The following is a 72,089-nucleotide window of genomic DNA, read 5'->3' on the forward strand; positions in this document are numbered from 1 at the left end:
GGTTAAGACCTCGCCTTCTAATGCAGGGGTTGGGGTTCAATCCATGGTCAGGGAGCTAAGATCCCACCTGCCTCACGGCCAAACATAAAACAGAAGCAATACTGTAACAAATTCAATAAAGACTTTTAAAATGGTCCACATCCAAAAAATCTTAAAAAAAAATTTCCATAACAGAAAAGTTTTCCGGAATCATAAATGCATTGTTAAAGGAAGCATAGACATCCTTGAGAAGTTCTGTGAGATAGAGGACGAAAGGAAAATGGCATATGGAAATGAGCTCCCTGCTTTGAATTGAAAAAAATGGGATCCCAAAAGGGAAACACTTGCCAGTGACATGGTTGACAACATTTATCTAACAGACCATGAGGACAGACAGCCCATCAAAGTGTTTTGACCAACAGGATCCCAGGGGGTAGCTGATCGATCATGGGGTCCCTGGAAATAAATACAAGGGCAACCCAATAAGGTGTTACTTTCATCAGAAAACAGTCCAGGTCTGGTAGGCAGAGATTTGACTCCAATTGCCGTGGTGAAGCGTCAGAGCCCCTGATACAGAATCCAGACCCAAGCCTGATCACAGGCAGACCAGAGCCTCTTGACCAAGGAGCAGGCTGGGCCCCTTTGAGGAATCCCTGCAATGTGGCCACACGTGTACACTATAAAGTTTCCTTCAGGCCTCTTCAGAGGGACCTGTGGCCCTTTAACAGGGTGCAAGGAAAAACCTCGGACTCTACGGGAAGTGCCAGCTCTGGCTGCTGCAAAGCGCTCGGGTCCAGCTGCGATCTCAGCTGCAGATGGCTGGACGAAGCCTGCGCGCACTGACCGCTGACAGCGTGGCCGTGTGAGCTGCTCCCCACTCTCCTGCCCTGGGGCTTTCGTACAACCGGGGGTACTTACCTGGTCTGCACACAGAAGCCTGCCCAGAAGCAGGGGTGGTGGGGAAGTTGACACCCCTGGGGCAAACTTCAACCAATGGGGTCTGAGAGTCAGGGGACGAATATCTGACACCTGTCATTCGGTGAGCCCACCCTTAAGGGCACTCCTCGTCTCCAGGGTCTCCAGGCGGGTGGAGCCCTGGATGTCTGCAGGGAGCCAGCTCGAGGACCACGTGCTGGCTCCTCCTCTCTCCCTGCCCCTCTCCCTGCTCCCTCCCTCCTGCTTTCTGAGATCAACTCCCCCAAAATTACCTGTACCCAAGGCCCCACCTCAGTTTTGTTGTGGGAGCAACTCAGATAAGAAACTGTATCCTCATTGACGTGGATCTCTGGGGCCTCCACAGGCCATCACGGTCCCCCAGCCAGAGTGGGGATTACAGAGGCCAGGCGGTAAAACCTGAGCCCCAGTCCCTCACAGCACAGGTCCAGCGAGTACGCAGACAGTTTCCGAATGCTCAGTCAAAATGGGGAAGCCAGCAAGTCGCAGAATATCCAGGTCAACTCCCTGATCCACAAAGTACAGACCAGGATGGGAAGGAAGGGCGGAGTGAAGGCGTGTGGAACTGTCCCCACCCTATGCCCGCCTCCTTCCCACGGCCGGCCGGGGCGGGGGTGGTCATTACAGAGACTGGCTTGAGAAAGGCGACATCTGTGAGCTCTGGGGTTCAGGGATTCTCAAGGACCCACGTCCTTTTCTGTGCAAAGGAGGCTGTGCCGAAGAACGTGTGTCTCTGCATGGATTTTCCCCAATAGTGCACTCAGTCATTTGAGTTTCGGGGCCATCCTCCAAAATGCCAGATGGGGGGAGGGGGGAACTTCCCTGGCGGCCCAGTGGTTAAGACTCCACTTTCTGATGCAGGGGGTGCGGGTTCGATCCCTGGTCTCCCTGGTCGGGGAGCTAAGATCCCACGTGCCTCGGGGGCCAAAAAACCAAAAACATAAAACAGAAGCAATATTGTAACAAATTCAATAAAGACTTTAAAAAATGGTCCAAAAAGCCAGAGGGCTCTAGTAACTGCGAACAGACATGACCTCACCAAATGCCACGGTTGTTGTTGCTTTCCCCACTGCCAAACAGGGAAAATGCCTGTTTTTATAGCAGCTTCCTGAAATATGCCTGGTCAACCAACGAAGCAATTAATCACCTGTTACAGGCAGGAGGAAAAGGATGCAGCTTATTCTACCTCTCCCCACGTGGTACTGTTTTCTCACTTTTATTCAGATACTTGAGGAACACACAGGGGGCTGGGGAAGGTAAACTAAGAATATCTGTGTTTTCTGCACCTGCTCCAGGAGTAAAACATACTTGCTCGTTTACAGGAAATGTTACTCATCCCACTCCTAGAGGCCTCCCAAGATGGTAATTTAACTTTACAAATGTAATGACAATTTGAGCATTCATGCTCAGCCCCTTATATCATAAAAAACTTCAAGGCTGAAACAAGAATTGTTCTATTCTTCTAGCATAAGCTAGTTCAAACGTCTCATCACAATCATTAGCTTTAGTTCATTAGCTTTAGGCTAGTGAGCAACTTCAGCCAGCAGAAAAAAAAAGTCTCAAGATTTTTCTTCTCCAGAAAAGCGCCTCTCCTGTGCTTATGTTCATCTAAGCATTTGCACTTGCCAAGGACTGTGATACATGTTAACAGTGTTAGCGACCGTCTTTTAACAAAATAATATTCTTCCATGAAGGAACTCTGTGTGAAGTGCTGCTCTGAGATCGTGTTCCCTGGAAACAGATTTTGAGACAGAGGATCTCGTGTAGGTTTACTGGGAATACTCTTAGGAGGTACACCCACGAGGAAGTGAGGAAAGCAGGGCTGGGGGAGGAAAGAGCTGACCACCATGTGTTTGTAATTGAGGCCTCAGGCAAGCCTGTGGGAGCTGCCTGCTGGAGTTGGTCCAAATTGAGGCAAGGCCTGGGGCCTGGGACTCTGTCTCCCTGCATCGGATGGAAAATGGCTGAGGGCCACCCACTGGGATGGGATGCAAGCTTGAGCAGGGCAGTTTCCTGCAGCAGAGAGCAAGTCCCAGGGAGGGATGCGGCTATGAGCCATCAGGAGCTGACACCCCGCCATCAGGGGAAGGCAGCCCTGGCGCAGAGGGAGGGAGCTGGAGAAGCGCCGTGGTGTCCACCACAGCCCACTCCTTACGCTCCACGGTTCTTCTCAGTAAGCTCTTCCCAGCCAAGGTTCAGACCCCTGCCCCCACTGCAGCTGGTCTCCAGGCTTCCCGGATGCTGCTCTTCATACGTCTCCTCCACTACTATTCTTCGTCCCCTGAACCTCTGCTTGCACCTCTGTTGATCTGGATGTCAGAGGTAGCCCGCCAGATAAACCCTCATCCCTGAAGGACTGATCCACTGGTCACCAAGCTCTTTCCAAGCCATGCCAGCTACATCTATCTCTTTACACTTAAAAGCAGACACACAGCCCGACCCTGTGACTCTCTTATTAGTTCTCACCATCAAATCTGCGTGCAGTCTTTTCCCATTACAGATACATATAGTACCACAGGGTGTGCCGAGTCTCCAGGCCCAAGCAGAAGGACCTCTGGTGGAGCCCTTTCCTGCTCTTGGTCCCAAGAAAAGCTTTCCTTTTAGTGGCGAGAAGTGCATCCATTTTCCTTCACATTAGAAGGAATGTCCTGGCATGTCCCAGACCACTGAATCCCAGCATCTTTACTTCACCCTGCAGATGCCTGAATCTTCAAATGGCTTATTCCCACCCTTTGTAGGATACGTATTCACCACGGGCTTTAACACTCTGCATCAAAACAGCAGACCAACGTGAGGTTCTGATGAATGCCTAGAACTGCAGTCCTCAAACACTTTGGCCTCAGGCCCCCCATACATTCTTCAAAATTGTGGATTACCCCAAAGAGCTTTTGTTTACGTGGGTAATATCTATTTATATTTGGTGGAATATAAATTTAAATGGAGATTTTAAAATATTTTTGTGTATTAATTCATTAAAATAAAAGAATAAACCCATTAAATGTTTACATAAATGATGTCTTTATGAAAAGAATTATATTTTCCAAAACAAAAAAATTATGAGTGGCACTGTTTAACATTTTTGCAGATCTTTTCAAGACAGCTGGAATCACATATCTGTTTCTGCATTCCATCTGTTGTGGTATGTTATTTTGGTTTAAGTTTATAAGGAAAATTCAGGCTCATACAAATATATAGCTGAAAAATAGAGTATACTAATAGTCTTTTCAGACAATTATAGATATTTTTCTGTGATGGTACATCAAAACTCATTAAGTGGTAGTTTATTAAAGGTTTATTGCAATGTGGAATCTGAAACCATATTATGCACCTGTACTCTTAGATTAAAATCCATTGATCTATTTTGCTCTATGAAATGGATATTTTATCCTCTCGTGATTTTGTAAGCATCATGAACCGGTCATTTGGATAATAAAGGCTCACTGAGTTATCCAGATCTTCCAGATACTGACACCTTTCATTATATAATATCAAAAAGTCACGTTTGTTAATATCACCACCAAACTCATCAAAAAACTCTTAAAGTACTGGGAAGTGGTCAAGTTCACCATGGTGGATATGAGTTTTCCAAAATTCTCATTTTCACTTGAAAGTTCAAATTTTATTATGGGCAATAAGTACTGTCTGTCATTTTCCTTGAAGTAAAGGCTCACTTTATTCATTTTTTAAGAAAATATCTGCCAAGTACCCAAGACTGAATAATGACAGTTACTATCTGTTGGTAGTTCTGTCAAGTAAAAAAGGTGTTTCATAAAGAAAAAAAAAAAAAGCTGCAAGTGCTGCTCAAACCTAGACAATCACACAAGTGCTTTTCCTCAAGAAAACCATCTTCTTTCAGAGCATATTGGAAATGCTGTGTGCACACCCTCCCGCTTGTTACCAGAGCATTAAAAAGATGTGTGTTCACAGGTCAAGATTTAATATAATTAATAACTTTGCTGCTTCCTTAGGACATCCTCAAGTGAAACTGGCAGCTTCTTCTTTTCTTCCTGTGAGAGCATGGCAGCGGGGAGCACCAGGGATTACTGCTGTAGCCTCATGCCACCGCTCCGGCCTGTGCTCAGGCATCCACAGGTGTCCTCCTCATCGCGTCTGCATCCTTGATGAAAATGTCAACACCGTGAAAAGAGCAAACAATATCTATCTATTATTGTGAAAACAGTTTGGACCTTGCAGACCCACTGAAAGGGCCTTCAGGGGCTCCCTGGGGCTTATGAACCACACTTTGAAAACCACTGATCTAGATGATCCAGGGTCCTTCAGATGATTTTATGACAGAGGGGGGTCAAGTTAACCTAGCCCCGGAGCAGGAACATAGATGGTCGCCGCTGGCTGTTCCAAGTGAGCTGGAGCTGCTTTGCTTCTCCTGTCTGATGGGAACGGAGAGAGCTCAGTAGCCAGATCGGTGGCTGCGTACCAGGTACTGAAGGCTACGCTCATCGACTCGAGCAAACATGCAGTTGTACCAGCCCTGCACTGCCTGCGCAACTGTGCTAATACTCCACTGAGTTTGTGGTAGATCACTGTCATCTGCCAGGACCCAGCTGGTGTTGTAGGGACCAACTAGTGAATTGCACGTGGCTAAGACAGGGAGGCGATAACCTCTGCCATTTCCCCTCCCTGTGTTGCTGCTGTTTTTGTTGTTTGCTGTTTTGGCTGCCGGGTTGGGGAAGATGTTTTGGAGACTTCCTCTTGGCCTTCCTTAAAAAAACATCTTTTACCCCACCGGTCAAGGAACCAATGTGGAGGTCTCCCAACTACCATTAAGTGCATTCCAATTATATGCTTGGGATGGAGAAATAACCCCGGGTCGGGGGGAGGTTAACTGACCCAATGCATCCACTCTGGGCTGGACCCTGACCGGCCTCCATTTATAAGCTGGCCTCCAACTGCCACTGCTCCAACAGGGAGACCATAGCGGCACTCTGGATTTCTGAGGATTAGTGTCAACTCAGATTTTGTGCCTATCAGTCCTCTAAGGATGGATGTTTCCTCTCCTCCATGCACAGTAAACTGAACACAGCCATAGGTTCTCTGGGGGAAGGACTGAGGGTATTTCTAGTGACTACACCTAGTACTGTGTTGCAGGATCATTCATCACAGGCACCTGGCCTCTCCTTTGGTCAATGGGTTCTGGGCCTGAGAAGTGGTTTAGGTCTGACAATGGGGCAGGGGGTTGTGGCTTCTTTATTAGGCTAAATACTTCAGGCCTCCTAACCATCCACATGTGATTTGTTTTGAGTGCTTACGTTAAACGATGCTCTTGGCCAATGGCCAAGATGCTCCAATGGCCCATCTATCCAGCCTCTCAGGTCACTGTGCTCTTTTTACCACCTCCATAGCTCTCTGTGAATTGGCTTCTGGCTGCCACTCTGTTCTTGTCACTTGTTGCCATAATTATGGGAGGAACATCATATAATCCAAGAGATGCAATTTCCATAACAATGTCCTAACCTTATTTTATAGGATTTCAATAAAAGTTAGCATCTATTCATTCCTAACATTTCACCTTCCTTATAATAACTATACTTTAAAAATGTAAAGCATCACTGTTCTGAGGTTCCCACAAAAAAGGTTAACTTAACTTCTATGTTACAATGCTTCTGCTCAGATATCCTGCCCATGTTTAAGCCAAAATCAGTAGTTTACTCAAGAGATAATTAAAAAAACTTTTTTTTGCTCTTTCAGCAAATATTTATGGAATCTAATGTATTTAAGGCTCCTTGCTGAGTGTGACAGGAAAATAACAAGGAAAAGTTTTCTGACCGATAAATTGTTCAGCCTAATGAATTGCCTATGGCTGGCTGGGATCATGTGACCAGTTCACACAGTCAAAAAAACGTTCTGCAGATTCAGGAAGACATGGACTTAGGGGCCAACACTGTGTGCTCAAGCTGAGAGAGTGCAGCAGGGGATTTACTACCCTGGAGCTGTGCTGAATGATGACCCCTGGCCATGCTGCGCTCACTCTAACCAAGTCCCTGCGTACTGCCCCAGCTGCTGGAGCCACAGAGTCCCGAACTAGGACATGTGCGCAGGTGTGGGCAAGGCACTCAATGGAGGTTTCCGCTGAAAATAACTTCTATTTGCATATTTTCATCCTTTGAAAAAGGAAAAAAACGCCACTTTATCACATTTAATCTAGACTGTGACTAGCACACTATTCTGTGTTAATCACAAAGTGTGTACAGAGCTTAAGACATCCTCAATGAAAGTAGGATTTCCGCCGGTTGACAGTACGCTCCCCTCCTTGACCTTTCAGTATACTGTGACATATGGTTGTTTTCTACTCTGAAATGAGTTAAGTGGACAAGAAAACAGACTTTTTATATATAAATAGGGGTAAGCAATTTTTTAAAACAGTGTGGGGACCACCATGTCTTAAGTTGTAGCTTGAATGCACACTAGTCATTCCATCCATAATACAATTCTGTTTCCTTCTTGACAAAACAGCAAGCCTGGATTTTTCTGGCCATTCTTGGGCATATAGAGAAGATCAATATTAGGAAAGGCTTTTCCAGCTATTCTTATCTTCTATCACCTTTGGGAAAATTGGGAAAATAACCTTGAGTTCTGTAAATTGTTTGGCTCATTCCCTTATCAGTAACTGGTCTTTTAGGGCTGCAAATGGACTGAACTGTACCCCCTTACTCATCAAAATTCTTATGTTGAAGCCTTAACTCCCAATGTGGCTGTTATGTGGAGATAGAATACTTTGAAGATTAAATGAGGTCATAAGTGTGGGGCCCTTATCCAGTAGGACTGTGGCCTTATCAGAGGAAGACCTCTCTGTCTCTCTGTCTCTGTCTCTGTCTCTCTCTCATCAGAACCTCTCTCATCAGAATCTCACCAGGCTGGTCTCAAATGTCCATACTCTGGAACTATGAGCAAATAAATTCCTGTTGTTTAAGCCCCAAAGTCTACGGTATTTTGTTACAGCAGCCCGAACCAACTAAGACAAGGGCTTAGCTTGCAACTATTTTGAAATCCTGATTATTAGATTAGTTTAGTAAAACATACTGATTAAGAGCACAGGCTTGTAGTCACACTCAGGTTCAAATACTATGTGATTTGGAGGCAAGTTACTTTATCTCCAAGGTTCAGTTTCCTCAATTATAAAATAGGGATAACAATTCCTCACAAAATTTTTGTGGTATGATCATACAGGGACACTTACTTAATGCCTGGCATATAATATAGATTTTATATAATAAGAATAACTTTTTAATGAATTATTGATTTCATAAAATTGTGGTAGGAAAAATCTTACCCATCAGATCCTTGCAAGTGGGGAAGAATAAGGTTCTGTTCTGTGTTTCCAATTTTTTCTTACTTTCAAACTTTTAGTTAAGAATCAGCTCCTACTTGAATGAAACAGATGCATACTTTCCCACTAAGAAAATGAGAAAAAGTAAAAGAAGCAGTTTTCTATATGCTTATTTGGCTTAATCACAAACCGTAAGTAACTTCAAATAGACAATTGAGCCTGCAATCTAATTATTGCTAGAATGGCCACCAACTACGTTTTATAAAGACATGTTTTAGTAGGTGTCCTATAATTTGTTAATATGTCTGTAAAACCACCACACAGCATGTCACCTTATTTAGTTATCTGGTTGCATCTTTTGCTGGATGGTGTATTCATCTGCCAGAGCAGCCATATCAAAATACCATGCAGTGGCTTAAGCCACAGAAATTTACTTTCAGTTTCACAGTTCAGGAGGCTGGAAGTCCAAAAGCAAGGTGTCAGCAAGGGCGGTTTCCCCTGAGGCCTCCCCCTTGGCTCTAGATGGTCACCTTTTTGCTGTGCCCTCATGTTGTCTCTCCTCTGTGCACGCACATCCTTGGTGTCTCTTTGTGTCCAATTTCCTCTTCCTGTAAGCACACCAGTCAGATTCAATTAGGGCCACTCAGCCTCATTTTAACTTAATCATCTCTTTAAAGGCCTTATTTCCAAATACAGTCACGTTCTGAGGTACTGGAGATTAGGACTTCAACACATGAGTTTTAAGAGAGAGGGGATACAGTTCAGCCTATAGGTGGTAAACAAGAAAATGTTTTCCTCAAAACTGGCATTTCAGAGGTGCTTTATGGCAGATGGGAGTTTTACACCTGTTTGCATTTTTTCAAGCTGAAAGTGTGACCATGCTTTAGGATTAAAAAGCTGAAATGCTCTGATTTTTCCTTTGTGTCTGTATAAGAAGATAAACCAGAATTTCTCAACAGAATTTGGTTCTTCTGGAAATACTCCATTGGATCTCTTCTTTGTTAGAACATTCCATTCAGTTCTTAAGTTTATGATCCTCTGATCTGCACACAGTATCCTCACTTATCCCCAGCCCGGTCCCTCATTGGACAGCTACTCATTCACTATCAGTACAGACAGCTGTGCCAGGCAGTGCTGGGGCGGGGGGGGGGGCATGGGATATAATTTCAAGCCCATGATGCCTTCCAAGATCTGCACTGAGAGACATCACCATCAAGGCCTGACTACCAGAAATGCAACTCATCCACTCCCCCTGGTCATGGGCCCCGGAAACGGAACGCAAAATTGTTCAGACCTTTTTTTTTTTTTTTTCGAAAGAAGGGGATCAATCGTTCACATCTCATTCTAATTAGTTCTGTGACTCCAGAAAGGGGATGTGCTCTAAATGAGCACGTCTGCCCCCTGACTAGAGCCACACAGAGTAGCGGTGCACGAAGCAGCCACTGTCAGCGTTTGTGAGAGGCATGTGGTGAAGCAGCTCTGCGAACCATCTTTATTTAGTGAATAACATTCTCACCAGCACTTCCTAACAGTGTCCTCTCCTCTGGGGTCCAGCGGAGGAGCTTCTCTCTTCTCACCGCGGTCTCCTGATGCTTGTTTCACTCTGTTAGAAATGGAATCTTGTAACAAAACATTTTCCTCATGTTCAAAGAGCTAAAAAGCTTCCAACCATATTTGTGGCCAACCATTTGTAAATGCACAGGATTCCGTGACACCCACTGATGCACTTTTAAAAAAAGAAAGCTTAATGCCATCTTACTTTCCTTTCTGTCATCTCACTTTCCTGATTTTAATTTACTTTTTCTTGCTATATCATGTGTCTATTTGAAAATCACAACTTCTGGGTAGGAACTTATGATATTTTCTCAATTACTGTGGATATGTGTATGGTTATGTGAGTGTGTGGGGGGAAAGAGTTAAATGTGCCCCCTCTTTTTGCGAATGAGATGGAGCTTTCGTAACAACTTGTATCCAACCTTTCCCTTCGTAAGAAGCAAACGTGATAGAACTCACTGGAGACTGTGCACCTTCTCTATGACTCGGAGGAAATGGTTTAAACGTTCTAGCTCCAATACCTCAGCCACCTCTAGGACAGCAGCAACTGCTATCTTGCTTTTTCTCCTGGAAAGAAAACAACCCTTTAAGGGAAGAACCAGGTGTTGTGTAAGAACGCAATCATGCACTGAACTCATCCAGAGCAAAAAAGCCAGCGAAATCATCTTAGACCCTTAACTCGGAACACACGTAGCAAAGGTTAAGACCTGTGGAAAGCTAAGAACCCGCTCAAGGTACCCAGACCACCCCCAGAAGGACGTGGGCAGGCGGTGGCTAGAGGAACATTTCAAGGCAAGTTCTCTGGGAAACTTGTTCCCCGAGGGGAACGCATTTCGGGAGAAGCGGCAGCACCATGGACAGCAGCAAGCCTAGCGCGCCGGGGCGGGGACAGCCGGCAGCACCGGGGACAGCGCCAGCGCGGGCGCCGCCGGCTCCGGGCGTGAGGCGGCCTTACCAGCTGACGCCTTACGTAGGCTGGATCCCCAGCTCGATAAGACAGGTCTGGGCGGGCGCGCCAGCATCCGCTCTCCGGGGCCGGAGCCGCAGCCCCAGACGGGGCGGGTAAGGGGCGGGCGAAGAGCAGAAGGCCGGACCTAGAAAGCAGGTCCCTGCTCGGCTCCCCCAGCACGGGGCTGAGGTTGCAGCCCGCTGCCGCCGCGGGCGAGGGGCGGGCAGGGAGGCCGCGCGGCGAGATCCGCTGCTCTGACGCACCAGCCCGTCTCTCGGCGCCCACACGCTCCGGGGGCGCCCAGCTCCTCCTCCACTTGGGAGATGCCCGACTCCGGGCGACCAGACTGCTGTCTCCGCCGAGGCGAAGAGCCCCGCTCACGTGGCAGCTTAGACGGGCCCCGGCTGCGAGACCCAGCCCCTCGCCTCTGCTCTCCCGGCCCCTGAGGGCTCCAGACCTGCCGCCCTCCTCTCCTCTCCGCCACACCGTCTCCCACGGGGGCTCACTGGCAGGAGGTCGGCGCAAGTTCCACAGACACTCTCCAGAAACCCTGCCACTGGCCAGAGGTGACGAACATCCGGAGGGGCTTCCGACACAGTGCTCACCACACATCCTCCTGAGCGCGCCTTCTCCACGCGCCGGTGAGCCCGTCTCCTGACCCAGACATGGATCTGCCGGTGAACCTCACCTACTTCATCCTCTCCACCCCCGCCCCCCTGGAGACCAACCGCAGCTTCGACGCAGAAGACCCGCGCCCCAGCCCGCCCCTCCTCTCCGTCTTCGGCGTGCTTGTTCTCACCCTGCTGGGCTTCCTGGTGGCAGCGACGTTCGCCTGGAACCTGCTGGTGCTGGCGACCATCCTCCGCGTGCGCACGTTCCATCGTGTTCCGCACAACCTGGTGGCATCCATGGCCATCTCGGACGTGCTGGTGGCTGCTCTGGTCATGCCGCTGAGCCTGGTGCACGAGCTGTCCGGGCGCCGCTGGCAGCTGGGCCGGCGGCTGTGCCAGCTTTGGATCGCATGCGACGTGCTCTGCTGCACGGCCAGCATCTGGAATGTGACGGCCATCGCGCTGGACCGCTACTGGTCCATCACCCGTCACCTGGAATACACGCTGCGCGCCCGCAAGCGCATCTCCAACGTAATGATCACGCTCACCTGGGCGCTCTCCGCTGTCATCTCCCTGGCCCCGCTGCTCTTCGGCTGGGGGGAGACCTACTCTGAGGGCAGCGAGGAGTGCCAGGTGAGCCGCGAGCCCTCCTACACCGTGTTCTCCACCGTGGGCGCCTTCTACCTGCCGCTCTGCGTGGTGCTCTTCGTGTACTGGAAGATCTACAAGGCGGCCAAGGTCCGCGTGGGCCCCCGGAAGGCCAAGAGCGTCTCCCCCGTATCCGAAGCTGTGGAGGTGGGTGTTAACGTGATCCTTAAAAATACTTGGCATGCATCTGCCCAGGCCTCATCCCCAGCACATCTCCCCACACATCCGTAGAAAGTGGGACTTCTTAGTATTTTGGCGGGGGCTGGAGGGGAAGGGAAGGAGGTAGACTGGGAGAGAGAATGAAAGCGTCACAGACTCTGCTCTGACTTGCTCAGATTCACGGAGCAGGTCATCTCTCATGGGTTCTTTCCCTATATACAAAACGAGGGATCTGGACTACATAATTCTACAGGGTCCCACTAGGCTTGAAAATTCTATGGATCTATAACATCCTTTAGGACGCCTGAGGAAGTTGGTGTCTGGGGCTGCACTAGAGAAAAGTGCAGCTTCCTGCATTGACAGTGGGGGGTGTTTGAGGAGGTGGGAAGGGAGGGACGGTCATCTGACTTGGCAGGAAGACTGCCATACATCAGGCAAAGCAGGGTAGTGTTTCAACCCAGTCTGTTTCTTTCTTTGCCAATTAATTTTGCGAAGTGTGGTGCCTCCTGGGTTACTGTCGTGCTCAGCACCCTCCTCTCCTCACGCAAGATTAAAGATGCTGTTTACACCTGTCTCAGAGCCTGCCCTTGTTATGTGCTCCCACTGCCTGTGGTGCTACTTTCTGGGCCTGTCCCCACCCCTGATCAAACTGTGCGTGCAGCTGAGGACCACTTGCTTGCCTCCCGGGACATGAGTAAAGCTGCAGGAGGAAATTAAAACGCTAAGGCAGACAATTCCCCAGCTCTTTACAAGTGGCATTTAAGGTACGGCAACTGCTACAGCACCCATGAGGGCTCTTTTCTCATCTTCTCTCCACCCGCGCTTTCCTGCTTTTTGTTCACTCTTGGTAATCTGACCCTACGATTCAAGATTCAGGGACCACACGAGTTCACGTGAATCCGCCGGCTGTGCAGGCTGCCCACCCCCTACCGCACTCATTGCCAAGGGTGATCCCTTGGACCTGATTCACACGCGTAAGTTAGATCAGAATACGACGCAGCACCCATTGCTGTTACTGGTTCTGGGACAACAAAGCAAATTCAATCAAGCACCCTGAGCATATACTACAGGCTTGCTGCAAGGGGTCAAGGAATGACAAAGACATCATCTTTGCCTATGAAGAGTCTGGTCTAGTGAGACAGACATGCATTGTGAACACTGCAATATGATTGTGTTTTTCGAGAGTCAGTAGCTAATTCCAAGTATAACCAGTCAGTCAAGCTTAGAGGAACCAGAGGTGTAGGTAGGGGAGAAAGGGGAGGGCATCATTCTAGAAACAAGAAAGAAAAGGGGGTCAGAGGGCACCCGTCCTTTTATCTAGAACAAAAGTCTCACCCAAATTACCCTCCCCTACCCCAGGGAACATCTGGAATGTCTGGAGATGTTTTTGATTACCCCGACTTGGGGACAGGGTACTAACGGCATCTAGCGTGTAGAGAGCAGGGATGCTGCTAGATGTGGCACGACACACAGGACAGCCTGAACGACAAAGAACTCTTCAGACCAAAACGGTAATAGTGCCAAATGCGGGAAACCCCGACCTATCAGATTTCTAAACTGGACAAAGAGTGCTGATGGGTAAGAGTGCCACCAAACTGCCCGGAGTGTCCATGTGTGTGTGCACCCACCCCAATTCCAGGTCAGGAGCAAGGGGGCTGGCTGCCCACCAAGGCCCTCCTTACACGGATCCTCTTCTGCCAGGGCGCTTAGCCAGGTAAACACAATTTATGATGAATACCAAACAGCTTTACAAGGGAAAAGCAATTATACTTCTGTCTCAGAGGGCTTAGTGTGGAAGGAAGAGGGCTTTTCACTGCTCAGCTTTGGAGAGAGCAGAAGCAAAGCATTGTTTCATGTTCTTTCTCTGCCAGATAACTTGCAAAAATGGGTCCCTTGGCTTTGCAAAGCCTCTAGGTGATCCAGAGCTCTGCATAAAATGTGGTGCTGCCTCTGTCTTCATGTTACTGTGAAGGGTTAATTAAAAACCAGGCTTCCTGATTTCTCAGTGGTAGCAGGTGCCAACGTTTCTAAATACAGTTTTACCACCAACTAGCTATGTTACCTAGGGAAACACAACGCTTCTTCCCTGTTCTGTATCTTCAGAGTTTTATTCAAATACATACTGAAAGCCTAACCCTTGTCAGACACCAAGATGAAAACAGGAAACACAAGAGAGACAGGTCTTGCACCCTTGACAAAGTCTGATGGAACCACTACTAAAGAGCTGACATGAAGACAAAGCTGGATTTATGCCTTGCTAGTGTAAGGGACTGGGGGACTTTCGAGGTCTGCGTCGGTTGACATCATCTGTGTGAGCAGCTTTGTTTGTTGGGCGTTACTCCAGTGGGAGTTTATTGGAGTGAGTCCGTCCCTGGATGCCTGACTTTCAGAAGTGAGGGACTGGCACGGCTTGCAAGACCAAGTCCCCTGAGAGGAACTGCCCTTGACCGACAGAGTACGTTCAAGACTGGATCCAGGCTGCAGAACACTCAGACTCGCCCTAAGTTCAGTTCTCATCCCCCTGATCTTGGTCTTCATTTAGCCAAGGCTTCAAGAGAGACCATCAAGGACTGTCCAAATCTTCACCACTGTTGTTGGTTCTCCTTGAAGATGAAGTTTCATCTGTGGAGAGCTGATTGATGTTCAGACTGCACATCAATCAACATATCCGTCTGTCAGAACAGCGCTGTGCAGAAGCGTTTAAAGCTCTGGACAACAGATACTGAATCACAGTTAACCAATCAGTAGAAAATGTTGGCTGGTTTCAGTTAGCAATGGAGATTTACTACATATGGTAACATAAGATTCAAAGGCTTAATATAAGTTCTGAAGATGTGCTGACACTAGTTTAATTGATGCCTGTAATTTCTCTGAGGCAAGGAGGCAAAGCCTTGATTACTGAATTAAGGGGTGGGCTTCAATAGGCAATAGTTCTTAGATAGGTGTCATGTGGTTGAATTAATCCACCTGGAGTATGGCCCAGCATTTTCACATTGGTACAAAAAGGCACATTCATGATAACGTAGGAAGGATCAATCTGGACTCTCATGCATTCTGGTCTAATTAATCTTTCTGTCTGTGGTGCCTTTTGTCCATAAGGACTCTAGGATCATTGTTATTTCTTCAGTAATGTCTTGAATTATATACAGTGTACATATTTTCATGTACAGACCAGCTATAATCTGATAATGTGTAAGGACAGCAGTACATTTTATCTGGAAGCAGGTTCTACTTATTAAATTTGCAGTTGTGTTACAGAAACTAAAGTATTCTGATAATGATCCTGAAATATCAGTTACAAGTTGGCACACAGGATTGTTAAAGATTTTCATTGCTTGAATTTTTGTATTAACTAAGGTTTACTTTCCCTTAAGCCCTTTAAATCGCCACACCATAAATCTGTCTCTCATGATCTTATTTCAGCATCTGTACAACCAATCATTTTTTTAAAGAATTTTTTTCTCTGTTTTCAATTTTTTAAAACTTATTACAAGTTGAGTGGCATGTTTCCTTTTCAGATAACTTTAAAATTTTAGGCTGAAGGATCTATTGTTTTATAATTGTGGGGATAATGGTAGTTATGGTGACACCCATATAAACAAGAAAGCTGTACTGTTGCACATCTGTAATTATAGGCAATTCCCCTTAGAAGTTTAGAAGGACAGGAAGTTGTTGGGTGATAATATCTCCCTTAGAGTGACTTCACTGGACAGATTTTAAATAGTTGTCATTTTGATTTTTAGCCAATAGGGGACATTGATTCTTTCAAGGATTCTTCTGCTGACAATATTTACAGGTGTTCTTCTCTAGGCTCCCAAATCTTTGAAAACAGAGGTGCTTTTGAATGTTTTATCTAGAGAGCCTTATCTTGTATTATTTACTTTCTAAGGATATCTGGAAATGTCTAGCCCCATATTGGATATTTTCTAAATTGGCAATTTCACATTTAAATTTATTTTTTCTTATTAAATTCCCTAATTCAGGTTTGAGCCCATTTACAGAAAGACAGGACAAGATTATACTTCAGCTGTGGGGTTTACATCAGAATACTGCTTAAAAGTTTTCTGAAGTCTATTTTCTATACTTAGTTTACAATTTTGAATCCTTATTTAATCTTCTCTTAAAAGAAAGTCTTCTGAAACTGCTTTAAGTATTTTATATTTTTATAATTTAAATTTCCACAGCTGGGTTATATAGCTCTTCTCTTTTCTATCCTTCTAGTTTTAAATATTTTTCCTCATCTGAGGGAGATTTTAATTAACTAGTTGCTGCTGATCTGTAGTCCAGGACAATAAGAATTTTGTTCAGTACTCTTAAAAAAGTCTAAATTCTACAGCAATTTTTTGCCCTTCTCCCTGAAGTTTAGAAAAATTCTTAATTATAGCCTGTATCTTAACTCTAGACCAAGGTTTTAATTGAAATTCTACAGATTTGCCTTCTTGTCTGGCAATTTTACAATGTGATTTTGTTTTTCCTGAGAAAATCCCTGAAGAAAGGATAGTTCATTTAGGAGGTCAGGTAAAGCTGAGTAGAAATATGGGAGATGTAGATGTGCAAGGTGGGGAGGTTTTGGAAAGCTACAAAATCTTTGAGACTAACTTAGAGTTAGAATTTTGTTTTAAGGTCTTAGCAGAACAACTAAAGAAGCTGACTCTCAACTGTTTAGTGTTTGTCTTCTAATTTTTCTAGAGTTGATCTTAAATATGTTAACTTATTGATTTTGACTTTCAGAAATTCCTCATTAAGTAAAAATATTTTCTTTCACATTTATCAAGAGAAGTGCAAGAATTAGCATTATAGCGCAATTTAAAATAGGAAATAGAAGTTCACAAAGGAGAAGGTTGCGACTTTGACTTAGACAAACCATGACACACAAGAAAAAGGCCACTACAGTTGGCCAGCAGTTTGTGCTTGTGAATGGTGTCTCAGATCCTTGACCAGAGGCCAAGAAGGGGCCATATGACCACCAATCCAATGAGCTGGAATACCAACTAGACAAGGTGACATTTTTTTTCATAAATTGACAAGATAGCGAGTGCCCTCACTTAAGTTTTGTGAAGAACCCAAAGCAAAGTTTGATCAATTGCTTTTTCACAAATTGGTCATAAGTCTAACAGTCCCCAAATCATTAGCCTTCAGATCTGCCTTGGAATGGATTAAAGTTTACCAAGCCAATGCCTTATAGAACAATCCTTTTTATATTCAACAGAAAAAAAAAGGTATTCAAGCACAAAAAACAAACGAACCTACGAAAACAAGGCTTTGCATATTTAGACAAACAACAGCGAAAACAAAGAAAACAACAATATAGTAAGTAGGTTATGGCATAAAAATTTTCACTAAATGGTATACCTCCAAGACAAGAGATCTAATAGCCTTACACAAAAATGTAAGTCAATTACCAAATGGTGCACCTCTCAAACAAAGGTCTAGTTACTTGATACAAAGACCTAAGCTGAATGATCTCATTCAAAGACACACTTGGTTACAAATCCTTGTATAACAAAATACACAGAGTGAGAAGAGCCCAGTGGAGCTGGCTGGACCTCAGCTCACTGAGACTGATGCACATCTGCAGATCCAAAGGCAACTGGAGTCTGGGGCACAGTGAATGCACCTGCAGTCCAAGAATCCTGTGGAGGATCCACAAAATGATCTCAGTGGACTCTCTAGAACGTCCAGGGATGATGCAACCACCACATAGTATCTGAAATAAAAATACTCCTTACTATAGTAAGAGAAAGCTACACTTGTCAGGCACCATCTGACACAGCAGAATGCCCATCATCTATGGGGACTGGGGACAGCATTGAGTTCAGGGACTGGAGGACATTCAGAGGAGCAGTTAGCTGACACCCCCAGAGTGGGGTTACTATGTGAGACTGCTGTTGGTTGACTGCAGCTCAGAGATGCACTTATTGGGGTGAGTCCTGCCCTAACTGGCTGACTTTCAGAAGTGAGGGCTGACACCAAATGGTTGGTTTGCAGGTGTATATTCACAGAGATGCATTGTCCTTGATCCACTGAAGGGGTGTAAACAAGTAGCAAGGCTCTTTGTTACCACAGCTACAGAATAGCTGGTCTTTTGCTCAGTTTGTGGGAATGTTCTTATTCTGCCCCTCGTGGAGCCCTCCTTAAATGGGTAAGATCATTTCTAGCTTGAACATCCTGACCCATCAGTACATCTTACATTGTGACAATGACCTGGTCTCACCTGCAAATCACCTTAAGCTGCACTTCCAAGGTAAGAGTCTTCACCCCTTAATTTCAATACCCACTACTGATGATAATCTATTGATTATCTGCGATATTAATAGGGAGGTGAAGCAGAATAGTTTGAGGAAATAAAAGAACATGCTAGATTTATGATTAACCAGTAAATAGTTATTTAACACATAACCATTTTGGAAGAATGAGAAGTCTAACTCATAGGTACATGTCCCCCCCAAAATTCACTTATTTGGAGATGTGAGGCTAATTGTTCACTTAGAAAATTTTTTCATGTGAATCTTAAATTGTGAGGTTTGTGCTTTAAATGATATAGCACTTCAAAGATAGATGGGAAAGGTGCAATTTGGCTTGAATGTTCACCTTTTTTTGCCCCATTACCTCTCTTTCTGTGAATCTACTAATGACCATGATGAGTAATTGACAGAGTAATCACTAGAGTCTATTCTCCAGACTTATTAAGTGCTTTATTGCAATCGTCGATGAGCAGAGAGCTAAGGAGTCTGGAAGTCAGAAAGCCATAGGGTGAGCAACCAAATCAACCCCCTACCGACATCGGGAGCCTGAAGCTCCCCAACAGCAAAGCCCCTCCTCCCAGCGGAGCCTCTGCCGTCCCAGAAGAGCCACTTCAGACCAACGACACTCTCACCAAGTGAGCCGGTACTGAATGCCACACAAGAGAGGGACCCATAAAATGCTCAACATTTCCCGTCAAGGTCATAGAGTGTGCTTTTCTGAGAAACACGGAGTTCTCTAACCTATGAAAATGCCTTACTCGAAGCAAACCATAAAAACAATTTAGGAAAAAAAGTTTAACTTGAATTCAAAATAGAATTCTAAGAAGTGGGAGAAGACCCCATGGAACATTAAAAGAACTGTTAAAAAGGAATTTAGATTCTTTGCTGGAAAGGGACCCCACGAATGTGCTCCCAAACTGCTGTGCTAAGAACTCAGTGAAAAGGACCGTGGACAGAATGCCTGCGGGTCCTACTGACAGAGAGAAATCATCCTGAAGACAAGCTTAGGAATAAAGTAACTGGGAAGTCTTTAAGAGTACACTTATGCAACATTAGAACTATCACACAGTGGAAAACTCTTGTAGATACAATGAACGCATGCTAGGTTTGGGAACAGCTCATAAGAACCTGGGTACATTATACTGGAAGAATCCAGGATTTCATAGCACAACTGCCAAATACCCGCACAAGCAGGCCCACACTTAACGGCACTTAACATTCCCTTACGAGGACCATAATTTGAAGTGATGGGTTTCCATAAAACTGTCTTATAATACTTGGGCTACAGAAATATTCATATCCTACACTACACCTGGATAACAAACAACCCTGTGATCCTGTGTCTCTCGGACGAATGAGGAGGTACTGTGCTACATTCTGATACGGTAGCCCCTTTGGATACAGGTCAGGACTGTGTGTGAATGTACCAGCAGAGTCTCAAAAGAGGCAGACATTCTCAGTGTCAATCATTAGGAGAGAAGACGGCTCCTCAGAATGGAAACCTTGCAACTTTTTCCATTATGCAATAGCAAACTCCTACAAATAGAACATGTAGCACTGGGGGTGTATCTCACCCTTCGTAGAAGACTGGTCTTACACTGGTAGTCCAATCGTGGGGCTCATTGTGTCTTGCAACTAGAATTTGAGTATCTAAAGGACTAAGCATGGGCTTCTGGAGTCAATCTGAAAAGGCACTGATCACAGGTAAGGCAGACAGGGAGCGGGGATGGGAGGGGTGGAGAGATTCCCTAGAGTGTGTCATAGCTCAAAAGCCAGAATATCTAGTTATGTGTTGCTGTATTTATTTCTACTGTTACCCCAGGGCCTTTGAGTCTGGTTTAAATGTTCCGCTTTTACACCAGGTGTGCTGTAGAGAATTAACGGGTGGTCACAATGGCGTCACAACCCTGAGTGGCCAGTCTTACCAGTGAGAAGGTCTGAAAGGAAGGAGCATTTCTTAGGGATTTAGGAGTCAGGACCAGAATTATTCTTCCATTGCCATCTTTGGGAAATGGCTGCCTTGATGCCATTTTGCGATTGAGTTTTATTAAGGAAATTGGTAGTTTTCCCTGTTTTCTTTATGCTGAAAAATGAAACTAAAACTGTGTTTGCATTTCTATAAATTAACTCCCTGAAATGCATTCCCAGATATACACTAATAAATAAGAAAGGTAACTATGGTTCCATCCAGGGGTGAGACTGGGAGAGAGAAATTTTCACTTATTTTATGTGTGCTTTTAAGGGTTGCAGAAAAAGGAACTATTTGTTTCAATATTCACGATCTTCTGTTTAATTGTATAATGCTTGGGGTTTCACTGTTTTTCAAACAGATGACAGGAAGGCTATCACATAAATTTAATAAGTCATACATGAGCTAACATTCCCTAAACTATAGTGTTCCTACTTTCAGCTCAGTTATTCTATATGATAGGTAAGTTAGTTCCTCTTGACTCCAATTTATAGATGTAGCCATGAACTGGTTACATGGGTTAGATTAGAGACAGACCTTCTGACCTAGTCCGTTGCCTAAAAGGTTGTGTGCTGCTGGGGCGCGAGCTGGGTAATTCTCCTTTTCAAGCGTACGGGGGTCACAGAAGGCTGCAGTTGGGAAGAAGAGGATTTAATGTCAGGGTAGTCTCACCACTAGTGAATGACTGATCGACCCAGAAACTGTCCCACATTGTGACTGGAGCAACTAATTTGCTCACTTAGCAAATCAGCCCACTGCAATTTCCTTATATTTAGGGGGCCTCATCATCAGACACCCCTTATTCCAGTTCTCCAAAGATCTAAAAAATAGGGCTGGAATGGAGGAAAGAGCTTCCTTTCCCAGGAATTCCACCCCCTTAGAGAAGGCATGTGAAGCTGGAGAACGTAGTTCAGTGGGAACCTGCCTTCCAGAGGACTTGAGAGAACCTACGTGGAGGGACTCTGGGTTTAGAGTCTCTGTTTTGTATAAAAGTCGGGGGAGGGGGCGGAACAAAGAATAAACAAGGAGATAAACATCCTGGTGAGTGAACTGTCCCAAACAGTAGAATATGTTCTGGAAGCACAGCAGTAGGAACCTTATACCAGAAGAAAAGTTCTAGGAAATTCTAACTTTTTAGAGGGGATTCACAGAAACCCAGAAAGTTACAGATTTTGGAATACTGGGTCCTAAGTGTACAGGGTTTGATAAGGATTTAGCGGGCTTCTGACTACTCGTGTTCCGTGGTCATAAATTGTATATACTGCATGACCTGCTCATTTCTGTTGTTCCCTGTTGAACAGACAGCAACAGGGACTCCATCATCGTTGCACTATTGCAGACGTTCCTATTTTCCCTCCATTTCTAAGATGTAAGCAAACACCCAGCTCTGTCAGCACGTTTTCATAGCCGAGGGTGGTCCCCACATGCTGCCCGGTCCCTGCACCGGACAACTGAGGACTTTCTCTTGAAGTGGCTGTGCGGGACTCACGCCCACCCGTGTCTGGGTTCAGCCCACCCAGACCCAGCAGGCATGAAGAGGTGGCTCTTCCTGAAGCTTCTGCTTACCTTTTCCAGGTGAAGACCTCCGCTCGGCAACCCGAGATGGTGTTCACCGTCCGCCACGCCACCGTCACCTTCCAGACAGAAGGGGACACATGGCGAGAACAGAAGGAGCAGAGAGCCGCCCTAATGGTGGGTATCCTCATTGGGGTGTTTGTGCTCTGCTGGATCCCCTTCTTCACCACGGAGCTCATTAGCCCCCTGTGCTCCTGTGACATCCCCGCCACCTGGAAGAGTGTCTTCCTGTGGCTCGGCTACTCTAACTCTTTCTTCAACCCCCTGATCTACACGGCCTTCAACAAGAACTACAACAGCGCCTTCAAGAACTTCTTCTCCAGGCACCAGTGACTGCGAGGCTGGCACAGGCAGGAAGTCTCCCCGAGCTCCATCTCTTTCCCCATCCTCACCCGGCACCAGCTGGAAGAGACAAGCCTTCAGGTTCCCCAGGGTGGTCCTCGGAGCTGAGCACCTCACTTCTGCACTGCGGGCAGGAACGCGAGTCTCCACAGGCAGGACCGGGGACCCCGTTTATCCAGTTTACCTGCTATGCCCCACTCTGCACCTAACAGCCACGGACCTGGCCACGAAGTGCCCTTTCTCTACAAAACCCACTCCAGCACGGTTACTGTTCTCGTCCCAGGGAAGTCAAACCAGGCAGACGAGAGGCAGGAGATAAACCAGTATGGGCAGGTTGAGAACAGACAGGAAACAGTGAATAAGAAGTCACAATGGGCGCATCTGGGGAACAGGAAACCATAATTGCAAGTTTCCTGGAAGAGTCCCCATTTCGAATATTCCATCCTACAGTCCTAGGAAGTATACCCTAATACTTACTGTGTGTGTCCCAATATTTGGCCACAAAAGATTGTCTCCAGACATATTAAAGTACACAGCCGCATCTGCAAGACCAGGCAGTACGGCTTTATGGTTTTATTTATGGCAACCACACACGCACACACCAAACCTACCGAGGAGGCAAATGTTCCAATTGGCGAGTTTATTCTAAAATGCAACCCATCAACTTGGAACAGGAACTACAAGTCAAATCAAATACCTCCTTCTATTTCGAAGCAACTGTTCACAACACAGAAATAGCTACTAGTTCCGCAGAATCTGTCAAACTTGCTTATTTACTATGGGTTCCATTTGTATGGAATTTATTCAAATGTTGCTGAACATAGACTTTTATCCTCAGATCATGAAATTAGAGTAACACAACTGTCACGAAGTTGTTGACTTTTTAAATATAGTTTCGTAACCAGGGACTATGAAGGCATATTCACCAAACACGTGCACTTTAAGGAGATCGTTGATTAATTTGCTAGCTGCTATTATTCATTGGTATGTAAATACCTGCTGTGAGGCCAACACTGGTAACTAATGAGAAAGCAGAAAAATGGTAAAAGGTGGCCTCAGTCCTCTGCAAATTAACACTTTTATATAACCATGAGGCAAGACAAATGATGATGCAGTGTTTATATGATCTTACAAAACCCTAGCCATTATACAAAACTTTAAAAAGACCCTGGACAATAAAACTGCTTGTGGTCTGCAATGTCCCTGATTCTTTGAATGCATGGATTTAAAAATTATGTATTATAAGTCTTTGAATTATTACAACACATATATATTATTATATGTATTATTTTGTACATACTAAGCTATATCAATTAAGATATTAAAAATAGGAAATTTATGTCCATCTGTGGTCTTGCTTTGAAGTTTAGCCTTGCATTTACTGCAAAGATGGCTTTTATTCAAAGAACGTGATCAGATAAGGAAATGTTACACCACTTGTGAAGTCTGATAGTCACTGACAGTGCTAAGTGCAGATATCTTATCTACACATTGGAGCAAATTCTTTGAAGAATTCACTAGGAAAAATCCTTAGATTTTTCCTTCTTTCTGTATATATCACTTGAAGCACTAAACCCACAAATATTTTAAAATACAAACTGTTCACTTATTCAAGTTTCCTCCCCATTTCCAAAACTTCATTAAGTCCCCCATAGCAGAGAAGAATAAACTCAGACATGGGGACCTGGAGATACGACATCAGAATCAAGGGTAAAATTTTTTAAAGTCTATTCTATCTGAAAGTCCACATGAAATTTTTCATCTTACTTTATAATTTCAGTGTCTGACCTACCCTTACTGTTTTAAAAAAAGCTTTATTTCCTTCAAACTTTTTACTAAAGTGCAGCTTGAGGAGGATGTGCCGCATTGCCTGGTGGCTTCTAATACTCCTCGACTTCTCCAGGATCCTGTGCGCTTCATTGGACACATATGTTATTAATACCAATTTCAGTCTCCCACTGAGGTTATTAGTATTTCCATAAGATGAGTAAGGCCCGAGATGGGATTAACCAAGATGGCGGAGTAGAAGGACGTGCTCTCACTCCCTTTTGCGAGAGCACCAGAATCACAACTGGCTGCTGGACAATCATTGACAGGAAAACCCTGGACTTCACCAAGGAGGATACCCCACGTCCAAGGACAGAGGAGAAGCCACAGTGAGACGGTAGGAGGGGCGCAATCAGAGTAAAATCTAATCCCATAACTGCTGGGTGGGTGACTCACAGACTGGCAAACACTTATACCACAGAAGTCCACCCACTGGAGTGAAGCTTCTAAGCCCCACGTCAGGCTTCCCAACCTGGGGGTCCGGCAACAGGAGGAGGAATTCCTAGAGAATCAGACTTTGAAGCCTAGTGGGAATTGATTGCAGGACTTCGACAGGACTGGGGGAAACAGAAACCCCACTCTTGGAGGGCACACACAAAGTAGTGTGCGCATCGGGACCCAGGGGAAGGAGCAGTGACCCTGGGGGAGACTGAACCAGACATACCTGCTGGTGTTGGGGGGTCTCCTGCAGAGGCGGGGGGTGGCTCTGTTTCACTGTGGGGACAAGGACTCTGGCAGTGGAGGTTCTGGAAGTGCTCCTTGGCGTGAGCCCTCCCAGAGTCTGCCATTAACCCCACCAAAGAGCCCAGGTAGGCTCCAGTGTTGGGTTGCCTCAGGCAAAACAACCAACAGGGAGGGAACCCAGCCCCACCCATCAACAGTCAAGTGGATTAAAGTTTTACTGAGCTCTGACCGCCACAGCAACAGTCAGCTCTACCCACCAGCAGAGCCTCCCATCAAGCCTCTTAGATAGCCTCAACCACCAGAGGGCAGACAGCAGAAGCAAGAAAAACTACAATCCTGCAGCCTGTGGACCAAAAACCACAGTTACAGAAAGATAGACAAGATGAAAAGGCAGAGGGCTATGTACCAGATGAAGGAACAAGAAAAAACCCCAGAAAAACAACTAAATGAAGTGGAGGATAGGCAACCTTCCAGAAAAAGAATTCAGAATAATGATAGTGAAGATGATCCAGGACCTTGGAATAAGAATGGAGGCAAAGATTGAGAAGATGCAAGAAATGATTAACAAAGACCTAGAAGAATTAAAGAACAAACAAACAGAGATGACCAATACAATAACTGAAATGAAAACTACACTAGAAGGAATCAATAGCAGAATAACTGAGGCAGAAGAACGGATAAGTGACCTGGAAGACAGAATGGTGGAATTCACTGCTGCGGAACAGACTAAAGAAAAAAGAATGAAAAGAAATGAAGACAGCCTAAGAGACCTCTGGGACAACATTAAACGCAACAACATTCGCATTATAGGGGTCCCAGAAGGTGAAGAGAGAGAGAAAGGACCAGAGAAAATATTTGAAGAGATTATAGTTGAAAACTTCCCTAACATGGGAAAGGAAATAGCCACCCAAGTCCAGGAAGCGCAGAGAGTCCCATACAGGATAAACCCAAGGAGAAACACGCCAAGACACATAGTAATCAAAGTGGCAAAAATTAAAGACAAAGAAAAATTACTGAAAGCAGCAAGGGAAAAACCACAAATAACATACAAGGGAACTCCCATAAGGTTAACAGCTGATTTCTCAGCAGAAACTCTGCAAGCCAGAAGGGAGTGGCATGATATACTTAAAGTGATGAAAGGGAAGAACCTACAACCAAGATTACTCTACCCGGCAAGGATCTCATTTAGATTTGATGGAGAAATCAAAAGCTTTACAGACAAGCAAAAGCTAAGAGAATTCAGCACCACCAAACCAGCTCTACAACAAATGCTAAAGGAACTTCTCTAAGTGGGAAACACAAGAGAAGAAAAGGACCTACAAAAACAAACCCAAAACAATTAAGAAAATGGTCATAGGAACATACATATCGATAATTACCTTAAACGTGAACGGATTAAATGCCCCAACCAAAAGACATAGACTGGCTGAATGGATACAAAAACAAGACCCATATATATGCTGTCTACAAGAGACCCACTTTAGACCTAGGGACACATACAGACTGAAAGTGAGGGGATGGGAAAAGATATTCCACGCAAATGGAAATCAAAAGAAAGCTGGAGTAGCTATACTCATATCAGATACAATAGACTTTAAAATAAAGAATGTTACAAGAGACAAGGAAGGACACTACATAATGATCAAGGGATCAATCCAAGAAGAAGATATAACAATTATAAATATATATGCACCCAACATAGGAGCACCTCAATACATAAGGCAACTGCTAACAGCTATAAAAGAGGAAATTGACAGTAACACAATCATAGTGGGGGACTTTAACACCTCACTTACACCAATGGACAGATCATCCAAAATGAAAATAAATAAGGAAACAGAAGCTTTAAATGACACAATAGACCAGATAGATTTAATTGATATATATAGGACATTCCATCCAAAAACAGCAGATTACACGTTCTTCTCAAGTGCGCACGGAACATTCTCCAGGATAGATCACATCTTGGGTCACAAATCAAGCCTCAGTAAATTTAAGAAAATTGAAATCATACCAAGCATCTTTTCTGACCACAACGCTATGAGATTAGAAATGAATTACAGGGAAAAAAACGTAAAAAAGACAAACATATGGAGGCTAAACAATACGTTACTAAATAACCAAGAGATCACTGAAGAAATCAAAGAGGAAATCAAAAAATACCTAGAGACAAATGACAATGAAAACACGACGACCCAAAACCTATGGGATGCAGCAAAAGCAGTTCTAAGAGGGAAGTTTATAGCTATACAAGCCTACCTCAAGAAACAAGAAAAATCTCAAGTAAACAATCTAACCTTACACCTAAAGAAACTAGAGAAAGAAGAACAAACAAAACCCAAAGTTAGCAGAAGGAAAGAAATCATAAAGATCAGAACAGAAATAAATGAAATAGAAACAAAGAAAACAATAGCAAAGATCAATAAAACTAAAAGTTGGTTCTTTGAGAAGATAAACAAAATTGATAAGCCATTAGCCAGACTCATCAAGAAAAAGAGGGAGAGGACTCAAATCAATAAAATCAGAAATGAAAAAGGAGAAGTTACAACAGACACCGCAGAAATACAAAGCATCCTAAGAGACTACTACAAGCAACTTTATGCCAATAAAATGGACAACCTGGAAGAAATGGACAAATTTTTAGAAAGGTATAACCTTCCAAGACTGAACCAGGAAGAAACAGAAAATATGAACAGACCAACCACAAGTAATGAAATTGAAACTGTGATTAAAAATCTTCCAACAAACAAAAGTCCAGGACCAGATGGCTTCACAGGTGAATTCTATCAAACATTTAGAGAAGAGCTAACACCTATCCTTCTCAAACTCTTCCAAAAAATTGCAGAGGAAGGAACACTCCCAAACTCATTCTATGAGGCCACCATCACCCTGATACCAAAACCAGACAAAGACACTACAAAAAAAGAAAATTACAGACCAATATCACTGATGAATATAGATGCAAAAATCCTCAACAAAATACTAGCAAACAGAATCCAACAACACATTAAAAGGATCATACACCACGATCAAGTGGGATTTATCCCAGGGATGCAAGGATTCTTCAATATACGCAAATCAATCAATGTGATACACCATATTAACAAATTGAAGAATTAAAACCATATGATCATCTCAACAGATGCAGAAAAAGCTTTTGACAAAATTCAACACCCATTTATGATAAAAACTCTCCAGAAAGTGGGCATAGAGGGAACCTACCTCAACATAATAAAGGCCATATATGACAAACCCACAGCAAACATCATTCTCAATGGTGAAAAACTGAAAGCATTTCCTCTAAGATCAGGAAGGAGACAAGGATGTCCACTCTCACCACTATTATTCAACATAGTTCTGGAAGTCCTAGCCACGGCAATCAGAGAAGAAAAAGAAATAAAAGGAATACAAATTGGAAAAGAAGAAGTAAAACTGTCACTGTTTGCGGATGACATGATACTATACATAGAGAATCCTAAAACTGCCACCAGAAAACTGCTAGAGCTAATTAATGAATATGGTAAAGTTGCAGGATACAAAATTAATGCACAGAAATCTCTTGCATTCCTATACACTAATGATGAAAAATCTGAAAGAGAAATTATGGAAACACTCCCATTTACCATTGCAACAAAAAGAATAAAATACCTAGGAATAAACCTACCTAGGGAGACAAAAGACCTGTATGCAGAAAACTATAAGACACTGATGAAAGAAATTAAAGATGATACCAACAGATGGAGAGATATACCATGTTCTTGGATTGGAAGAATCAACATTGTGAAAATGAGTATACTACCCAAAGTAATCTACAGGTTCAATGCAATCCCTATCAAATTACCAAATGGCATTTTTTACGGAGCTAGAACAAATCATCTTAAAATTTGTATGGAGACACAAAAGACCCCGAATAGCCAAAGCAGTCTTGAGGCAAAAAAATGGAGCTGGAGGAATCAGACTCCCTGACTTCAGACTATACTACAAAGTTACAGTAATCAAGACAATATGGTACTGGCACAAAAACAGAAACATAGATCAATGGAACAAGATAGAAAGCCCAGAGATTAACCCACGCACCTATGGTCAACTAATCTATGACAAAGGAGGCAAAGATATACAATGGAGAAAAGACAGTCTCTTCAATAAGTGGTGCTGGGAAAACTGGACAGCTACATGTCAAAGAATGAAATTAGAATACTCCCTAACACCATACACAAAAATAAACTCAAAATGGATTAGGGACCTAAATATAAGACTGGACACTATAAAACTCTTAGAGGAAAACATAGGAAGAACACTCTTTGACATAAATCACAGCAAGATCTTTTTTGATCCACCTCCTAGAGTAATGGAAATAAAAACAAAAATAAACAAATGGGACCTAATGAAACTTCAAAGCTTTTTGCACGGCAAAGGAAACCATAAACAAGACGAAAAGACAACCCTCAGAATGGGAGAAAATATTTGCAAACGAATCAACGGACAAAGGATTAATCTCCAAAATATATAAACAGCTCATTCAGCTCAATATTAAAGAAACAAACACCCCAATCCAAAAATGGGCAGAAGACCTAAATAGACATTTCTCCAAAGAAGACATACAGACGGCCACGAAGCACATGAAAAGATGCTCAACATCACTAATTATTAGAGAAATGCAAATCAAAACTACAATGAGGTATCACCTCACTCCTGTTAGAATGGGCATCATCAGAAAATCTACAAACAACAAATGCTGGAGAAGGTGTGGAGAAAAGGGAACCCTCTTGCACTGTTGGTGGGAATGTAAATTGATACAGCCACTATGGAGAACAATATGGAGGTTCCTTAAAAAACTAAAAATAGAATTACCATATGACCCTGCAATCCCACTACTGGGCATATACCCAGAGAAAACCGTAATTCAAAAAGACACATGCACCCGAATGTTCATTGCAGCACTATTTACAATAGCCAGGTCATGGAAGCAACCTAAATGCCCATCAACAGACGAATGGATAAAGAAGATGTGGTACATGTATACAATGGGATATTACTCAGCCATAAAAAGGAACGAAATTGAGTCATTTGTTGAGAAGTGGATGGATCTAGAGACTGTCATACAGAGTGAAGTAAGTCAGAAAGAGAAAAACAAATATCGTATATTAATGCATGTATGTGGAACCTAGAAAAATGGTACAGATGAGCTGGTTTGCAGGGCAGAAGTTGAGACACAGATGTAGAGAATGGACATATGGACACCAAGGGGGGAAAACTGTGGTGGGGTGGGGATGGTGGTGTGCTGAATTGGGCGATTGGGATTGACATGTATACACTGATGTGTATAAAATTGATGCCTAATAAGAACCTGCAGTATAAACAAACAAACAAACAAAACAACTAATACTAAACTTTCATTGGGTTATTTGTATGGAAATATGTTAATATAAATGTTTCAGACATTACATGAAATTTCTAAAAATGTTATATTTGTATTTGTATGGAAATATGTATGGAAATATGTTAATATAAATGTTTCAGACATTACATGAAATTTCTAAAAATCTTATATGTTCTGGTATAATGTTATAAGTAATAATCCTAGTTATTACTTTAAAATGTATATCTCAGAAATAACTAATTTTCTTGTCAACTGCATTATTATGAACTTTCATCAAATCTTTAACAGTGGTCATTTTTAAGTCTTTTGTCATTTACAGACAGTTCTGGGTGTACTCTGATGCTTTTGCAAATATGTTCCTATAAAAGGCTTTCATCTTCAAGAAATTCATGGAAAAGACTCTGACAAGTACAGGTTTCTGGTAACTGACTGTACTGCTGAACTGAATGAATAAGCATTTTCAGAACTCTAATGAAAAACCGATGAACTCATAAAAGTGCTAACAAAAGATCAAGATGAAAAAAAAATTTAATTACATGGGACTGAGTGAACTGATGAGGATGAGTATAATTTTTGTGACTTTCTGTCTGAATTAAAAAAAAAAAATCCCACAAGGACTCAGAGGCAAAGAATATACAAATCAATTTTCACTGCAAAGTAGAGGAGCTGTTACAGTGGAGGATTACTGGACTGAATGTCAATATTATGACATAGTATGAGTGTGTTTCATGTTTGGTAATTGCAATCATTGTTGCTTTTGTTGTGGTCATCCATGTACAATGCTTGGTGTCAGTCTATTTATCTCTTGTAAAAAAAAAAAAAAAAAAGATGAGTAAGGCCCTTTACTATTGCTGTTCAATATATATTTAGCACCTCCCAGGTGTTACTTAAAACAAACGTTGTATAAAACACACTCTGAATGTGCGACCCAGAGCAAGAAACACTGTCTACAAGAAGGAAGAAGTGGCAATTACTGAGTTATTTTGCTTCTATTTCAATACCGAAAATTGTTTATGTCTGGGTAGGAAATATTACAAGGTGCAAATGGTGATTGAGCTTGCGTGTCCAGGGTGCAATTGCAGTATCTGTGAAACACTTTCACTTACTTTTGACTGCTAGTGTCTTATCAGGTAAACAGGGTGAATCATAAACGGTACGTAACATAAAAACCTCAGCCCCTACTCCTTGTGCCATGATGTCATAACCACTTTTATTGGATGAAGTACTCAGAGAAATGGGCGGATTTCTAGCAAGTCCTCAAACAGGTATCTAAGACGAGCTTCTCCTGCACCCTTTATTTCAGCTCCTGTAGATCACGTCAATAACGTGACCCGGCCCCCTTGTGCTGATATGGAAAGATACTTGAGGTTAACTTCTGTACCACAAACGCCTAAACCACATGACTTTCGGCAAAGTGTGCTGTGTTGCCCTTCCCATCTTCTATGAAATCACAGGCTGGAGATTCTCCCTGACGCCTCATAATAAGCTTCTCTGAATTGTCGTTCACTCTGCAAACACGCTGCTGGTGGAGTGGTTCTTCAGCCCAGCAGCAACGGGGCGGTGCCAGCAGCAGCGGTGGGTTCCACGCTGCTGTTTTTCCTGGCCTCGTGGGGTTCCCTCGAAGATGCCAGTGCCGGCCAGCCGCAGCTCCCCTCAGAGGTCTTAATCCCAGCTCTGCAGAGGCCCCCCAAGCTCCGGGGGGCAGCACCTTTCCCACGGGCCTCTCTGTAGTGCGCCCCCATCGTGCGGCCCTCCTTGCAGGCTTCAGCTGTGGCTCGCCTGGGCTCTCCTCTCAGCTCGTCCTGTTTCCTCACAGCCCTGGGGTGAGCTGATGGCCTAGTCACTGCCTCTGTGACACTGACACGAGCCTTCGGCCCCTTCAGCTCTCTGCCGCCTGGTGCACAGCTCTTCATATTGAGTCCCCTCCGTCCCAGCCAGCCTCTGGGTGACTCAGGGGACAGGGCCAGGCGCGGCTCGCAGGCCGGGCCTGCACGGTCTCGGGAGCCCTTCGGCCCCGTGGGCCGCGGCCCTGGCGAGGACTGTGACCCCGGGGGCCCGTGTCCGGCGCTGCAGGGCCTGCCCCCAGCACGGGGCTCTGCTCTGCCGGGCCCTGTGGATTCCGAGCGGCTCACGCTCCCTGCGTGCATTGCGGGCAGAGACGTTGCCTCCAGCTGTAGTCTGGGTGCTTCTGTTTGTAGGAATGAAGAGTGCCGAGTTCCCGACATCCACGGGAGGCCTTGAGAGTGGAGGCAGCTAACACATGGTCGCTTCAGTCTTCCCGGCTCCACCTTCCCTCCAGTTGGCTCTGCTGGAAACGGAGCTTGGGGGCTGTCCGGGCCGTTATGCGCCCCCAGAATTCATAAGTTGAAGCGCTAACACCCAGTTCCTCAGAATCTAACTGCACTTTAAAGAGGTGATGAAGGTAAATGAGGTCATACGGGTGGGCCCTGATCCTGTAAGACTGGTGTCCTCATAAGAGGAGATCAGGACACAGACACGCACAGAGGGACACCCTGTGAGGACATGGGGAGGACGGAGTCCATGCGCCAAGGAGAGAGGCCTCAGGAGGAACCGGCCCTGCCCACACCTTGACCTTGACTTCTAGCCTCCAGAAGTGCGAGAGAATGAAGTTCTTTTGTTTAAACTGCCAGGTCTGTGGTGCTTTGCTGAGGCAGCCCGGGCACACTCCTGCAGGGGGTGTATCCTCACTTGCACGGAGGGCAGGTCAGAGTCCCACAGGTCGGAGTTTCACCATGAGCTTAAGGAGGAGGGGGTCTGGCTCACCAAGGCCTCCTGTCTGGCCTCAGGCAGGCTGCCTGTCTCCCACCAAGGGTGCCTCTGTCTTGACCAGGCACCTTAAGACGGGAGGGAGGCCCTGGCCCCAGATTGGAGAAGGTGGGCTGGAGCACGAGGGGGCAGACAGAGGTGAGTAGGAGGGGTCCTCTCTCACTCGGCTTTCCCCATCTTTTCTGCTCCTCAAGGTGGGTAGGGTTTTCCCCAGGACATTTAGTTATCCCTATGGCTGGGCTACGGGGGCCGCAGGACAGGTAAGACAAACAGACAATGTTTATAACCACCTGCTGGTCTAGGGTCAGCAAGAAACCACGCCATTAATTAATACGATCCCTTATCAAGGCAGCCTTTTGACAGGACCAGTTTAAATATAGTCTTTTAGAATCTTTTTGACAATGTGCCATTTATCTTATGAGCTGAAATTTCTTTCTGCATTTTAGGACCAATCTAATGTTCTAATCAGGTCAAAGAAAGGAAGGACCTAGGGAAATAACTCCTGCCACGCACAGGACGTTTCACAAGTGCAGCTGGAGAAAAGTGCCGTCGGTTAGCCCCAAGCCACATTGGAGGAACACAAATAACAGCCCAACTCTTCTGTCCATTAAGCTGTGGTATTAAATAAGGCCAGCAGGTGAATACGAGAGAGAAGTGGGCCAACGGGTTCTTAAGGTCACTGAAAATACGGTGAATGTGAAGATGACTCGTGCGTGTGTGTGCGCGTGCACGCGCACGTGAACACGCGTGTGATTTACAGAGAACGTACAAGGCTGCAAAGTTTAACAGCCAGGAAGAGGGCCCTAGGCTGTGTGAGCTTCAACACAACCAAGAAGCAGAACACGCCGAAGCCCTCCGTGCAGCAGAGCGGCTTCAACACCTGCAGGCCTGAGCCGTCGGCTCCAGCCGCTCAGCCTAACACTCTCTCTTCCTGGGTGCTAGTTTCTCCTCCTCTGGGCTACTCCTCTCCTCCTGCACCGGTGCCAGGCTCTTTGCCCACACAGCCTTCAGGGTTTGTTAGGATTCCCGGTAGGTATCAAGGTATTGTTCTTATTGTTTTTCATGGTCATGGTTTTCCCATTATTGTTAAATACTATTTTCCAGCTGGACCTTACTATCAACTTGTCTGGCTCCAGATAAAATGCTGTTGGCATTTTTAATGAGGATTACGTTAAAAAATGCCTGCATGCTTAAATTAACTTAAGAAGACTGTCATCTTTATGACATGCCCTCAGCTGAGGTGGGGAGCCTTGTGAATCTTGAGTAATGATTACTAATGGGTAAGTCTCAATGAGGCAGAGCTAGCCTTCAAACCAGAGCCCTCAGTAACCATTACCTCTAAAGAATCTGAGCAGCTTTCCTTTCACAAAGAGGGGGCCGGTTTATTCTCTCTCCACAGATGGAAGGAACGAAACTGTAATTTTCATGCCTGAAGCCCAGCTGCCCCTCAAATTTGTGTTGAGAGATCATACATTTCCCTTCATATTTAAGTCAAAGTTTGAGTGTTGCTATTTGTAGCAAGAAGCATGTTTACCTGTCACTTTCCTGCTCCTGACTCACAGCAGATTCTGGAAGACAGATTCATTTTCCTTTAGCAGCCACCTTCCATTCCCATGAATTCTTCGGAAGTTCATGGTAGGCCATTAGGAAACTTGAATTGACCCAGAGATTAAGCCCATGAAAAGGTCACTGCATTGGCAGAAGCCAGAATTACATGGGCCCTCTCCCAGCGGGCCTTGCTCCATCACAGAGTACTTATAAGGATTTTCACCTGTTACTAATGGCCATTCTGACCCCTCAGTCAGCACCGAGTTCCACAGCAAGCAGTAGAATGTGGGACTTAACACGTGGCTTCCTGCACAGACAACCCAGACTGAACTTATTTAGAAATCAGCAGGGCAGTTCCTTTCGAGAAGTTGGCTGTAGCATTTCCCAGCAACTGTGGGTGGTGGGCAATACCCACATCACCCAAAATATGCCACCTTGCCAGTGGCTGTGCAAATCACACTCCCCACTCATCAGGGCCACGCTGCACGGACCACTCCTGGGATGCTGGGCCTCAGGTTTTCCGTCGGGGGAGGAGAAGCAAGGAATGTTGAGACTTCACTCTTGGGGGATTATTCAAGAGAACGTGGAGTCTGGCTTTAGAAGATAAATGGAGCCTTGATGCTCAGGGAGAACCTTCCCAAAAGGCTCAGACTGGGAATGGGAGCCAGAGCTCTACCTGTTTACACACATAGAACAAGAAAAGCCCTTTGAAAGAAAACCCCCTACAATTTTACCCTGTCTATGATTTGAAGGGAGCAAGAAGTGAAGAATATACTGAAGGAGAAGTTTTCTCTGACCCACAGGGCCCAACCCCAGCTTTCTCTTAAAGCCCAGGCCGAGCGAGATGTGGAAGGATAATCCGGTGAGGTGGGCTCCCATCCCAGGGCAGCTGGCTTTTATTTTAGGGATGATTTTGGTGTGACTCCTCTAGGCAGAGATCAATAGCTCAAGTGACTGGCTTTCAAACTGGTTTAGCAATAGGACCCTTCCATCAAGTGCATACATTCTCTGCAAGACTCTTAATAGAAGAAACTAGACACTGTGGCTCAGACGGTTTTCCTCTCTCCCATCACTGGATAACCAGGAGCCATAAAGCATGCTGGCTTAGTTACTGCCTCACTAATACTGCATTTTTCTCTGCTCCGTGGGGCCACAATCCCAATGGGGACTTTTCTGAGGGGATGACGTCCTAAAAATTATGAATTTTCTCTCTCTAGATACAAAAGAAAGTAGATTTCTAATATAAACACCTTGGGAAGAGAAGAACTAGCCTGAACTAGTATTTTCTCCCTGGTGAAAACTGACTACTTTAAAAAATAATAAACATATTTCATTCACCACTTCTTATCCTAGCTATGCTTCTGTGCTTTAATTGAAGTGTTAAGTTAGCAAAAAAAAAAAAATTATTTCCCTCCTTGGTCCTTGGAACATTTTGAGACAGCTTATAAGAAAACCAGACGATAACTGTTGTAATAAAACCCGTAAGCTCGGAGGAGTCAAGATGGCGCTGTGGGAGGACGCGGAGTTACTGTCTCCCCACAACTAGGGTGCCTGCCGGCGCTGGTGGGGGACTCTGACGCCTGAGGAGACGGGAGGAATCCCAAGGTGAACTGGTAGGACATGGGGGGGACTGAGGGTGGGGAGAAGTGAGGGCCAGACAGGATCGGCACCCCTGAGGCCAGGGAGATCAGGAGAGGCAGGCGGGAGGGGCCCTCCAGGATCGGAGGAGCGGGAGAGGAGGGGAGGGCGCTTGCCCCGCCCACTCGAGCCCAGGAAGCCTGCTGGGCTCACAGGTGAGGTCCCTGCACTCTGAGGCCAGGGGTGGGGGGCAGGCCTGGGCCCTTCTGCTCCTTGAGCCTAAGCCCCGCCCCCCATAGGCCCCAGGGCCTTTTCCAGCCCTGTGGGTCCTGAGCATAGGTCCGGCCCACCACCCAAACCTCGCCCTTGCTTAGATCCCGCCCTCCATAGCCAAGGCCTTTTCTCCCCTTTTAAATTAATTTATTTATTTTTCTTTTCCCTTCTCCTCTCTTTTACTATTGTGGTATTGTACCTTGCAGATGTTGATTCATCTACATTTTTATTTTTATATTCTTTCTAACATACCTGTTAGTTTCCTGGTCTAATTTTATTTTTTACTTTGTTATTATTCTCTTTTTTTTCTTTTTTTTCTTTGCCACCCGAGGTGGCTTGGGGGATCTTGGTTCACGAGCTGGGGGTGGGGCCAAAGCTCCTGCGGTGGGAGCTCCGAGTCCAAACCACTGGACTAACAGAGACCCTCAGACCCCGGGGAATATTCATCAGAGTGAGGTCACACGGAGTTCCTCATCTCAGCGCCAAACATCCAGTAAGACCAGAACACAATCCCACTCATGAAAAACAAAAAAGAAATGGCAAAAATATATGTCACAGATGAAGGAGCAAGGTAAAAACCTTCAAGACCAAATAAATGAAGAGGAAATAGGCAATCTACCTGAAAAACAATTCAGAGTAATGATAGTAAAGATGATCCAGAATCTCGGAAATAGAATGGAGGCATGGATTGAGAAAATACAAGAAATGTTTAACAAAGTTCTAGAAGAACTAAAGAACAAACAGAGAAGAACAACACAATAACTGAAATGAAAAATATCTAGAAGGAATCAGTAACAGAATAACTGAGGCAGAAGAATGAATAAGTGAGCTGGAAGACAAAATGGTAGAAATAACTGCCGAGGAGCAGAATAAAGAAAAAAGAATGAAAAGAACTGAAGACAATCTCAGAGACCTCTGGGACAACACTAAACACACCAACATTGGAATTATAGGGGTCCCAGAAGAAGAAGAGAAAAAGAAAGGGTCTGAGAAAATATTTGAAGAGATTATAGTCAAAAACTTCCCTAACATGGAAAAAGAAATAGTCACCCAAGTCCAGGAAGCACAAAGAGTCCCATACAGGATAAACCCTAGGAAAAACACACCAAGACACATATTAATCAAACTAACAAAAATTAAATTCAACGAAAAAATATTAAAAGCAGCAAGGGAAGAACAAAAAATAACTTAGAAAGGAATCCCCATAAAGTTATCAGCTGATTTTTTCAGTGGAAACGCTGCAGGCCAGAAGGGAGTGGCAGGATATACTTAAAGTGATGAAAGAGAAAAACCTACAACTAAGATTACTCTACCCAGCAAGGACCTCATTCAGATTCGATGGAGAAGTCAAAAGCTTTTCATACAAGCAAAAGCTAAGAGAATTCAGCACCACCAAACCAGCTCTACAACAAATGCTAAAGGAACTTCTCTAGGTGGGAAACACAAGAGAAGAAAAAGACCCACAAAAACAAACCCAAAACAATTAATAAAATGGTAATAGGAACATACATATTGATAATAACCTTGATGTAAATGGATTAAATGCCCCAACCAAAAGACAGACTGGCTGAATGGATACAAAAACAAGAGCCATATACATGCTGTCTACAAGAGACCCACTTCAGACTTAGGGACACATACAGACTGAAAGTGAAGGGATGGAGAAAAATATTCCATACAAATGGAAATCAAAAGGAAAGCTGGAATAGCAATATTCATATCAGACAAAATAGACTTTAAAATAAAGACTGTTACAAGAGATAAGGAAGGACACTACATAATGATCAAGGGATCAATCCAAGAAGAAGATATAACAATTATAAATGTTTATGCACCCAACATACAAGCACCTCAATACATAAGGCAAATGCTAACAACCACGAAAGGGGAAATCGACAGTAACACAATAACAGTAGGGGACTTTAAGACCCCACTTACACCAATGGACAGATCATCCAAACAGAAAATAAATAAGGAAACACAAGCTTTAAATGACACAATAGGCCAGACAGATTTAATTGATATTTATAGAACATTACACCCAAAAGTGGCAGAATACACTTTCTTCTCAAGTGCACACCAAACATTCTTCAGGATAGATCACATCTCGGGTCACAAATCAAGCCTCAGAAAATGTAAGAAAATTGAAATGGTATCAAGCATCTTTTCTGACCACAACGCTTGAGACTGGAAATCAATTACAGGAAAAAAACTGTAAAAAACACAAATACATGGAGGCTAAACAGAGCGCTACTAAATAACCAAGAGATCACTGAAGAAATCAAAGAAGAAATAAAAAAAATACACAGAAACAAATGACAACGAAAACACGACGACCCAAAACCCATGGGACACAGCAAAAGCAGTTCTAAGAGGGAAGTTTATAGCAATTCAGTCTCACCTCAAGAAACAAGAAAAATCTCAAATACACAATCTAACTCTACACTTAAAACAACTAGAGAAAGAAGAACAAAGAAAACCCAAAGTCAGTAGAAGGAAAGAAATCATAAAGATCAGAGCAAAAATAAATGAAATAGAAATGAAGAAAACAATAGCAAAGATGAATAAAACTAAAATCTGGTTCTTTGAGAAGATAAACAAAATTGATAAACCCTTAGCCAGACTCATCAAGAAAAAAAGGGAGAGGATGCAAATCAATAAAATTGGAAATGAAAAAGGAGAAATCACAACTGACACCACAGAAATACAAAGGATTATAAGAGACTACTACAAACAACTATATGCCAAAAAAATGGACAACCATGAAGAAATGGACAAATTCTTGGAAAGGTACAATTTTCCAAGACTGAACCAGGAAGAATTAGAAAATATAAACAGACCTATCACAAGTAATGAAATTGAAACCATAATTACAAATCTTCCAACAAACAGAAGTCCAGGACCAGATGGCTTCACAGGCGAATTCTGTCAAACATTTAGAGAAGAGCTAACACCGATCCTTCTCAAACTCTTCCAAAAAATTGCAGAGGGAGAAACACTCCCAAATTCATTCTACGAAGCCACCATCACCCTGATACCAAAACCAGAAAAAGATATCACAAAGAAAGAAAATTATAGACCAATATCACTGATTCTTCAATATATGCAAATCAATCAGTGTGATACACCACATTAACAAATTAAGGAACAAAAACCATATGATCATCTCAATAGATGCAGAAAAAGCTTTTGACAAAATTCAACACCCATTTATGATAAAAACTCTCCAGAAAAATGGGCACAGAGGGAAACTACCTCAACATAATAAAGGCCATATATGACAAACCCACAGCAAGCATCATACTCAATGGTGAAAAACTGAAAGCATTTCCACTAAGATCAGAAACAAGACAAGGATGTCCACTCTCTCCACTCTTATTCAACATAGTTTTGGAAGTCCTAGCCATGGCGATCAGAGAAGAAAAAGAAATAAAAGGAATACAAATTGGAAAAGAAGAAGTAACATTGTCACTATTTGCCTATGACATGATACTATACACAGAAAATCCTAAAGATGCCATTGTCACTGTTTGCCTATGACATGATACTATACACAGAAAATCCTAAAGATGCCGCCAGAAAACTACTAGAACTAATCAATGAATTTGGTAAGGTTGCAGGATACAAAATTAATGCACAGAAATCTCTGGCATTCCTATACGCCAACAATGAAAAATCAGAAAGAGAAATTAAGGAAACACTCCCATTTACCATTGCAACAAAAAGAATAAAATACCTAGGAATAAACCTGCCTAAGGAGGCAAAAGAGTTGTACTCAGAAAACTATAAAACACTGATGAAAGAAATCAAAGATGACATAAACAGATGGAGAGATATACCACCTTCTTTGAATGCAAGAATCAATATTGTGAAAATGACTATAATACCCAAAGCAATCTACAGACTCACTGCAATCCCTATCAAACTACCAATGGCATTCTTCACAGAATTAGAACAAAAAATTTTACAATTCGTATGGAAACACAAAAGACCCCGAATAGCCAAAGCAATCTTGAGAAAGAAAAACGGAGTTGGAGGAATCAGGGTCCCTGACTTCAAACTGTACCACAAAGCTACAGTAATCAAGACAGTATGGTACTGGCACAAAAACAGAAATATAGACCAATGATATAGGATAGAATGCCCAGAGATAAACCCACGTACATGTGGGCACCTAATTTACGACAAAGGAGGCAAGAACATACAATGGAGAAAAGACAGCCTCTTCAGTAAGTGGTGCTGGGAAAACTGGACAGCTACATGAAAAAGCATGAAATGAGAACACTCCCTAACACCATACACAAAAATAAGCTACAAATGGATTAAAGACCTAAATGTAAGACCAGACACTATAAAACTCTTAGAGGAAAACAAAGGAAAAACACCCTTTGACATAAACCACAGCAAGATCTTTTCTGACCCACCTCCGAGAGTAACGGAAATAAAAACAAAAATAAACAAATGGGACTTAATTAAACTTCAAACCTTTTGCACAGCAAAGGAAACCATAAACAAGACAAAAAGACAACCCTCAGAATGGGAGAAAATATTTGCAAATGAAACAACAGACAAAGGATTAATCTCCAAAATATACAAACAGCTCATGCAGCTCAATATCAAAGAAGCAAACAACCCAGTTTAAAAATGGGCGGAAGACCTAAATAGACATTTCACCAAGGAAGACATACAGATGACCAAGAGGCACATGAAAAGATGCTCAGCATGACTAATTATTAGAGAAATGCAAATCAAAACTACAATGAGGTTTCCCCTCACGCAGGTCAGAATGGCCATCATCAAAAAATCTAGGAACAATAAATGCTGGGAAGGGTGTAGTGAAAAGGGAACCCTCCTGCACTGTTGGTGGGAATGTAAATTGATACAACCACTATGGAAAACAGTATGGAGGTTCCTTACAAAACTAAAAACAGAACTACCATGTGACCCAGCAATCCCACTACTGGGCTTATACCCTGAGAAAACCATAATTCAAAAAGAGTCATGGGGCTTCCCTGGTGGCGCAGTGGTTGAGAATCTGCCTGCCAATGCAGGGGACACGGGTTTGAGCCCTGGTCTGGGAAGATCCCACATGCCGCGGAGCAACTACACCCGTGAGCCACAATCACTGAGCCTGCGCGTCTGGAGCCTGTGCTCCACAACAAGAGAGGCCGCGACAGTGAGAGGCCCGCGCACCGCGATGAAGAGTGGCCCCAGCTTGCCACAACTAGAGAAAGCCCCTTGCACAGAAACGAAGACCCAACACAGCCAAAAGTAAAAATAAATAAATAAATTAATTAAAAAAAAAAAAGAAGAGTCATGTACCACAATGTTCATTGCAGCACTATCTACAACAGCCAGGACATGGAAGCAACCTAAGTGTCCATCGACAGATGAATGGATAAAGAAGATGTGCCACATATATACAATGGAATATTACTCAGCCATAAAAGGAAATGAAATTTGAGTTATTTGTAGTGAGGTGGATGGACCTAGACACTGTCATACAGCGTGAAGTAAGCCAGAAAGAGAAAAACAAATACCGTATGCTAACACATATATATGGAATCTAAAAAAAAAAAAGGTTCTGAAGAACCTAGGGGCAGGACAGGAATAGAGATACAGACGTAGAGAATGGACTTGAGGACACGGGGAGGGGGAAAGGTAAGCTGGGACGAAGTGAGAGAGTGGCATGGACATATATACACTACCAAATGTGAAATAGATAGCTAGTGGGAAGCAGCCGCATAGCACAGGGAGATCAGCTCTGTGTTTTGTGACCACCTAGAGGGGTGGGATAGGGAAGGTGGGAGGGAGGCTCAAGAGGGAGGAGATATGGGGATGTATGTATGCATATGGCTGATTCACTTTGTTGTACAACAGAGACTAACACAGCACTGTGAAGCAATTATACTCCAATAAAGATGTATTAAAAAAATACTTTCGTTTTTAAGTACATATTTATATAAGTAGGGTTGTATATCCTAGAAAGTTACAGAGCAAGACATAAAGGGTACTTATCTTTATGTGTTAGGGTTATAGGTGACTTTTTATCTTAACTTTTAAAATGCCTTCTAACACTCTTGCAGTGATTACAATCAGCAACAAAGGTGTCTGTAATTTTAAGAGCTATATAAGCTGGAGACAGAGCTCACTTCTATGAGGCAGAAAGCTTCCTTATGTATTTGAAATAGACTGATTTAGCAACGATATTTGGCCCCATAATAAGAAAAGAAGCCAAATGTTCCTCTTAGAAGTTTGGCTGGAAAAGCAATGCTTTTTTCCTGACGATTGCCCCCCGTGATTTATTGAAGTAATAAAGGCTTGTTGTAGAAAATTCCAACGAAGTGTGTTTTATTTTCTTTCACAGGGTGATCCAAGCAAGGCATGTGGCTCCCCATCTGTCTGCTTCGGGTACTGGGACTTCCAGGGAAAGGCGGGGGAGGGAGCTTTTTCTGTTCCTTATCCTCGCCTGTGCAGCCTTGTTGATGGGTAGACAGTACTATGTGTGAGGAATTATTCATGGAAGAAGCTGTGCAACCATAAATATTCAAGGGGGTACATCTGGTTTCCCTAATGCTCTATGTAGGGCAGAAAAAGTACTTTTTTATGGAGTAAAACAACTTGTCAACCCCAAATCTCTTCTTGCCTGGGCCCAAGATCTGCGGGAGAAAAGAATCTTCTGACACTTCACATGAAAGTCCAGCTGAGACACATCGGTGTGTGAGCACACGTGCAGGATTTCACCTGGATAAGATGATGCTAACAAACAATTTCAGCCATGCTCCCCTTGGCACATTCAAGGCTGTTCTCAGGGTTTGGGGTGGGAAGGGGAAATCTCCCCACAACATTCTTATATAGTGAAATATGGCCTTTAAGACAACAGGTGAAGCCTTAGAAGAAGATAAAGGAGAAGAAAGTGTCCCCAGAGGGGTCTGCAGTTAGAGGAGAGCATCTGGCTGTTGCGTGGGGCACTGGGGTCCCAGCAGGACACTGATAAGACTACCTCCTCCCACACTTTTCCACCCCGGGAAGAGAATGCAAATTGTCCTGATGTCAGTGTGCCCACCTGCAGAAGGAGAAGGGCATTCCAAGGAACAGTTTGGAGGAAAGCAAGCTTAGGGTAGACGAGACATTCTCCTTGCTGCACCTGCTTCAGGAAAGTCCTCTGATGGATGCTCTCCAAGTAACACTTGGCAATACTGTTCCTCAGCATATGACCTTCCATCATAACCCTTACACATGGAAGAAACCAGCCCTTTTTCAAGGTGTTTCATAAAACCCTAATTCCAAGGAATGTTAATAGCTGCTATGCGAACAGAAGTGTTCCGCATCTATAGCCAAATAAGTTTAGGAAACATTGAGTAAAATGACACTTCTAAGTTTCTGGAAAAAAAAAACAAAAACCCATGGAAGCCTACACTGTGAACCTCTAAGATTCTGTAAGGGAATTCTCCCCTAGGGAACATTTGGAATGTCTGGAGACAATTTTTACATTAAAAGTGGGGGCTTGTGGGGGGAAGGGGTGCTCTACTGACACCTAGTGGGCAGAGTCCAGGGACGCTGGTGGCATCCTACAGCGTGCAGGACCACCCCCAACAAGGAATTATTGGGCCCCAAAGGTACACGGTGCTGAGGCTGAGAAACGCCGGCCTAAACGTACTGAGAGGTAACTCCGCCCTTCCCTCGCAGAGCTTCTCGGTAGACCAGTTCGTCCTGTGACACACAGGCGAGGAAACACACCTGGGCTCTACAGCGATGAGAACACACTAGGCTGGATGTGAGGCCCTGGCTATGAGGTCTGCACCCCCCAGGCCACCGAGGAGTCACCTGCAGCCATGGACCATGGCAGTCCGCAGAAGCTCCTCTCTGGGACCCTTCTCCACGCCTCTGGGCACGGCAAGTCTCTCTCATTAACACTCACGTCGGCAGACTGTGAGCTTTTTAAAGAGAGGCAGCCTCTGCTCCCTCCATCTTGCTAACATCCAGCACATAGTTCATCTTCAACTATTTGAATGAGGACATGAGCACTGAAGGATTTGGAAAAGGCATAGCAGTGAATTCCAGTTAAACCTAACAGGTGTCTAAGTAGATGTTACTGGTTGTGGAATGCATGAGAGCTTATACATCAGTGCCCCCCGCCCCCAAAACCTCAATATCTCCACCTGGAGGTAAGCGACGGCAATTGAGAAGGTAGGAATTTCTGTGTGCTGAAGAGATTAGAAAAAGAGAGTGAAATGAGATTTACGCCAGGCTCCCAGGGTGAGGGAGGGGAAGGCATTCCGGGGTGAAAGGTGTGAGGAGGACAGGTCCGCAGTACAGATGAGCGGAAGGCCAGCACATCAGCCCATGGTAGGAATGACGCATTTTACAGAGGACCTTAGTAGATAAAAATGGGGGGAAAAGGCAGAGAACTACTCAGCCCTAGCTGATAGCAAACTATTTTTAGCTAAGACTTTTTAAAACACTGGAATATTCATGACATAAGAATACAAAAAAGTGTTGACAGGACTTCCTCTTATGAGACCGGACTGTCCTATGGAGCAGCTCTGAATTGATGAATATAAAGAGTAGATCGTGGTGTTTTAATCCTTCGCTTCTATCCCAGGTTATTTTGAAGCTGATTAATTACATATGAAATTATGGTTAAGAGTATACAAAGGCAACACTTTTCGCTTACCATTGAGTGGTATTGCAGTTTTAGACGCAATTCAATTGAGTTTGAAACATTCATTTTAAACCTTTTAATCTGCCTTCAGTTGATGCATTTGAAGTCAGAGAGAAAACTCTGAACTTTAACTAATGTACAGTCAATGATCTTTGTCTACTCGTTGGGCAAAGTTTTCACTTATTTTTAATGTCCAAGGGGAAAACATGCAAATGAATATTATTAAAAGTTACCCCAAAATGAAAGTTCTGTTATAGGACAAAAATGCTTAAAGGCAGCTACTGAACTGCCCCACTGATGAAGAAAATGTATTAATTAATGACAACCAAATGACAAAGTATTAATTTTGATCAGCTCACTAAGTCATATGGTACAACCCCAGTTATACTTAATACTTTTCCTCCCTCCCTCCCTCCCACCCCCTTCCTTTCTTTGCCTAGGATAGCAAATCTCGCTGTGTTCTGGAGACAACCTTGGGCAGTCACCAATGAAAGGTTAGTAATACCGATGAAGATAACGAAGGCCCTGCATACGAGATCCCTGATGGAGAGACCTGATGCCCAAGGGGAGCCAGAGCACAAGGTCCAATAACTGCTCCCCTGTGGCAGCGAGGCCAGCCATGAGAGCCCACCTCATTCTAAGACCGAAGATTAGAGAAGGACTGTAAACTGTTATTCGATCCGCCATATACACTTTCTGGCAAGGGACCCTCCAAAGCCTGCTGCTTGTCACAAGGGCTATGAGCCAACAATGGCTTTTACATTTGTAAATGTTCACATTTTACAGGCTTCTTTCTGTAGGTACCTACCCAGTACTCTCAGTTTTGCCTCTTGGTCCATGAAGCCTTTAATATTTACTATCTGGCCCTTTAGAAAAAGTTTGCCAGCCTTACTCTAGAGGGCTGTCTTATTATACAAAAGTGTTACAAGATGGTTAAAGGCTGATGGCGCAGTTAAACCATAACCTTGGGGTTAGCTCACCTACCAGAGGGAAACCAAAAATAGGAACAGAGACTCCTTAAACTAGACACAGACACGGTGGTCACATGGGCTGCGGGCAATCAGAATGTGCACAAGGGTCAGAGTGGCGTTCCCACTAGAGTGTAAACAAGGTTATCATGTGCTAGTTCACTGTTGTAACTCCAGTGCTTGGAACAGTGCCCAGCACTTAGTAGTAGCTCAATAAACATGTGTTAATGAATAAATGGTAGCCAGACACCTATTCCCCTCAGCAACAGCCTGCAGGAACTTTATGGCATGAGTAAGCATGTGTAGAATTAAAATGTACAAGGACATATAGCACTTAAGGTCAGCCCATAAAGTCAGATGTGCTCAAAATACCACTTTAATTACAGTTCAAATCATCTTTCCTCTGGGTGGGTGGCTCCCTTCAGCTGCCAGACTACAGCGGGATTCCAGAACGTTACCCGGCACCGTAAGGAGGGGAATGAACCTGCCAGTCTGCTCTCAGCCCGGCTCCACGTGGTGACCAGTGAGACACCGCATCCTGGGTGCGCCGCAGCCCCTCCCCCTCCTCTGACGCGCTGGGACACGGACAGCCGCATTCCTTTCCACCCAGATCTGCAGGTTGCAGCCACAGCTACAAGGTCACATGGCCTGGAGGACTTAAAAAAAAATACCGATGCCTGACCCTGTTCCTCTGAGTTCACCTGGTCTTGGGTGTGAATTTATTTTTATTGAGGTGAAATTCGCATAACAGAACCACTCAGCAACGCCCAGTGCAAGCATGCCCTCATCTAGTTCCAAAACATTTTCATCTCCCCAGAATAAAACCTTGTACCCATTAAGTGGTTAATCCCCATTTCCCCGCCCTCTGGCAACCAATCTACTTCCTGCTTCTAAGGATTTACCGATTCTGCACATTTCTTATAAATGGAATTATACCATATGTGACTTTTTTGCCTAGCTTCTTTCACTTTTAGCACAATGTTTTTGAGGTTCATCCCTGTTGTATTATGTATCAGTACTTCATTCCTTTATATGGGTGAATAATATTCTAGTGTATGTGTATATCATGATTTGTTTACCCATTTGTCTGTTGATGGGCATTTGGGTTGTTTCCATCTTTCAGCCATCGTGAATAGTGTTGCTCTGAACATCGAGTTACAAGTATTTGTCTGAGTCCCCATTTTCAGTTCTTTGAGGTATAGACACAGGAGTGGAATTGCTGAGTCATATGGTAATCTTATGTTTAACTTTTTGAGGAGCAGCTAAATTGTTTCCACAAGGATGAACTATTTTACATTCTCACCAGCAATGTGTAAGGGTTCCTATTTCTCCACATCCTTACCAGGACTTATTTTCTGTTTTGTTGTTTCTTCTTGTTCTTGTTGTTTTATTCTAGCCAACCTAGTAACGTGAGAAGTGGTATCTTGTATCTCACTGTGGTTTTGATTTCCATTTCTCTAGTGCCTTGGGATGTGGAGCATCCTTTCTTGTGCTTATTGGCCATTTGTACATCTTCTTTGGAGAAATGTCTAAGTCCTTGGCCAATTTTTAAATTGGGTTGTCTTTTTGTTGTGAGTTGCAACAGTTCTTTATATATTCTGCATATTAGATCCTTTTCAGATATATGATTTGCATACATTTTCTCCCAATCTGTAGGTTGTCTTTTCACTTTCTTTTTTATAAATTTATTTATTTATTTATGGCTGCATTGGGTCTTCGTTGCTGTGTGCAGGCTTTCTCTAGTGGCAGCGAGTGGGGGCTACTCTTTGTTGTGGTGCGCAGGCCTCTCATTGCGGTGGCTTCTCTTGTTGCAGAGCACAGGCTCTAGGCGCGTGGGCTTCAGTAGTTGTGGCACGCGGGCTCAGTAGTTGTGGCTCGCGGGCTCTAGAGCGCAGGCTCAGTAGTTGTGGTGCATGGGCTTAGCTGCTCCGTGGCATGTGGGATCTTCCCAGACCAGGGCTCGAACCTGTGTCCCCTGCATTGACAGGCAGATTCTTAACCACTGCACCACCAGGGAAGTCCTTCACTTTCTTGATAATACCCTTTTCTACACAAAAGTTTTTAATTTTAATGAAGTCCAATTTATCTGTTTTTGCTTTCATCATTTGTGCTTTTGGTGTCGTATCTAAGAATCCATTAACTAATCCAAGGTCATAAAGATTTACCCCGTGTTTTATTCTGACTTTCATAGTTTTAGCTCTTATATTAGTATTTAGGTTTTTGATCCATTTTTAGTTAAGTTTTGTATATTTGTGAGGTATGGCTGAGATTATATTTGCATGTGGACATCCCATTGTCCCCGCAGCTTGGACACCGATTTTTATAAAGCTCCTCCCAGGAGATTCTTATATGCACCAGACAAAAGCATCACTCAGCAATTCCACTCCTGACTAGCTGCACTACCCAGCGATGCCTGCTGCCTGTCCCCACTCATGGGGTTTAGCCAGGAATCTGACGGGTACATTCCTCTCACTTCTACCCCTACAACTTGTAGTCTTTCCCCGACCTCTGCCCCCATCATGGAAGAATTTTTCTAGTCTGGGGATGCAGAAGTTCTGGGCTAAACTTCTGGCAACCTGTTCACATTCAATGCCTATGGAATTTAGGCCTCTGGAAACAAGCCTGGAAGACTTAGGGGCTCTGTCTGCTTTCAGTCTAAACACATTTTCCCCTTGAGGCAATGAGCATGGGTTTGGCTCAGGCTCCTGCTGGTTCTGAGGCTGTCATTCGCTGAACAACTTCATTAGACCCGTAGGCCATGGCTTCTGACCTGGACCACCATCTGGCATCACTTGGTATGTTCTCTGGTCACAGTATGTGAGTTTCACCATTCAGATGGGTTTCCTCCAATTACCTACAAATGAGTTCCCCTTGCTACACAGGCTCCAAGTCCCCAGTCTGAATTTGCAAAGAATTGATTTATAAGAAGATTATATGATATTAACATTATGTTTTATAGTTTCAAAATACATTACAGTTCCCTTCCACACTCTCCTTTCAGAATTGTGAGGTAGGTCTGGCAGGCGCTGGTTCCATTTTGCAGAAAGGAAATGTGATTCTGACAATGCACTAGACCTGGGCTGTGCTCTTCCTGCTCTGTGACTGGAAGCACACAGAGGAAGCCTGGGAAAGAGCTTTGGATCCAAAGGATCCATTAATCCACGCATTAACCAGGTTTGGAGGAGTGAGAGCAGCTTGATGCGAGGACCAGGCTGGAGAGCAGGAGCACGTCTCTATGCAAAGGAAGCTCTGCCTGGCAGAAGTAGGGCCGGGCAGGGACCAGGTGGGCAGCACCTGCCACCGCGGGTTACCTCTGACTGTGACCTCCGTTAACGGGGCCATTACCTTATTCCCATGTGCAGACAGAGACTCAAGCTAAAAAGCTCTACTTGTTTTGCAGCTCTGAGATTCCATCACTGACCGCCTCGTCCTCTAGTTATCCATGACCTCACGCTCAACTGCACGCGAGCATTGCCCAGTGCAGTCTGCCTTGGTGTTTACACTACTGTAGTAACTGGAGAGTTCTAGATTCACGTTCCAAGTTCTTAATCCAGTGCCACATTTAGCGAGGGACTGCAGGCTGCATTTGTAATTATTCAGTCTTCTGTCTGCCTTCTCTTTGGGCTCATTTACCCTGTGAAACCAGTCTATTTTTGCTTTCCCCTAAAGAATAAAGGGCTTCTCTCACCACTGGAAGGGAAATTGACAATATCAATTATTCCTGTGGCCATTCAGGACTCAATGACATTTCTGGGAACTGCTGCTCAACCCTGAGGGAGCAATTAAAATTCTAGAGGAGCATCTACTTGGTGCTGGAGAAACTGAAACAGACTTGCCCCCATTCTCTTAGGAGAAGGTGCCATCCTCCATCGGGGTGAGGGCAAGCGAGGAAGAAGCATATGCCTCGGAGTCTGCTCAAGTGGCTCAGATGGGCTCAATTCAACAGACTTTACTGACGGAGAATCCTCTAACTTCAGAAGTGTGGTCTCTTTGTAAAAATGCTACCAACTTTAGGGCACAGCCGTTTGTGCTGAACCTTTGTGGGGACTGCCTTTTAGTCCCCTTGTCCCTCTGCCCAACCCTGCTTCCCTCACTCCCCTACAAGGACTGATTCTGAGGGCACATCCCAGTGAACGCCCTGCACGCTCACCTCCATCCCAGAGTCTGTGCCCAGAGAACTCCAACTGTGGCACTTGCATGCAAGCCATAAAGAAACTCTTTCATTTGTCTGTGAGAAAGTATGTAAGAATGTTCCCTGCATACGAGGATGTTACTTAACTTGGGAACAGTGAAAAACTGGAAAAAATCTGACTGCCAGTAGGGGAATGGATAAATAAATTGTGGGAGAGCCACTGACGTGAACATGTCATAGCGATTCAAGTGCATGAACTTGTTCTACGTTGGACGATGTGACACAACCTTAAGCATGATGCTGAGGGAGACAAGTTGCAGGAAGTCACTCTCATTGTACTGTTCATATGAATTATCAATACACAAAACTATACCCTACATTAATAGAACATACATATTTATTTTAAAATATCTGAAGCAACTATGGTATAATATTAACATTTATTGAATCTGGGTAACTAAAATCTGTGTGGAATATGGATGCTTGTTTTACTATTATTGTTGTTTATTAATTTTTCTTGCTTAAAGTCCAGGCCCTTTATGTACAGTTGGCCCTTGAACAACATGGGTTTGAACCGCACGGGGTCCACTTATACGTGGATTTTTTTCAATAGTAAATACTACAGCACTACATGATCTGAGGTTGGTTGAACTGGTGAATGCGGAATTGCGGATACTAAGGACCTGCTGATATTTAAGGCTGACTGTAGTTATATGCGGATTTTTGACAGCAGGGAGGTTGGTGCTCCCAACCCGTGTGCAATTCTAGGGTCAACTGTGGTCCCAAAGCATGAGGCTGCTCTGCCATCCGTCTGTATCTCTTGCCACTGACAGGCTCACGTCTTGGACTGGCTACCACTGGGGTGTGCCCTGGGAATCAGTCACTGTGCTCCTGCATCTCTCCAGGGCTGCAGGATTCTTTGGTGAGCCCTGGACCCTGTGCCTGGGGTGCAACTCCCCGTGCCCCGCCCAGCCGACCTTGGGAGCTGTCCTGTTACCTGAGGGCCCAGGCCTCCAGTCGGATCTGCTGCTGAGCAAGCAGCAGGCCACCCTCCAGGGTGCAGGGGGAGGGCGGGAAGCAGTGACCGTGTGTAGGTGTGCACGGGGGTTGGCTGGCACGGGGGTGGCACACAGGAGCTCTGGTTCCATGTAGAGAGGTACTGCCCGGCCGAGGCTGCCCGGTCGCAGAAGGACCGTGGGTGAGGCCATGGACCGGGGCCAGCCCTGCCGGAGGGCCTCACAGCCCGGCTGACGGGACCACCTGGGAAGAGCTGAAGGGCACCCTCCTCCTGCAGCGTGCCTCTAGCGCCCTCTGCTGAGAGAGTCAGCACCGGGCTCACGCTAACAGGGAAACACCTGACGGAAGCCCACTTTTATCACAGAGCAAGTACTGAAGGTGCATTCGCAGCTGAGGCAGTACACTGACAACCGGAAAGGTAGCTCAAGGTACACCACAAGACCAGCCTTGGCATTAGGGCCATTTTTATTTGCTAAATCCGCGAATTTCCCTCATCCGTTGCCATTTTCTATTGAGTCTTGGGCCTCTCTTTGTATGGACTTGGGCTCCGGCACAGCCTTGCCAGGAAAACGAGGGAGAGAAGCACGGCTCCCAGCCCAGCACCTGTGCGGTCTGCACACACGTGCCAAGCTCCCAGGAGCCCAGGCCTGGGCGGGCAGCAGCACCTGCTGGGGCTTTGTCAGGGGCGCGGCGCGACGGCTGATGCAAACCCCCCAAGCCGAACTCAGGAGCCACCTGCTTCTCCGGGTCGCTGCGCCTGCATCGCCTGCCCTCTCCTTTGTTCAGGAGCGTGTGCTCCCCGCGGACGCCATCTAACTGGCTCCTACGGAGCCCACTGCCGCGCCTGGCGTTGCAGCAACGTCTGAGCACTACAGATACAGATAGAAACACATTTCTTAATTGAACCTTCAGTCCGGAGTGAGCTGTGTAGGCCTCAAAAAGGAGGGGTGATGTCTCTTAAATAGAAATAATTCTCATGACAATCTACTTGTCCGGAAATAAAGGTGACATAGGACATGAGTGGTGATTTACACACGTTGAAGTGGACAGGGCCACTTCTCATTCTTATGAAAATCAAGCTGACTTTGTAAGTGAATACGTATCTAAGGGCTCACACTCTTAGCAGTCATAAATATCCTTCACACACCCCACTACAAAAAATGGTCAATTTATACTGATGCGCACCTTTTCTTCCCCTTTTCCTAATATACTGTGGTGTGATTTTCACACCAGCATAGAAGGAATTCCGTGTGTGTGCTTGTGTGTTTGCAGTGTGGGGGGACTCTATACTATACGTTATTCATTCTATTGATGGATGTTTATACAATAAATAATCTACGACTCCTAGAATTCTTTGGTCAAGGCGTATGACTTAGGATTTTAGTAAGTATTACTAGCTTGACCTCCATAGTTGCATCAATTTTCAGACTGCAGGTGGGGCCCCCAGGGAGCCCAGGGAGCAGTTATCAAACTTTCAAATCTGTGCTAATTTTAGAGGTTAAAAAATGGAATCGCAAAATAGTTCTATTTGCATTTTTTGTCACAAGTTGAGCATATTTTCCTATTTTATGTGCCTTCTTTATTTCCTCATCCTTTTCTCACTTTTCTGTTGAGTCATGGGTCTTTATATCAATTTGTGGACACTCTTCATATACCATGAAAATTAACCCTTTGTCTGGGACGTTATTAGCAAGTGTTTTTTCCCACTTTATTTATCTTTTGACTATATATAAACAAATTTCTGCATGGCAAAAGCACCATAAGCAGTCAGATTTATTAATCTTTAATTTATGGCTTCTGGGTTTTATGTTCTTAGGCCTTTCAGCTTCAAGCCAGAAAAGAACTCTCCCACTGATTCTTCTAGTACTCAAGGGTTTTATTTTTGCCTCTAGGTTTGTAATCCATTTGGAATTTAACTTGGAGTCAATTGTTTTACAGCTGTTGACCCATTTTCCCCACTGTGGTTGCTTCAAATTCTTTGACCCTCCTCCCTTCAAAGGGTGGAGGCTAATTCCTCTCGCCTTGAGTGCAGGTCAGATTTAGTGACTCACTTCTATCAGTAATTAAAAGAATGTGGCAGAAGTGATGGCGTGTGGCTTCTGAAACCAGGTCATGAAGGAGACTGCAGCTTCTGCCTAGCTCTCTCTTGGGTCACTGTTCTGGGGACGCCAGTTGCTATGTAGTGAGGACAGTCGAGCAGTCCCGTGGAGAAGTCACATGGGGAGGAACAGAGACCTCGGGCCAACAGCCAGCAACCAACACGCAGACGTGTGAGCGAGCACCATGGAAGCAGATCCTCCAGCCCCAGCCTTCAGCTGAAGCCCCAGCCAAGAGCTGGACTGAGCCTCAGAGGAGACGCTGAGCCAGAACCACTCAGCTAAGTCACTGGCGAATTCCTGGCCCACAGAAACTGCGAGATGATACATGTGTATCGTGGTGTTAGGACACAAACTCTGGGGGTGAGCTGCTGCGCAGCTAGAGGGAACTAACGTATAACGCGCCATTTATTCAACAATCTATTTTTCCCACTAATTTGAGATGCCACTTTCTCTATACTAAGTTCCTGTAAGAATGTGGATACATTTCTGGATTTTCCCATATGTTCTATTGATATATTCCACTGGTCTAATTTAATCATAAAATCTTTAAGTTTTTAATGTCTGGTATAAGACAATTCTTGCCTACCATCCTTCATTAATCTAGTCTCAAAAATTATATTATGGTTATTGGAATTACTTTAACTTTATAAATTATGGAGAAATGACATCTTACAATGTTGCTGTAAGCCAGGTTTCCCAAAAAACATTCTGAGATGAAGATTTGCATGCAGAAAAAATTTTAGGGTGTGCTCTCTTGGGATCAACATCTTTGAGAGGGTGATGGACTTCTCTCAGATGAAAGGAACAGAACTGGACAAAGGGAGTTGAATTCAGGCAGAGACCTCAGCCAACCCACGGGGAGCTCTGAAGCTGGGATGGCCCTTTATAGACATGCTCAACTGAGGCAAGTGGGGCACAGCCCTTGTACCTTGTATTAGCCACTCGCTGACAATGAGTTGTCCTCAGGGAGAGGGCTACTCTTGGGGGAGGCAGCTCCCTTAGGCCAAGGGCAATTTCTGAGCACAGAAGCGTCAGGCAACACTCCCAGAAGCTCAGGAAATAAGTACCTTAGTCTTGCCAGGGAGATTTGGGCCGTATGCACACAGATGTTGGGTCTTCCTACCCAAGACACAGTACAACTTTCCATTTCCTGAAGTGTCTTTTGTATCCCTTAAGAGTATTTTTAAAACACCCCTTGTATACATTTTGTCAATTCCTTAAGTTTATTTCTCATTTTTTAAAGTTTTGTGTTGTCAAATAGGATCATTTCTTCCAATTAGTTATTTATCGTGTTTGAAACGTGAAAGCTATTGATTGTTGCATTATAACTTGGTGCCCTGATGTCCTACTGAATTCTCTTATTGTTTGGTTTTGGGCTTGGGTTCTTGTCTTGGATTTTCCAGTTATATAACCTACAAATAATAACGAATTTTATATTAGTTTTGGGGTCGCGATAGACATATTTTGTCATGTTAACGAAATATCCTTGAAGACTTCTTAAAAAATGAATTCAGAACTGTGCTTTACTGCTTTTTTAGCCTTACCCTAAATCTTCTCAAAGATACCCATAATAGATTTATTTTAATTCAGGACTTCTTCTGATTAACTGCACCAGTGATCATCTCGAAATAACACAATACAGGAGACGAATGGGGCCTGAAAACTAGGTTCTCATCCTGGTTCTGCCACTGACAGGCTGGCAGTGGCCAGTCACACATGCCTGCCGTGGCACAGGGTCTTCCTGGGGGAAGTGAAGAAGAGAGACATGGCCTCGGCAATCTTTGTGGTGGAGGCAGGTGATGCTTGGTCAAGAGATAAGCCCCAACTGTGTGAAAAGGGTGTAGATGCAGGGCAGCCAAGTGAATGGGGAATGTCCACTGACCCAGCGAATCATAATTGGCCATTTCTTTCACCCTCAATTGATGAGAAAGACCAGATTATATTGTCAAGGTATGAAGTACAATACTTCCAACAGGAAGCAAAAGATCATCAATAACACTTTGGAAGTCCCCAGGCTGCAGTTCTTACTGCCTTGCTGTGACCACGTGGTATTTAAACAGCCCCTGTTGATGAACATGAATGTTGGTTTTTATCCTCAGAATTTAGCCAATGCTTCCCTTAGAAAGGGCATGAACAGAAGACCTTTAATTTGTTATCAAGCAACTCCTACCTAGAAAGTCAGTATAATCCATGCAGAAGAGCCCTAGGGGAGAAGAGCCCTGGGTTAGCAGAGTATTAATTCATTGACTGGTACTGACAGGGAAAACTCCCTGTGACATTTGGGTTCGTCCACCTTTTGGCTACTGGGAATAGCGCCTCCATAAACATGAATGTACAAATATCTCTTCAATATCCTGGTTTTAATTCTTTTGAATATCCAGAAGTGGAATTGCTAGATCATGTGGCAGTTTCATTTTTAATTTTTTTTTTTTTTAGGAAACTCATTTTTTAAATGTTCTATTTCATAGTTCATAAAAAAGTTTTTATGTATAAAACTCAAAGTAAAGAGAAAGGCAGCTATTTAATCACAAGTGGACGAGATAGTAGTCATTCAGACTACTGTGGAAGCATATTTAATGCATACCCTTCAATGTTAGGGGTAAATAATTCAAACTATGCGGTCCAAATTTTAGGTTTGGGTTTTATATCAGATCTGCATATATATGACACTTGTGGTCAAATTTTAAGATTGGTAAAGTCAATTTCAAACAGCTTATATTTTGAGTACAGGTTTAACTATTACAAATATATGGTGTTTAACTAGCACAGTAGTGGTCTTCAAAGATTTTCTCTTTGCCCCATGCTCATATGTTTGTAATCTGAGTCTGTTTGCTAATTTCCCTTTTTGTAGTTACTCTTCAAATTATAGTGCTATACACTGAGTTCTCAATGCATCTCAATCATGTCCTTTATCTCAGCTTCCTCATACTCTGCCATTCTTTTCTTTCTGGAAACAACCAGCATGATTCCAGCAGTAACTGCTATCGCCACAACCACAATGACAGCGATAATTCCAGCTTGTAGACCCTGCACTGACAATTCAGGTGGTTTTTCATCAACATAGTAAATTGAAGTTCAAACAGGATCCAGATCCAGTAGTTCCCCATTTACTTTCAGACCCATCCTTTTGGACTGGAACAAGGATTCATCTTTAACTTCTTTTTCAAAACAATAAGCCACATCATCTATGTCCACATCATTCTGAATTTTCTAAGAATTCTGTACCAGATCAACAGTGATAACATCATTCTCATACAGAATATCTGTGATATATTTTGGATCCAGTTGATAACGACTTATGAGTACCTCCTTGAGTGCAGTGTACAAACTTTGATCCTCATAAGGTTTTTCTCTTGTGTTTTAGCTCACCAACGATCCAGTAGGTCCTCACTGGCTTGGAGCAGGATATTTCACTGTCCTTATCAGTTCTTCTCACCCCAGCAGCGTTCACACACCAGCACGTGGACGTGCCATTGCATTGCTTGGCTTTAGAGAGCCCCTCGTCGCGCTCGGGATCATAGAGCCCGTCATCATTCTGGATAGCGCCCTCTGGTTTCCCCCCTCTCCCAGGCTCTGAGAGAGTCATTTCTGCCTTCATCACCAAACATTTGGTAGCCAGTTTTGTGCAAATGACAGAATGTTGTGCAGCAATGGACGTACACTGGCACCGACCCTGTGGTCAGTTTGTAGTTTTCACACACGCACACCTTTCCTGGGCCGCGGCCACCGCGGCAAGCAGCAGCCCGAATGCAAAGACCCGGGGCGGGAGGGAGCACTGCCGCGTGCGCGAGGACAAGGGCGAGAGGGGTGCGAGGTGGGCTGGGGGCTCTCGTGAGGACGCACGGACAGAGTAGGGCCCCGGGAGGCCATGGCTGGCCCCACGGTGCAAGGCCTGGGCCACGCAGGTCCGCATCAGGAGGATGGCGGCGAGGTGCCCTGGGGCCGGGCGGTTGGTGCGGGTGTGAGCTGGCCGGCAGATTGCGCTCTTCCAGCACGCAGCTGCTCTGCCCGACCTCATTTTTAATTTCTTGAGGAATCTCCATACTGTTTTCCAGAGCAGTGGCACCATTTTCCATTCCCACCAACAGTGTCTAAGGGTTTCAATTTCTTCACATCCTTGCCAACACTTGTTGTCTTTTGCTTTTTTTGATAATAGGCATCCAGACAGGTGTGAGGTGCTATCTCATTGTGGTTTTGATTTGCATTTCTCTGATGCCTAGTGACCTTCAGCACTTTTTCATATACCAGTTGGCCTTTTTCATGTCTTCTTTACAGAAATGTCTACTCAAGTCCTTTCCCCTTTTTAAAATCAGGTTATTAGTTTTTTTGCTGTTGAGTTGCAGGAGTTCCTTACGCACTTTGGAAATTAACCCCTAACAGATATATGATCTGCAAACATTTTCCCCCATTCAGTGGGCTGCATCTTCACTCTGTGATTGTTTCCTTTGCCCTTGGTGGAGGATGGTCTTCAGCGTTTCCCTGGTTCTCTTTAAAGCATTTGCCCTGGCCGCCCCTTCCCGGCCCTTGTCCTGCGCCGCTCGCAGGTGTGGGGAGAAGTGAGCGAGCTGCCTCCCTCCTCACACAAGCTCATGAGTGCCTGATCACTGCCGTCTGCCACTACTTAAATGCTGCAGATGATTTCACTTCTGGGAACGCATACGCCCAGGTGGCAGGCAGCACCTTTTTTTAGAACTGACATTCTCACATGTCTTCTCAAGTGAACTGCCATTACTGCTAAATGTTTAAAGTGGTAACTGTTAAGTCAGCACCGGACTCATGCACATAGATGAGCTTTAGCATGGCATGTCTGTACTGGGGAACCATGAGGAAACCCCAGCAGGGACTGACTGTCCTATTGGTGGCATTGTCTCATCTGTGTTGTGCATCTTCTGAGTGGAGTGACTATAATTTATTGTCCAAACCAGAACGCTTTTAAGACAAAGGAGAGTAAGAATTATGCTAGGACAGCACTGAAAACGAGGTCTGTGAAGCCTCAGACTTCGGAGTGAACTCCAGTATGTCCTACAGAATAGTATAAGAAATTAATCTCTATTGGGAGAGTGAAAACCAAAGACTATCAGCAACGGTTCCCACCTTCCCTGTGCTCCCCAAGGAAGGTGTGCTGGGTGGGCCTCTGCTGGGTCCCAGGTTGGGTGCCAGTGGCAGTGGAGGGGCACTGCTCTGCTGGTGACCTTTGTGTAGGGCAACCATGAGAATGCAGCCCTGTCAGGGAGAAGCACATCAAGATGCCAGGCAGCGGGCGCAGGGGGTGCCTGGCTTAGAGGCTTGAGGGACCCCCAAAGCCTGGGCTCTGGGTCCATGGAGGTTGCAATGCCCAGGCCTGGAGCAGGGCCCAGTGTCTGGTCTAGTGGAGTTCCTTCTGCTGGGGGAGTCAGAAAAGCCCCCAATGGGGGGGTTCCCACATGACTGGAACAAGCTCTTGGGGCCACTGTCAGAGGATTCTCATTTCAGAACAAGCTGACAGTTAGAAATGCAAGAGAGAAGGTGAAGGGGGCAAAGAGAAAGAAAGATGGAAGGGGTGGGGAGGCATTCCAGAGCTGGTCAGGACTCAGCCCGGTGTCCCGTTGCCCCTTTAAGCAAAGAACAGTGGGACCACGGGAGTTCCCTGGCGGTCCAGTGGTTAGGACTCCGCGCTTTCACTGCTGTGGCCCGGGTTCCATCACTGGTCAGGGAACTAAGATCCCGCAAGCCACACAGCACAGCCAGAAAAATAAAAAAAAACAACAGTGGGACCGGGCACATCAGGCAGGAAGACACTTATGGGAGGGACCTGGAGTGGCTGCAGAACTAAGAGCAACTCTGGAGAACCAGGTGAGGAGGGGGAAAGCCCCGGGGCTCTGGGGGTGGACCGAAGCTTGTCCCGGGGCCCTGATGCCACCAAGCACACGTCAGCTCCAACTGTGTTTTGGTCACTCTGTTCTCACCGGGCTCGAGCTGCAAACCGCAGGATAAGCATCCCGCTGGCCTACCTGGGCCACATGCCCACCACCCCTGGCCGCTGGCTAAAAGGATTTTGACAGTAGCTCTGCCTGTTCGCACCCAAGGAGAGAACGAGACATTACCCCAAAGGAACACCTGGAGCTCGTTCCAATGCAAGAGAGAATACGTGCTAAGCGGCAAGCAAAAGAACAAGAAAAAAAAAGTCCCATCCCTGCTTACCTGCATTTCTTTCTTTAGGGGCTCCGCATCAGATGGGCGGTAGGAATCTGGCAGAGGGAGGGATCCGGCCGACCTCGAGCAAGTGCCGGGGAAGCTGCAGAGGACAGAGACCCGGCTGAGCCCTAGAGAAGGCTGAGTAGGTGGAGGAACCGGCTGATCGTGGGGAGAGGTGGAGGGAGGGCCTCGGAATCCCTCCCGGGCTCCCGGAGGAGCAGCGCTGGCAGCTGTCGCTCCCGATCCGGATTCCTCTCCCACCCTGGCCCTCTCCTTCCCACTCTCCGTCCTCCTCCTTCCCCGCAATGAACTCTCCTCCTGCGCCTTTTCCTTCTCACACCACACGACGTGCACGGGGTGGGCACGCTCTTAGCGGAGACCCCGCGTCAGCGTCCAGCCCGGGTCCCCGCAGGGCTCGGACCTGCCCACGGCCTGCGACACCCGGGTCTGGCCGCCCACCACACACGAGCACGTGAGCGTCCCCACCACACGCCCCGCTCCCGCGCCTCCTCTCCCGACCCCGGCGCGGCCCCGGGGCCCAGCGCTGACTCACCACACAGCCTCCCGCCCCGTCTCTCTGGACTCGCGGCTCCGTCCACGCGTGGCGGGCCTGCCCCTCGCCGGGCCGTCCCCACGCCGCGTGCGGCCCTGTGGCGTGACCGGGCCCGTCCGCCCCACGCGCAGCGAGCCCCGCGCTGAGGCCGAGGTTTGCCGGAGAAAGGGAGCCCGGAGAACAGACCTCAAACCTTCCCCGGGGAAGGCGAGGGGCCGGGGTGTCTACGGGAGGGAAGCAGGGCGGCGGGAGGCTGGGGAGGCGCCGAAGGGTGACTGGAAACAAGAGGAAGCTGAGAGAATCGTCGCCCTCCGCGCGTGCCCAGGTGCTATGGACGCCTCGCCTCGCAGGCCTCGCTCAGAAATGGCGGCCGTCCCAGGGGAACTTCCGGCACTGACGTCAGGGGGCGGGGCCGCGCAGGCCCAGTGGGAGTGTCGGGGGGCGGGGCCTCAAAGAGGCTTAATCGGTTGGCGCTGCAGCGGGAGTCAGCTGAGTCTGGGGTCCTGGAAGACGACTGGGACAAACATCTTCCTCTTCAGGCTTGGAGGACATGCACGTTTTTGTAAAAACAATTAAAGCGAGCTTGATGGGTGGAAGCAGGTTACAGCTCAGTAACTTTTAAGCAAGTTACAGTTTCCCGGGGTAAGTGGACTGCCCTCGGTTTCCAGGGTGAAGCTCCAGATGTCCAGAGCTCCTGGTGGCTCCTCCCAAAGCGCCGTCTCCGTTCTCTTCACAGGCCTCCTGCTTGTTCCTGCAACACCCATTCCTGTGTTTGTAAGTCTTAGTTCTCCTTGAGAGCTCAGCCCAGGCGTAATCCCCTCCAGGTGGGTTTCTGGCTCCCACACGCCCGCCCACGCTCACACACGTGCACGCTCACACGTTCACACACGTGCACATGCTGTCACACACGTGCACAGGCTCACACACGCACAGTTACCTTGTACAGAGCTGTGCCCTAATGTTGTCACGGCTCTTTATTCGCCTGGGTCCCCACCTGGAGGCATAGCAGTGTTTCTTTCATCTTCATGCTCAGTGCCTAGCACAGCGCCTGACAGAAAAGGCTCAACCAGTGTTAATTAAAAGAACCCCAACTGCACAATGGCTGGGTAAGAGGCCACCTCAGAAGCATGCCCTCTCTCGGTGTCTGATGTCCCAGGAAATGACCGTATAAACTGAAAGATAACTGGAAATAGGAAAAAGCCTTTGCCCATGTAGTGTCCATTCTTGTATGGAGGTCTGTCTCAGCTAAGGCAGTAAGGCCCTAGGTGCCCCTGCAAGCAGCCGGGGGATGGGCACCGGGAGCCGAGGGAAGGCTTCAGTGCGGGGACCGAGAACCTCCTGCCCCCTCCTCGGCCTTGCCGAACGCTCTTATGTTATTGCCATTCAGCTCTTGTATTTGTTCAGTTCTGTTATGATTCAGTTATGGCAGGAGGAAAGGGCACACACGGCCGGGCAGAGGACAGGAGCACGCAGTGTCCACCGAGGAGCACATGTCACCTTAAACTCTCTAGTAATGAGAGGCAGCGGCAATGCCGTGCTGGCCGCAGGGACAGCTGGGTGTGAAAGACTGAACACCTACAACTGTTGTCAAAAGATGGATGGAAAAAAAAAAAAAAAGATGGAGAAAAAAAGAAAGAAAAGAAATAAGACAGCCAGGAGTGGCTGCTGAGTGGCTGAGACGCTGCAGGAACACCTGACGCCCTGGACTTTGCAGGATTTCCCACACTCTGTCCGCTGGGACTGCCCTGGGCTACAGAGCAATGGTGCTCCCCACACTCCTGCATTTAAGTTCACCAAAGAGCTTAGAAGTAAGGCTGAAACTATTATTTTAAAGGGTTTACATTTTAGTAACCAGCCTTAAGTACTATTTTCCACGAAATATCTTGGGTCTCACACAAAAATAGATATTAAGGGATGAAACTGCCATACTGATCCACCCTGCCAGCAAGTGACAGAATGGGGACCCTGGATCCCCTGATGCATTAGCCACTGGATGGCCTCCTCCAGGAAAGCACCAGACCCCAATAATTTCATGGACAAATTATGTCGAACCTTTGAAGGATAGACAACTCTTGCCTTTCAAATTGTTCCAGATAATAGAGATGGGTAATATCTTAATTCATTTTTCGAAGCCTAATATTACTGCCAAAGATGACTGAGATTTTTTTAAAAGAAACACTATTGATTAATCTCACCTGGTAATGAGGATACAGAAGTACTGAATAGAATATTAGGAAATGGAATCTGGTACTACATTAAAAAGAATAACAACCATGATAAAGTGGGATTTATTCTAAGAGAAGGATTGTTTAATATTAAGAAATATCTTATGATAATTTCTCAAATTAATAGGTTAGACTTACTGCATACATTTCATTTCACTTAGGTGTAGACATAGTACACAATAAAATTCGTATTTTGCTTTTTAATGCATGATTATATACCAAATACATTTCTGCCATCATCGTAATTATCACTTTGAATTGTTGTTTCCTTGGTCTAGAGTTCCAGGAGAAAGCTTACTATGTCAAATTATTTGGATATGTTATATAATAAACTGTCCTGTCCCCTCCCAGTTATATTAGTATATATACTAATTCATAAGAGTGCCAATTTCACCATAATCTCACCAACTTTTGGTAGTATAATGTTTTATACAATCTAACAAGTATAAAACTATTTTATAATTAAAATATAGTTTCCTGTATTTTACACAATATGACTTACTGACACAATCTGAATTACTAGACGTTTTGATCATTTTTCTTGTGTGAATTCACAATTTGTCTAAGATAACCCAGAGTCCCCTTCCTTTTACCCTACCTCACTTTACTCCCTCCAACCAGGACACCCGGACAAGGTTCCTCCTTGATTTCTGGTGGACAGCCTGGCTTGGAACCAATGAACTGCAGTCTCACTGCACTAGCTCTTTGCCTCATCTGTGACAGAGACTGTTCTCATCTTCAGCTCATTTTGGAAACCTCTTGCCTTTCTGGGGCTCTTTTATGGGGTCCACGTATGTAACCTATTCCTCACTCCCACCCCTCGGGGTTCCCAGAATCACAGAATCTTAGAGCTATGCTGTCCAGACCCCTCCCAGAGCAGCCGCCCGGCCACTGTAGCCATGACCTGACCTCTTGGGCTACTGACACCAGTGTGGGCCTGACTGTGTGACATGTCACAAGGCATCTGTCGCCACAACCCTGAGGCAGGGACCTCACATCGCAGCAGAGGCAGGTGGACGCCCTGTTCCCAGAGATGCACCACAGGGAAGCTGCAGACCGAGTGAACCAGCGCCATGTCTACACACAGGTGACCCACAGGTCCCAGCCCATCACACCACTCAGAGACTTTGCTTTCCAAATACAGAATAAAGACACTTTGTGGTCTTTGGGTTTTGTTGTCGTTTTTTTTTAGATTTTTCTTTTTTGATGTGGACCATTTTTAAAGTCTTTATTGAATTTGTTACAGTGTCGCTTCAGTTTTATGTTTTGGTTTTTTGGCCCGGAGGCATGTGGGATCTTAGCTCCCCTACCAGGGATCGAACCCGCACCCCCTGCATTGGAAGGTGAAGTCTTAACTCCTGGACCGCCAGGGAAGTCCCAGTCCTTGGGTTCTGAGTGACCTTCCCTGCTTTGGGCCCTGGGACCTCATCCTCAGAAGCCCGCCAGACTCTGCTGGGTCTGGTTCAGAAGAGCTTGGCAGTACGTTCTGTTAGTCAGTGCTAAACCTTTGGGCTCTAGTCGTCTCTCCTGGTCTTTTATACTGGTCTGGGTGTATTCCCACAATCCATGTCCCATTAATTAAATCAAATAAGGGTAATACTAAAGTGTGTAGCTCGATGCGATGACATGAGTGCAGGCTTGCAGACGTCCTCTCTGAAGCTCGTGAGCAGGTGTCGTTTGTCCCCCCGCACGGCCTCTCCTGGGGTGCTCTGAGGGCTCCTCTCCACCTGCCCCCAGGTCCACCTCCGCCCCGCCCCCGCTGCGCACATCACACAGACACTGGGGAGTCTGAGCCGCGCGGCAGGCAAGTGGACGGTAATCTGGGCTCCCTTTCCCTTTGCATCGCTGTCGGCTGCAGCCAGTGGGCGGCACTGCCGGGTCCTGGGGAGAGGAGAGAGCGGGCCCCTGGCCTCCGTCCTGCTGGGCTTCAGACACCACTCCTTCCCCTTCACCATCAGGCCTGGAGGTGGAACTGCTTCCTGCTGGTGCCCGTCCTGGGGGATGTCCCCCTTTCTGGGTTCCCTCAACCAGGCCCTCGTTTTTGTAAAGAGTGCATTCACTAAGTTCTCTTCTGTGCTGTTGCTCTAGCAACCTGAGGGACACGGGTGTCATTTCTTCTCCACACAAGACGGTCCTGGGAGAACAAGATCACGCTGCCCTCCGCCCATGTGACCCAGGCTGGCAGTCGGTGTCCCCACCCCCCAGCATGTGACTGGCTCCGAGGTGGCAAGTGACCCCAGCAGGGCCAACAGAGGCTTGCCTGCAGTTTGAGCGTGCTCCTTGGAGGGTGAGGGACTCTCTCCTTTTCGGATCCCAAGGTATAAGGGTTTAGGCTTGGCTCTGCCAGTGGTCGGCTTCCCCGCCCTGCGGAGCGAGTCTGCCCGAGAATTGAAGCTGTGACTAGGTGGGAACAGAGCCCAGAGATGAGAAGTGTTCGTGACATCGTGTAAGCCTGTGGGTCCACACGTGCCTAACGCCAGCCCCACTGGCACGGCCACCTGGAGTCCGGCTCGCAGCTCTCCTGGACCCGCCCCAGCCAGAGGCCTCGCCGGCCACTGGGATTTCTCCACTCCCGCTTCAGAGGCTGCAGCGCTGTCCTAGGACGATTCATCAGCCCTGGTCCTAAGCATTCGTGGCCCCTGCCCTCTCAGGCTGTATATTTCAGGGAGGGATATAGGTATTAAACGGTCAACATTTTCTTCCTAAAGCACAAAATGGCCAGCAGCGCTCTTGTCCCTCCCGGGGTGGCCCCCGCTGGGGTTTTCGCTGCGATCCGACAAGAAGAATTTTCACCGGAATGTGACACGGCTCCCAGCCCGGGCGCTGTCTTGCCTTTCTCCCCTCCCCTCACGCTGATCCAGACCGACCCGGACGCGTCCATCCCTGCCCGCCTTCCCCAAATCAGAAGTGACTGCGCCGTCGCTGTGACGTTCATTGTCTCGGGCAGTGACAGATGATGTCGCAGTTTCTGGGAAAATTAAGTCGTCAACTCCCAGGCACCCCTGACATCATCAAAAAGTGTCCAGGCTGGAGAGCCACAGGCCCTCAACGGATTGTTGGAAATAATGGGCAAGAGGCAGGCAATTACGTGTCGACATCGGGCTCTGCCGCCGTGAAGGGGCGGGGAGTTGTAATTCCTGCCCGTGGGTCATATCAGGATTTGGAACCAGAGCCCAATTTGAAATAACATAAACTAAAAGAATTGATTAGACCGGGTGTCATTTGGGGTGCATCTCTCTGAACTGCCCACACATCCCTGCAGGTTATAATCTAATGCACAATAATTACACCCGCTTGCAGGCGGCCGCGCAGGGTGGACGACAAGTGGGTGACGGACGCTTCCAGCCCTGCCTGGACTCACCCTCCCACGCGTGAGACCTCTCATCTCCCGAGCTTTCAACACCAGGACATCATGCAAGCCGCAGCCGCCGGCACAGGTAGAGGCCCTCCATAATTAAGGCAGGTGATTATACCCAGAGGTGCCCATTGAACTCCCCTAGAGGCATGTCACAGAGGAGACAGCAGAGGTCTGGCTCCTGGGCACCAACCCCCGAGTCCCAGGCAGCCCTGGGTGTAACAGACAACGCCGAGAGGGGACAGCAAAGTGAGCAGCTGGGCCCTGGGGCCCATCAGGACTCGGGTTTGCTCCAACCCAGCAGCAGCGAGGCCGAAGGGCAGGAAGAGCCAGCCTGGCTTCCCAGAGCTGCTACTGACCTTAACCCACACGCCCTTTGTGCGGGGACTCCATCCAGAGTCCCCTGATTTTCAGGAAATTCAGGAGAATTTCCACGTGGGTAGGTCAGCCACCTCCCCAGCCTGAAACTTAAGCCCCACTCACCCCCCATATGCCTTTCCTCGTCATGACTGTCCTCCCCTTGCTCTGCGTCAGGGGCCTGGCCTGGGCAAGGGCCTCCTGAAGGTCCCAAGACACACGGGTAACACGAGAACCTATGTGGGCCATCCCCACGGGCCTCCCAAGTTCATGCGCCTCCAGGTCACCACCCCTCCACACACAGGCACCCCGAAACACAGCTAGACTTCCCCAGGTCCCCACAGAGACTCTCCTATTCATTCACTTATTTAAGAAATACTTACAGAACCCAGTGTTGTGCCGCTTACTTTCCCTGGCCCTCGGGATATAGGGTTGAGCTACCATCCGGTCCAGGGTAAACACACAATAAATAAGACAACAGATACAAATGTCGATTAGTTATAGTGACTTCGAGACACACCCCATGGTGAAGTGGTGCAGAGTAACAGAATTGGGTGCTACTTTGGGGTGTAGGTAATCAGTCTGTATTGATACTAATGAGTGGAACACATTCGTTTGTATGAATGTTTTGTTTCTTCTATTATATGTCAATTTATGAAGCATAAGTATCTACTTGTTTCCATCTGTTTAAGCAGGAAATACACACAATAGATTGTGAGTCACTCCCAGAAAAGGTAATAAGTAGCCAGGGAGAGGAGGACAGATCAGCACCAGCTGTCACATAAAAGGACCAGGTAAGAGAAGGTGCTCCAAATGGACAACAGCCAAAAAAGTGGGCCGACCTCACTTCACACGAGGCAGAACTTCAGCGATCCCTGCCAGCCGTAATAAGATAGATGAGTTTTCCCCTAAATGCTCATACAGCAGAATGCAGAGCAATGGTCAGGTAACATCAGTCGAGGAAAGTTTAAAAATACAGTCTTAAAGCAGACAGAGAAAGACAAATATCATATGATATCGCTTATATGTGGAATTTTAAAAAAATGGTACAAATGAACTTATTTACAAAACAGAAACAGAGTCACAGATGTAGAAAACAAACTTATGGTTACCAAGGGGAAAAGACGGGGGAGGGATCAATTGGGACCGACATATACACACTACTATATCTAAAATAGCTAATAAGAACCTACTGTATAGCACAGGGAACTCAATACTCAATACTCTGTAATGACCTATATGGGTGAATGAATCTAAAAAAGAGTGGGTATATGTATATAACTGATTCACTTTGCTGTACAGCAGAAACTTACACAACATTGTAAATCAACTACACGCCAATAAAAATTAATTTTTAAGGAAAGTAAATAAAAAATACATTCTTGAGAAAAACATAAAGTCTCAAAAAATAAATAAACAAAATAAAACAAACATGAAAGAAAGAGGCTTTAAAAGACCCAGCAAAACTAGTATAGGCGAGAAGTCAGCCAGCTGGCTGGTGGCTCAGGTTGGAATTCTGCAGACTACAGGACACATGTGAACAAACGGGCTACCTGTGTTCCAATAAAACCTTAGTAACAAAACCAGATGAGGAGATGCCCATCGAGATGTCTCATGAGGAAAACCCGGAGGGAAAAATCAGTGTGTTGGCAGTGGATGGGGGGCAGGGGTGGCACTGTAGCATTTATATAAGTTCTGGTACCATTTTAGTTTCAAAACTGTGAAAAACATATGCATATTTTGAGAATGAAAAGTAACAAAGTACTACTAAAGATTCTAAATATGTTCTCTTTATAAAACAAAATAGAATGAGTAATTGATAAATAACTAAATAAATCATTGGGGGCTTCCCTGGCGGCGCAGTGGTTAAGAATCCACCTGCCAATGCAGGGGACACGGTTTCGAGCCCTGGTCCGGGAAGATCCCACACGCCACGGAGCAGCTAAGCCCGTGCGCCATAACTACTGAGCCTGCGCTCTAGAGCCTGTGAGCCACAGCTACTGAAGCCCACACGCCTAGAGCCCGTGCTCCGCAACAAGAGAAGCCACTGCAGTGAGAAGCCCGCGCAACACAATGAAGAGTAGCCCCCGCTCTCCACAACTAGAGAAAGCCCGCGCGCAGCAACAAAGATCCAACACAGCCAAAAATAAATAAATAAATAAATATCATTGATATTTAAAATCTAATGGCAACTTACATTGATATTTAGTGTATACATACACATCTTTTCAAACTGTTGAATAAACATAACATTTATCCTCAAAGTATAACAATGTGATGCTTTATGTTGCAGAAAGAAAGAATTTGAGATCCAGATCCATATTCTGTAGAATATATTACAAATTTGCAAAACAGAACTTTGAGTGGCTGCCTCTGCAGAGAGGCCAAGTAAAGCAGGGGCTGAGCTTCGCCACAGGGACGTAGAGGGGTCGCTGAGAGGAGACAGGAGGGAGGGTGGAGCAGGACAGGTATGGACAATGTCCCAACACGTAAAGGGGGAAGAGGGTCACTGGGAGTGGTGACTGGCAAGTCTTGGAAACTACTTGGGAATTGGGAACCCAATCCATGCTATTCTAGCAATTGACTTTCTAACTGGCATCCTGGGACATTTTCACACAAAATGATTCTGTCGAGCAAGAGTTCTTTACTGAGAAAGGGCATCCTTCAGGATGCAGCGTAACCATGGAAACCAAGGAGCGGTCCATATGAGGACCCCCTTCCAGGGGTGGAATCAAGTTTAGGCTGCCACCTTCCCAAGCTTCATTTTCCCTAAACTCATCCTGTCTGCCCCCCACCTGCGGCTTTAAGTAAAAAAATCAAGAGATCCGCAAAGATCTCTTGCCCCCCAAAGATCCAGATATGCACAGAATGCTGAAGTCTCTCAGTGCCAAGGCATCTGAAAGGGTCAACACATACCAGAGAATCAGGAGGTGACGTGCCGGCCGTCCTGGTGGCAGCTGTCAGTGACGGAGGTAATGTCTCTTTTCAGGTCAGTACCTTCCCCACCTCCACTCCCCGCCTGGCAGGAACGGGGGAGCTTTCTCGGATTCATGCAGCGAGAACCAGCGCCCTGCCACACACAGGTCAACTCCGCTCTTCTAGGGAGACCTCCTGCGGCCAGCATCACTTCCCAAGTGCTGGGGTGCTCCTTCCTCCTTCCTGTCTTTACTCAAGACCCCAGAGGTCTGGGCGGACCCCCACTCAGCTTAATCTGGCTCGTTCCTCTCGGTCAAGCTTGGCCTCACGTTCTCAGTTCCGATGACCTCCTAGTTTAACACTGCACTTAGCGGGAGCTCAGCCCTGCCCTGAATGTGGTGGGAAATACGAGGAGAGAACAAGCTGGCGCCTTCAGGGACCCTATAGAGAAGCTGAAGCAGACAATAGAAAGTTCCTGGAGGCGGAGGTGTGCAACGTGTGCTTGCCTCGATCTTCACAGTTTAAGTCAAGGAAGGGTCAGTCCCAGGGCGTCCCTGGGGCAGAGTCTTGTTGAAAGAGCCAGCTTTGAGCCAGAGTGTGAAGGAAACATAGAATGTGGAAAGGTAGAAATGACTTGTAGACAGCAGTTCAAAATGACATCAGCTTATGCTTGTATGAACTCCTCAAGCTCTTTTCACAGTAGAACATAGTGGGAAAAGCATGAATTTTTGAAGCCGATGGACCTGATTTAGCATCTGGATTTGTCTACTTACACAAGTTTCTTAAACATCCATAAACTGTTTTTGGCCTCAGTAACATGGGAGTGATAACAGCATCTACAGCATCTACCCTGTGCACATTTAAGAACCGCCAAAGCCCCATCCCTGAGAGCAAGCACCACACGCGTTCTGACCCGCATCTTCCTGTCCTTGCTGCCCCCATCCCCACTCTCAGGCCAGGTCCCAGGTCCTCACGACCGGCACCGGCTCTCTGAAGCCCCGGCACCCAGCTCCACGGCTCTGACCCCCGCCTTCATCCTTCCCACCTCCTTACCTGGGCACGCCCACTCCAGCAGCCCCTCAGCCCACGGAGACCGACCGCCCTTCCATCCACCTACTCGTTCACTCTCCACTGGCCACCTCATGTCTCACAGACCTCCTTCCACCATTACTATTCTTATTATTAATCTGACCCCAATGAAATTGCTGATATTCGACCATTTGACCTACAAAATGGCCATTTCATAAGGTTCAGACAAATCATACAAAGACGGCAATTTTCCAAGTAAGAACACCCCAGACCTTTGGATTCCCAGCTCCAGAGTCCTGGAAGATGGATTCAAAGGTATGAAACATGCCCACGGGCTGATGGCGCCCCTGTGGCTGCCGGCGCTGGGCAACTAGAAGGGTCCAGGCTGGACTGAATTCCTATTAAGAGCGTGGCTGGCAAGTGCGCTGCCCCTTTGCAGGCAAGGTGCTCTCTTTCTAGATGGGTACTTGGGGTTCTCTGTGTCCTGGTGATGGAGAGCGCATCAGTGTATAGTGGAAAGGGCGCTGGACAAAATTCGTGAGCCTGGGTCCTTAGTTCCGTCACAGCCCTGGTTCGCCACCCCCTCCTAGATGTCCCCGGGCTGACAGGGATGTCACTTCCTCTTGGCACACCACATGCCCACGGAGGCCCCCTGCAGGCCCTTTCTCCGAGCTTCTGTGCCCCGTCCCTCCATCACCCCAGGTGTCTCCCTCCACTTTGCCTCTGCGGTTTATCACAACCAGCATCTTAGCACCCCTTCCTGAGAAGAAAATGAACCTGCACGGGAGTTGACGTCACCATATGGCCAAAGCTGCAGGAGCCAACAGATGGAAAAATGAAAAATAGAACCTGACTCCAGGGATTCCAGAGACAGCGGGAGCCTCCTGGGGCCCCAGGGCCTTCATCTCATTCATCAGCAGGTTGGAGGCAGCCTGGTTCCAATCCTGGACGTGCCCTCACCGTCTGGGTGACCTTGAGCAAGCTATTTATCCCCTCTAAGACTGGTTCTTCACCTGTAAAATATTAGCAACAGCAGTTTTTCTTCGGAAGGCGGTTGAGAGGATAAATGAGAAAAAACACATGTGGTGCGTGTAGCACAGCGGCCACGTACACTGCAGGGGCTCCACTTGTGACAAAGGACCGAATCACCAAAAGCTGTGCGTGAAGCAGACCCACGGAAAATCCCATGTAAGGCCTCTCACCCTGCGTCCACGGGTGCAAATGCCCCTGCACTGCTCGCCAAGCTCCCTCCTGCGTCCTTGCTGTCCGTCCACCCCTAACCCTGACCTCTGCATCCTCCCGTGCTTGTGGCCGGCTCCACACTGCCCAGCCCAGGACGACGCACAGTCTGACCATTTGCTCTGCCTGATGCTTGGGGGGCAGGTGGCGGGGAGTAAAATTTATGGCTCCTCTTTAGGACTGAAGTGTCGCTGAAAAGGAAGAATCCTATCAATGGGAAAGGTACTGCCACCCATTCCTAAAATGTCCATTTAGGTTTTCATGCATGTAGAAGGGCACATCAGACCCTGAAGGCTTTAGCATTCCATCCTACAAAATTCTTGGGAAGGATGATTTAGGATGTCTGCATAAATTGGTGTTTCTTAACCTTTTTTGGGTCCCAGACCTCTTCGAGAATCTAAGGAAAGCTATGGATCCTCTACCTACAAAAACGCCCCTCCCCACCCCCAAGGACTCCTGGAGAGCCGGCTGTCCCTCTGTATGGAGAGGAAGGCTCCAGGGGCAGACAGATATGAGCTGGCATCTCAGCAGAGCCTTTCAAACTGGTTCTGTAGGACATACTTATTCTTGCTGCATCTTGGTTTCCTTATTTGTAAAATAGGGATAAAACCTGTGTTCAGAGCTGTAGTAAAGATGAGATAAGGTCATGTCTGTGAATTCCCTGGCCATCCAGTGGTTAGGACTCGGCCCTTTCACTGCAGAGGGCACGGGCTCAATCCCTGGTTGGAGAACTAAGATCCTGCAAGCCGTGTGGTGAGGCCAAAAAAAAAAAAAAGTCATGTCTGCGAGACACCCAGCACATGGTAAGTGCAATACATGCTACCTGTTATCATTTCCTGGAACAGCATTTTCCAAAGCATACTGTTCTGCAATAAATTACCAGGTATTAGATAGAAAAAGTTAGATAAAGAAAGAAAGGTGTTAAATAAAGAGACATTTGGGAAAGCTTGCTAAAATTAAATATATCAACCAGCTTCTCTATTTCTCAGAGGCTTTGGTTTGAAGTCATTGGT

General features: G+C 45.8%; 1 protein-coding gene and 1 pseudogene across 2 annotated transcripts; one reads left to right on the forward strand and one right to left on the reverse strand.

Annotated features, from left to right (window-relative positions):
* Window positions 1-10,787: 10,787 nt before the first annotated feature.
* HTR5A (5-hydroxytryptamine receptor 5A) lies at window positions 10,788-24,221 on the forward strand. The gene is made up of 2 exons (XM_082399006.1): window positions 10,788-12,127; window positions 21,929-24,221. Exons 1-2 carry the CDS (start codon window positions 11,387-11,389, stop codon window positions 22,259-22,261), a joined length of 1,074 nt encoding a protein of 357 aa, XP_082255132.1. The 5' UTR covers window positions 10,788-11,386; the 3' UTR covers window positions 22,262-24,221.
* A 27,715-nt stretch (window positions 24,222-51,936) lies between these two features.
* Window positions 51,937-60,235, reverse strand: LOC309631867 (epithelial cell adhesion molecule pseudogene; annotated as a pseudogene). Its single transcript has one exon. The product of its transcript is annotated as an epithelial cell adhesion molecule pseudogene (transcript).
* Between the last annotated feature and the right edge of the window lie 11,854 nt (window positions 60,236-72,089).

This window comes from Balaenoptera borealis, assembly GCF_965194805.1.
Source record: "Balaenoptera borealis genome assembly, chromosome: 7".
Taxonomy (NCBI): domain Eukaryota; kingdom Metazoa; phylum Chordata; class Mammalia; order Artiodactyla; family Balaenopteridae; genus Balaenoptera; species Balaenoptera borealis.

Excerpts from the sequence above, each read along its gene's own strand:
- HTR5A (XM_082399006.1), top strand. The coding sequence starts at position 11,387 with ATGGATCTGCCGGTGAACCTCACCTACTTCATCCTCTCCACCCCCGCC. Across the intron at positions 12,128-21,928 it reads CCGTATCCGAAGCTGTGGAG|GTGAAGACCTCCGCTCGGCA; the intron begins GTGGGTGTTAAC and ends TACCTTTTCCAG.